The 62,351-nt window shown below is 37.4% G+C and overlaps 2 protein-coding genes across 2 annotated transcripts; both read right to left on the bottom strand.

Annotated features, from left to right (window-relative positions):
- Positions 1-15,153: 15,153 nt before the first annotated feature.
- On the bottom strand, positions 15,154-35,772 carry LOC123251694 (mitochondria localized glutamic acid rich protein). The gene is made up of 4 exons (XM_044681004.1): positions 35,688-35,772; positions 20,235-20,338; positions 18,814-18,922; positions 15,154-15,788 (listed from the first exon to the last, which is right to left on the bottom strand). The coding sequence occupies exons 1-4, from the start codon at positions 35,770-35,772 to the stop codon at positions 15,154-15,156; spliced, it is 933 nt and encodes a 310-aa protein (XP_044536939.1).
- Positions 35,773-43,405: 7,633 nt separating this feature from the next.
- On the bottom strand, positions 43,406-56,399 carry NDUFC1 (NADH:ubiquinone oxidoreductase subunit C1). Its single transcript, XM_044680703.1, has 4 exons — positions 56,305-56,399; positions 53,649-53,752; positions 46,701-46,788; positions 43,406-43,848 (listed from the first exon to the last, which is right to left on the bottom strand). The coding sequence occupies exons 1-3, from the start codon at positions 56,372-56,374 to the stop codon at positions 46,729-46,731; spliced, it is 234 nt and encodes a 77-aa protein (XP_044536638.1). The 5' UTR covers positions 56,375-56,399; the 3' UTR covers positions 43,406-43,848; positions 46,701-46,728.
- Between the last annotated feature and the right edge of the window lie 5,952 nt (positions 56,400-62,351).

The raw sequence follows: 62,351 nt of genomic DNA, 5'->3' as shown, positions 1-62,351 counted from the left end.
TCTTAGTTGATTCTCTAGGATTTTTTAAGTAGACCATCATATCATCTGCAAAGAGTGATAGCTTAGTCTCCTCATTGCCTATTTTGATACCTTCAATTTCTTTTTCTTCTCTAATTGCTATTGCTAGTGTTTCTAGTACTATGTTGAATAATAGAGGTGATAATAGGCATCCTTGTTTCACTCCTGATCTTATTGGGAAGGCTTCTAATTTATCCCCATTGCATATAATGCTTGTTGATGGTTTTAGGTATATACTGTTTATTATTTTTAGGAATGGTCCTTCTATTCCTATACTTTTCAATGTTTTCAATAGAAATGGATGCTGTATTTTGTCAAAGGCCTAAAAGATGTTTTTTATGCAACCAGATTGGATATTTTGTGAAGGAATGTAGGTTTAAGGGTCAATTTGACAGGCAGAAAAACAATAGAAATTATGGCTACAACAATAACAACAAAAGGGGAAATAACTGGTATGGTAACAACAGTAATAATTATGGTTTTGGTCAACAGAATAGTTTTGTATGTCAAAATGCTTGTTGCCAAGGGATATAAGCCCCGAATATGAACACAATGCAAAATTACATAAAAACTGGTGAGAGACTGAAGTATAGCCAGGTTGTTACAGGGAATATGAATCATGGTAATCAGAATGGAGGGACAGCTTCATTATGAAGATGTGCTCAAAATTCAGAATTAATTAATCAAATAAATGGGAATAAAGTGAATATTGATGAAATTGTATGTATTAATGATAATGTGATTGTGGATAATAGTAGTGGTGCAGTTGGTGTTAATAAAGATTTAATTGGTGGTAATAAGGACTTAATTAATAATGGTGATTATTTGATCAGTATTAATGCTAATTTAAATGGAATCAGTGATAATTTAATCAATGTAAATGATAATTTAAAGGGAATTAATGATACTTTAATTGGTGCTAGTGCTAACTTAACTAAATTAGGTGGTGTTATTGATGGTACTGGTAATTTATCTACTATTAATAGTACTTTACCCACTGTTAGTAGTGATTTAACTACTGTTTGTAATAATTTGACTAAAATTGATAATGATTTACTTGGTGTTGATAATAATTTGATTAGTGTTGTAAATAATTGTGAGAAAAAGAAAAATAGTGGTGTAAATTGTGTTGGAAGTTCTAGTAATTGTGTAATTAAGGAAAATAATGGAAATTGTGATTTGATTAAAGATCGTTTGATTGTAAATAAAGACAATGATACCAGAATAGAGATGAAAAGGACCAAAGATGCAAATCCTGGGAAAATTCTGTAACTTGAGACGATGTTAACTTGGATGGACAGGAAATAGCTGAGCTTTATTCTGATGTTACTGTTTTGGCCCCTGTGTTGAAAACTTTTCAACCTCCCAAAAGCATAGATCCATATGTGTCTATTACTATTGGAGACCAGATTTATGATCTTCTGGTTGATATGGGAGCCAGTATATCAGTTTTTTTTTTATTTTAAACCCTTAACTTCTGTGTATTGACTTATAGGTGGAAGATTGGCAAGGGTAGGCAATGGGGGTCAAGTGACTTGCCCAGGGTCACACAGCTGGGAAGTGTCTGAGGCCTGATTTGAACCTAGGACCTCCTGTCTCTAGGCCTGGCTCTCAATCCACTGAGCTACCCAGCTGCCCCCCAGTATATCAGTTTTGCAAAGTTTTCCTGAGAATTGTAGAGCTGTTGGTACAATGGATGTGGTTGGTGCTGCAGGCATAACTCAAAAAATAGCTAAATTACAACCATAAATGATAACTCTTGGACCTTTATCTGTAGGGCACACATTCCTTTATATGCCAGGATATCCCATGAATCTTTTAGGAAGGGATTTGCTGTGTAAATTAAGGGCTGCTATCCAATGTACTAAAACTGGTGATATTTCTTTACACCTCCCAGAGGAATCTTTGAAGGCCTTTGCATTGCTTTTCTTAGATTCCAACAGTACAGAGGATGACTTGGGCACTATCTATCCAATACCTGAGAATATACTTAAGGACTTGCGGTCAAAATCATCCACAGATGTTGTATTGTTGAAATCAGCTAATCCAGTCAAGGTGAGGACAAAGGAAGGACCAGTTCCCTGTGTGCCTCAATATCCCTTTACTAAGGAAGCAATAGAAGGTATGAGACCAATCATTGAGTCCCTAATCCAATAAAGGATAAAGATTTTAAAACCAAGCAAAAAATAGAGAATATTGCAAAGTATAAAATGAATAATTTTGATTATATAAAATTAAAAAGGTTTTGTACAAGCAAAGCCAATGCAATCAAAATTAGAAGGGAAGTAACAAATTGGGAAAAAATCTTTATAACAAAAACCTCTGACAAAGGTCTAATTACTGTAATAGGCATAAGTTTAAAAGTAGGTGTGTAAGCAGGCTAAGAAAAGCCTTAGCTGGAGGTCATGGACATTCTGAATGGAATACAGGGGAAGGAGGAAGTGGCTTGTGCCTGAGAGACTCTGTGGGGGTTGGGAAAAAAACTGTTGCTGACCCTGGGAGATCTCAGAGCTAGAGGAGTTGTATCCAGATTCCCTGGGATCCTGGAGAGAGGTAAAGGCTTACAGCAGAGGACATCAGACCTGCAGAGCAGCACCGAGTAGGGAGTGGTTTGTGATCTGGTGGACAGCATTGCAAACTTTCTCTCCCTACCTGGATACCTTGGATCATCTGTTCTGGTGGAGTTGACTCCTGGCGTCCTGAAACCATCCCTGGATTAGCCATGAGATCCCAAGTAAAACCATCCTCAAGTCCTTAGCTAAGCTGACCAAACCTGGCTGGAACCAGATTGGGAGGAACTTTCCCCTTGTGACTCCAGTACTGCTTTCTTTGGGCCCTGTCTTGCTTAGATCTTAGAAGAGTGTAGTTAAGTCCCTTTCCCTTGACCCTGTGGTCTGCCCTTAGTCTGTTAGTGTAGAAAAACCCTATTCCCATCCTTTATTAGTTTGTCCCTGATTAGAATGTGTTATTAAACTCTTGCCTTTACTTATCAGCTTCCTTAGGCTCTGTCTTGTTGATGCTGGGTGGCAGTTGGAGTCCAACAGCAATTTCTGTTACAGACATCCAAACAGCCATTATAACCCAGTCTCCCTACTTGTTGGGCCCCTTCCTGTCATTCCTGTCTCCCACACACCCACCTGGACCCATATTTACTGTTTAAAGATTTCTCCCTAACATTACTCAAATTTATAAGGAGCTTAATTAATTGTACAAAAAAAATCAAGCTATTCCCCAGAAATCAAAACTATTAATAAGCACATGAAAAAGGGTTCTAAAGCTCTTATAATTAGAGAATTGCAAATCAAAACAATTCTAAGGTATCTACCGCCTCACAACTAGCAGATTGGCTAATATGACAGTAAAAGAGAGTACTAAATGTTTGAGGGGATGTGGCAAATTTGGAACACTAATGCATTGCTGATGGAATTGTGAGTTAATCCAACCATTCTGGAAGGCAATTTGGAACTATGCCCAAAGGGCTTTAAAAGACTACCTGCCCTTTGATCCAATCATACCACTGCAAGGTTTATACCCCAAAGAGATCATAGGGAAAAAGACTTGTACAAAAATATTTATAGCTGTGCTCTTTGTGGTGGCAAAAAATTGGAAAATGAGGGGATGTCCTTCAATTGGGGAATGGCTGAACAAATTGTGGTATCTGCTGCTGATGGAATACTATTGTGCTATAAGGAATAATGAACTGGAGGGATTCCATATGAACTGGATTGACCTCCAGGAACTGATGCAGAGTGAAAGGAGCAGAACCAGGAAAACATTATACACAGAGGCTGATACACTGTGATACAATTGAATGTAATGGACTTCTCTATTAGCAGCAATGCAATGATCCAGGACAATTCTGAGGGTCTTGTGAGAAAGAATGCTATCCACATCCAGAGAAAGAACTGTGGGAGCAGAAACACAGAAGAAAAACAACTGCTTGATCACATGAGTTGATGGGGATATGATTGGGGATGTAGACTCTAAACGAGCACCTTTGTACAAATATCAATAATATGGAAATAGGTCTTGATCAATGACACATATAAAACCCAGTGGAATTACAACAATAACAAGAAAGAACTGATTCTAAAAAGGTAAGTGATTAAAAAGTAAAAAGAGAAAAATAAAACAATTCTGAAAGATATCAGAGCTCTGATTGGTGGAGTTAATGGTCATGACTTGATGATGACTAAAGATAAAGCATGGTTCTAGGTAGAGGAGGTGCTCAATCCATCACCACATGAAATCAGTGGGTGGCTTGGCTTAATGGTGCTCCTTCATTGCAAGGAAGAGTTCTAATGGCAGGGGTAGCATGAGCTCATAGATCACAGGATCACAGATTTGGAATGGGAAGGGATCTTTGAATACAACTACTCCAAATCTTTTGAAGATGGTCAAACTGAGGCCCAGAGAGGCTAAGTGACTTGCTCAAGATTATAGAGATTGTAAGTGACAAAGATAGGATCTGAACCCAAAAGCCAGTGCTCAATAATAATGGTACTTAGAAGACAACAGTACTTTTGTATCCATTAAAGGAACATCAATTTTATTAACTTTTAATATTTTAAAAGAAAATTTTAATTCTTTATTACTTTTTAAAATTAAAACCCCCTCATCATTGCATTATTGATTCAGTCAATTAGCACATTACCACAGGACATTAAAAATCAATGTTGGATCAGGCCTCAGATATTTCCTAGCTGTGTGACCCAGGGCAAGTCACATAACCTTGTTTGCCTAGCCCTTGCTCTTCTTAGAAGCCTTACTAAGATAGAATATAAGGGTTTTTTAAAAATTGATATTGTCTGTGTAACAATGTATTGGGTTTCTACTTGTAGATATGAGATCTATTTTTCATACTTCAAAAAGGTGTGATTTCATCAGAAGAATTCTTTCTGCAACAAACACAAAATTTGAACCTCTCCATGCCTTAAGAAACAGTTTCCTGAGCTGTTATAATCAGAAAAAAAAAAAATCATCACCTGGTGGTCAAATTTCCGAATGAGCTTCTCAGACCTCGACAAGGCTAGTCTTTGGGCACTCTGTCAGGATTTCCAGGATAGTACGACCTGCTGGAGCTTAGGCTTTTCTGGATTAGTCTTTAAGTCAGGGGCACTTCAGTGTTCAGTGAATAGAACAACTGGAGTCAGGAGGATCTGGGTTCAAAGCTTCATACACTTCCTACCTGTGTGACCCTGGGCAAGTCACTTAACTGCCATTTGCTTAGACTTTGCCCTTCTGTCTTCCAGTTGCTACCAAGACAGAAAGTAGAGATTTAAGGGAAAAAAGTATACTGTCACTTTCATGGTATGGCACCTCTTCGGAGCACTCACTGGCACTGTTTCCAAAACAAAGTGATGAGAATAAAACCTGCCTCCCTCACAGCAAAGGTATGAGGGACCATAAGGATAAAACAGTGCAGTCATTGGCAGAGAATGTTCCTGTACTGGATATTTTTCATTTAATTGTCTTTCTTTGTTGCAAGAGAGGGTTTAGTCTGGGTTTGAGGTGGAAAATGACTCATATAAAGACAAACAGCAACAACACTTTTTAAAATGAAGTGACCAAAAACAAGTCTTTAACAGTACTTGAAATTTTGTGATGATTTAATTGTTTTAAACTGTCTTAATTTCAGGAATTTATTTCAAATTATTTTTCCTTCTAAAAAAATGAAAGTAGTGGCTTTTAGCTTTCATAGTTCCCTAATATCGTTTTATTTTTTCTCAGATGGTTGAAGGCTTATAAGCAAAGAAAAAGAGCATGAGTTAAATATGATATATTCAGTATATTAGTTCCATGAAATGAATGGGGCTTTCTGGATATTGTTTTCTAGTGCTTTTTTTTCTTTTTTTGCAATGAAGACAAAATCATTTCATGAACTACACAGTTCAGTATAGTGATAGTGATGTTGCTGCTATTCAGTGAACCTTAGTGTCACAGTGCTGGTAAAAATGCATGGGATTTTTTATTTGGATAGTCTATGGACATTTGGCATAGAAACTACTAGCACATTCAGAAGCTAATTCTCTTTAAGTATACTGTGGGTGCTCTAGAATTGGGCTTGGAATGAATTGTAGTTACATTTTTGAAATTATTTCTCTTCCTCTCCCAAAGGAAAATAGAGTTATCCAAAACATTCTTTAAGAAGGTACAGTAATAAATTCCTTTCTCCAGTTAAAATCACATTGAAATTTCAGTTATACTTCATCATCATCATCATCTTCAGTCTAGAACTGGAAGGGATCTTCAAGGTCACCTAGTCCAAGCTTATCATTTTGCAACCAAAGAAACGGGCCCAGAGGGCTCAAGTGGTTTGCCCATATTCAGATGGTCAGTAAATATCTAAGGTTTGGAAGACTACATCATATGAAGATCTGTTGAGAGAAATGAGCATGGTTAGCCTGGGAAAGAGAAGATTTGTAGGATAAGGGAAATGGGTAGCTATGGGAAATATTTGAATTTCCTAACCATTAATGTTATCTAACTCTAGAATGGACTGCCACTAGAGAGAATAGGGTCTCTCTCATTGGAGGTATTCAAATAAAAATTCAACTTGTCATCGCTGGAGATATAGAATGGAGTTTTAGTCAGATATGGCTGGGAATGATGGTCTCTGAGATTCATCCTAGTTCTTGGATCCTGTCATCCTGCAAAATTTAAGTAGGGCATCTAAGAACAGAGATATGAAGAGACATACTTTAAGCTGAAGCATAATTTTAACCCATGCAGTTAAATTGTGAGCAGATCAGACTGGGTATATCAAAACTCTAGGCTCAAAGTTATGACGGTGAGGTTCATTGACAAGTTTTTATAAAAGCAATTGAAAATTGGTAGTCCTTCTATGTGTCCTCAAAATGCTTAGTGATAGTTTTTAAAGCATTTTGTTGGTACATTTCCAAATACAGATAGTTCCCACTGGCTTTCTCTTGGCATGTAAGGTAAAGGATAGTCAAATACATAATGGGACTATAAAGTAATGAGACAATGAATTAAGAGCCAGGCCTAGAGACAGGAGGTCCTGGGTTCAAATCTGAACTCAGACTCTTCCTAGCTGCATGACTCTGGGTCAGTTGCCTAGCCCTTACTGCTCTTCTACCTTGGAACCAATACACAATATTGATTCTAAGAATGAAGGTAAGTTTTTTTTATTCAAAGGAATTTTATTTTCCCAGTTATGTATAATAACAATTTTCAACATACATTTTCTGAAATTTCAAGAATTCAAGAAATTTCTGAAATTATAAGATCTAAATTATCTCCCTCCATCCCTTCCTCCCTCTAGGAGATGGTAAAGAATTCAGAGTTATACAGGTATTATCATGCAAAACATACTTCCATATTGGTCATTGTTGTAAGAGAATATTTATATTTATATTTGGACAGCAAAACTCCAAAATAAAAACATAAACTAATATGGGAAATAGTATGCTTTGATCTGCATCATAACTCACTCCAATAATTCTTACTCTGGAGGTAGATAGCTTTCTTTGTCATAAGTCCCTCAGAATTTTCCTGGACCATTATATTGCCATGAGTACCTAAGTCTTTCACAGTTGATCATCATACAATATTGCTGTTACTCTTTATAGCGCTCTCCTGGTTCTGCTCATTTCACTCTGCATCAGTTCATGGAGGTCTTTTGAGCTCTTTCTGAAATCTTGCTTACCATTTCTTATAGCACAATAGAATTCCTTCATGATCATATACAACAATTTGTTCAGCCATTCCCCAGTTGATGGACATCCTAATTTCCAATTCTTTGTCACCACAAAAAGAACTGCTATAAATATGTTTGTACTAGTAGGTCTTTTTCCCTTTTTAAAAGATCTCTTTGGGATATACACCTAGCAGGAGTATTATAGGATCAAAGGGGATGCACAATTTTATAGCCCTTTGGGCATAGTTCCAAATTGCCCTCCAGAATGGTTGGATTAATTAACAACTCCAAGGTAAGGGTTTTTTAAATAAATTAATAAAAATAAAAATAAGGAGGCCAAGCCCGGGAGTTTATTTTGCTTTATATGGGTCTATTAAATCATGGCAACTAATTTATAAATGCTTATATTCATTAATGAAAATGGAAAAAGTTCGGAGAATGGGATTATAATCAGCTTTGGGCTATCTCCATCCTAGTAATTTTCACAATGACATAAACATTGACTATTGTTTTATACTTTTGTCATAGTTTTCCTTCCTCTTCCACATCCATAGATGAATGTATTGTTTCCTTCTAAAACATAGTGTTGATTTTATTTGCCCTGAATTCCATAACAAAAAATAGAGTAATAATAGAAATAAATAAATTTTCAATGTGGTATATCAGATAAAGCATTGGAATTGAACTCAGGAACGACATGGGTTCAATTCCCAAGAGTGACATTTATTAATTGTTTGACCTTAGATAAGTCATAACTAATATGTGCTGCAGTTTCTTCATTTCTAAGTTAAGGTTAATAATTCTCTTCCACCTGCCACACAGGCTACATACACTCTATGTAGTGTGCCCTTAGCATCTTGCTATCTCTGGTATGAACATGTTTCATAACTGGTGATTGTTGTTCATTCATTTCTGACTCTTCCATCACCCCTTTTGGAGTTTTCTTGGCAAAGATACTGGAGTAGTTTGCCATCTCCTTTTCCAGCTCATTTTACAGATAAGAAAACTGAGGTCAACAGGGTTAAGGCTTGCCCAGGGTCACACAGCTAGTAAGTGTCTGAGGTCAGATCTGAATCCAGGGTGATGAGTTTTCTGGACTCTAGACCCAGTTTTCCATCCACTAAGCCTCCTAGCTCTACCAATATATAAATGATAATTGGTACCCTATAGATTTTTGAATGAGGAAGAGCCAGGAGAATAATTCAGGGTATCCACAAGGCAGCAGTCTTGTAAGAGTTCTCTTTCCTAAGTTCCTCATCTGCTAAAAGATGGAATTCCATGGGAACCTAGGAGACATCTTCCTACCCAACCTCAGCTTTACTTGGGTAGAGGTAGACAGAAAGGTGCTATTCTGATGAACAGAGGAGTGATCAGAAGGTGGAACAAAGAATCAGGAAGACTTCAATTGAATCCTGCCTTGGACCCTTATTAGCTGTGTGACCCTGGACAACTCATTTGACCACTCAGCCTCACTTTCCTTATCTGTATGATGGGGATTATAACAGCAACTACTTGATAGGGTTATCCAATGAGATAATGTATGTAAAGTGCTTTGAAAATCTTAAAGCTCTATATAAATGACAGCTATTCTCTCTGTCTCTATCTATCTCTGCCTCCTCTCCCCTCCCAGGTTAATTATTTACTGAAGGTCACCCAGGTAATAACCACTGAAGGTGGGATTTAAACCCAAGCTCTCTACTTTAAGATTTAGTGTTCTTGCTACAATCCCAAGTTGCTCCCATGGAGTTTAAATGCCATTTTTGTGGAAATCCCTGGGGGCAGAGTGGTAAAGGGGGGAGAGGAGACAAAGACATCTTACCTTCATTAAGGACCAGTAGACCATGGAGCATGTATTCCTGATGCCTTAGTGAATTGAAGCCGTGTGTGTGTGTGTGTGTGTGTGTGTGTGTGTGTGTGTGTGTTTGCTTTATTTACACAATGAAGAGAGTACAACATTTTTCCATGAAGTACAGACTCAGGATGGTGGAAAGGACTGATCACCCCACTCACCTTTGCTAATACTAAACATAAGGTCTGCTGGTCACCATGATAAATGTATAGAACTTCTTTCTGGAACATAGTATAATTTGGACCAGTATGAAAGAAGCAAGCTGGTTAACCTGGCTGTAAATTGACACACACACACACTCTCCAATTCCATCCCATGGAGAAAAATATATAATTCGGTTTTTTTTCTTTCTTTCATTCTTTTTTTTTTTTTTTTAGCCCTTCCTTTCTGTCTTAGAATTGCTATTAAGTGTTAGTTCCAAGGGAAAAGAGCAATAAGGGCTAGGCAATGGGGGTTAAGTGTCTTATGCAGCGTCACACAGCTAGGAAAGTGTCTGAGGCTCACAATGGAACCCAGGACCTTCCATCTCCACGCTTGGCTCTCCAGCCACTGAGTCACCTCACTGTCCCCACATAATTTATTTTCAAACAATATGGGTTGCAGACTCTGCAACCAGACCGAATCCCTTCAGGTGGATGATAGATAGGTTCTCTACTTTGTCTTCTATCCCATTCTATGCCTACTTGTTTCCTCTTTCCCTTCTTATTGGGAACCTAAGGGGGGGAAAAAATCAAAATCAACTGGCTGAAGGAAGTACCTGTCCCTCCCACTTCCTCAGTCCAATTATATATTTGTTATAAAAGTTGAAGCATGAAAAAAATGTTTATCTATAATACATAATTATCTATAATATATAATAGATATATGATCTACATATAATATATAGATACAATGAGTTATAATAATATATAATGATGTATAATAGATAATAGAATAGATAATAAATATCAGTACTTTGGACTTTGGAGAGCAAAAAGTTTACTTTTGTTTCTTTTCCTTCTGAAAATGACTATCCCAATGAAACATCATTCTATGAGGATTAAAAAACCAAGCTATAATATTTCATACACTGTAAAAGTTAGATCTTTTTTAAAAATTTATTGATGCTATTCATTTTTTACACCTCAGACACTTCCGTGTTACCATCCCCCCTCCACCCTCTGTAATAACAAAGAAAAATAGTTAAGCAAAATAAACTCTCAGAATGTTTGCAAAGGGAAGAGTGTTTCATTGTTGGTGCTGAGATAGGAGAGAAGAATATTGATTGCATTTCTTCTGAATTCTTGTCATTTTTTGTGTTGATTTCTTCTGCATTATTATCAGATTGTGCATATAATCTTCTTGATTATGTTTTCTTCATCTGGATAAGCTAATATGGCTTTTAATGTTTCTCTTAATTCTGCTAAATATTAACTTTATTTAGTGTCCAACCAGTCTTAGTTTTCAACCAATAGCACTGGCTGTTTGCCATTACAGTGATAACTGACATTCTTAACAATGACCCTGAGGCACTGCAAGGTCCTGTTATCTTCAAAGAAAGTCTAAATGGTGTCTAGTAGAATTTTAGTACAAAGTATACATTATTATATTTTTATATATTAAAATCAACCCATCTGTAATAAAGTGGCCTATGTAGGATATGCATTTATTTTTATTAATATAATAGTTCATCAAACAGCTACTAGTTTAAATAATCTTTTTTTTACTATAAGTTTTTACTCTGAAAAGACCTATGGAAAATCTCTTCAGCACTCATAAGGTGTCCAAAGTATTTTATCCCAAAGTTAGCAATTCAGAATATTACAAATATAGTAAAACTTTAGTAATATGAATAACCAGAAGTGCCATTTTTAAGTTACATTTTTTTAAAGAAATGAACTTTATTTCCTTCAAGCACATAGGATAATTTGAAGTAACTACTAGCATGTTTCCAGATGGAGATCCTGATAAGTTTGTTTATTAGTGAATAAGACTCTTCTGTAATTAAATATATATATATGTACATATATATATATACTCACACAATGAATGACTAAAACCCTAAAAAGCAGTTTGTTCTCTTAAGTGGATTAATTGTCATTAATTTGCTTAGGAGGGGAAAAATCCATTTTTTCATGGAATGATGAGCTTAAAGCTAAAAGGGACTAGGAGATCATCTACCAGGCATTTACTGGTAAATGTTTAGTAATCAGCTCTGTGTGTGTGTGTGTGTGTGTGTGTGTGTGTGCGCACACTTTTAGTTTAATTTTCATTTTTAACATTTTCACAATCACCTTCTTAAGTTTAGACAATCAATACAGTGATAAATCAAGCCACGGTTGATAGCACTTGCCAATTTCTGCACTTTGCTGAAAATTTAACAGTTGGCTCTTTGAGCTGGCTCTATGAGCCCACCAGAGTCCAACCCCCTCATTTCATAGAAGACATCCTAACTAGTGGAAGGTAAAATTCATCCCAGCTTAATTCTAATTATTGCAAATTTTAATTACCACGAATTATCACAAGGGCTCTAACTATTGTCCAGATTAATCAGTTTTAACTCTACTTAAGAAAGAGTGCTTATAGTGTACCAATTTGCATTCCTGTGCTATTTTGGGGAAGAGAAAAAATATATATTATTTTAGTACTTTACTAATATAACAGACACATTTCTATGAAAGACACGGATTGGTGCAAAAGGTTCATTTAAATCAATGGCATGCAAATGTGCAGCATTGGAAAATAGTTGAAAAACAATTCTAATTCATTGTATTCGTGTTTAACATTGTTTATAGTGAATTATTTTCAAATAAACTTAAAAGTACCTTTAGAATAGCATAGTATGAAGGAAGATGGGCTCTATTAGAGGGTTGCTGATGAATCTTCTACTGGAAATTACTCCATTCACAAATATTATACGAAGAAGATTATGATATTTTCCTAATCTAAATACTGTCATTAGAAATCATTTATCATGAGGCGGGAGGCATAAAATTAGGAGCCTGGCCATGTGAGTTCTTGTCCAGATCTACCATTCACTCACTCACTCACTCACTGTGTGGCTTTGGGCAAGTCACTTAATCTTTATAGGATTCAGTCCTCCAAGTGCACTTGATAAAGGAAGCCAGATTCTATCGTATGATTCTGAATAATAATAGATGACATTTATAAAGTGTCTTGAGGTTTGAACAATGTTTTTGAGATATCATTTCATTTGATCATCATTAATTTCAAAAGTTTTTCCAATTGGATAAAATGAGCAGTTTTGATTTATTTCCTCCTAATTTGCCCAATCAGAAGAAGGTAAGGATAGCAGTTGTCTGGGGTGCAATACTGAAGAGGGCACAATGCCTGACACTTTTTTTTTTTAAGCCCATGTTTTTAATGCTGGAAAATTCCACCCTCCTCAGCACATAGATATTTATTTTGTGAGAAATGAAGTCACCTGTATAACAGTGAACACTCAAAGCCTCTAGGGGACAGTAACACCCATGGGGCATACTTTCTGAACCTTGCTTAGAGCAGGCACACAAACACTTTCTTTATCTCCCCTCCCCTACTGGGAAGGAGAAAAAGCCATAGAGTTAAGGGTTCTTAACCTTGGGTCCATGGATACACACAAAACATATATACGTATATGTTGTTTTTTGTTGTTCAGTCATTTTTCAGTCAGGACCCCATTTGGGGGTTTTCTTAGCAAAGATACTGGAGTGGTTTGCCATTTCCTTCTCTAGCCCATTTTACAGATGAGGAACTGAGGCCAACAGGGTTAAGTGACTTGCCCAGGGTCACACAGCTAGTAGGTATCTGAGACTGGAACTGAACTCAGGGAGATGAGTCTTCCTGACTCCAGGCCCATTGCTCTCTCCACTGCACCATCTAACTGCCTATACACATAGAGATAACTATACTTTGATATAATTGGTTCCATTTGTAATCCTCTATATTTTGTTTTATTCATTTAAAAATTCTGAGAAGGGAGTCAGAGGCTTCATCAGATTATAATACTACAAAGGTTGGGGAATGTCCTAGGAAATGTCTCCTCTGAGATAAGAGAATGAGGGAAGCACAATAGTTGGGAATCTCAGTTCCAGATGGTCTATCTCTAAGGCTTCTTTCAATGCTAGAGTTGTAAGCAAAAGCTGTATTACCATTTGTTGGGGAACATTATAAAGAGGATTCTTGTTCATTTTGAGGTTGGACTAGAAGTTTTTTGAGTCCCTTCCTACTCTGAGATTCCATGAAACCTATTTTACTGCAAGCTATGCAGGCCACCAACTCTACAGGAATTATTCTTCCCTCTTACTTATGCCATCTCAGGACACAGGGAAAATAAGCAGGAGGGGTGCTGGAGATGGCAGATTATCTCCCCTTCTTTCTCTTAGATAGGGCTGACATACTCCTCAAGGCAGAGGGAAACTGGGCTTTTTATTGTAAATAACAAGGGTTTTGAAAATCTAAAAAGGTTATAGCATTATAGGTTTTGAGCTGGAATTAACCTTGGGGATCATCTAGGCTAACTCCTCTCATTTTACAGAGGAGAAAACTGAGGCTCAGAAAGGTAAAAAGACCTGTCTATGGTCACACAGGTATTAAAGTGCCAGTAAGGATCAAACTTGGATCCTCTAAACCCAATACTTTCTATTACATAGGTTCTATTCTTCCTCCATCTTTTCTCTTCATGTAGTGAAGAGCCTAGGACAAAATGCTTTGTACATCCTAGGCACATAAGCTCTGTTTGAATTGGATTGAAAAACACTATTAAAACAGATTCTACTTCCTTTCATTATTTAGATATTTTAGCAATTTATTTTTAGAGACAGTAAGAGCCCTCGCTCAAGAATTTTTACACACAAGTGAAAATCAAAATGTGCTTGGGTGAGGAAAGTAATTGGCTCACAGCCAACTAGATGACTGCTTTATAGGAAATTTATTTTTAGTTTTAGACTCAGTGGCCCCAAGTCCCAAACCTGTAGTAGTGTACTTGCACTGAAAGAAAAGAAATATATCAAACTATATCACTTAACACAGAGAAGCTGAAAAGATGAGTAGAATGATTTGAGTTGAGATGAGACAATGGAAATAGATGCAGTTCTAGTATTCCCAAGACCATAAAATGTGTAAGTTTCTAACTCTATAACTGTTAGTAGAATAAATTTGGAAACCATAAAAATGTTCATTAATTTCACTGACTTGATTTCAGATTTGAGAGCCACTCACTCTATCCAGATCCATTTGGCAGAAAGGGATTTAACTGTTCAAAATTAAAAGAAATTTGGGGTTATGTAGGTAGCTAATTGTGATCATTTGGAATCTGAAAAAGAAAAACAGTAGTAGAGCAGATTTTTCCCTATGTCCTTCCCAGTTACTGTGCTTCCTTCATTCTCTAATCTCAGAGAAGACATTTCCTGGGACATTTACCAAATGCATTCCCCAAACCCATCCATTGACTCTGTAATTCTTTAAAGTCCATCCAAGTGTTGAGAAAGTAACCTTGAAAGAAGAGTAATTCTTCCTGGAATTTGCACATAACTGACCCACATTCTGACATCTTTACTGGCCTGGTGGGATTTTTTTTTTTAGTAGCATACAGAGATTAGGTTACCCTTTGGGTTGAGGCAGCCTCAGGCCTTGGGAGGGTTTCTTTCTATAACTCAGCCTCTGCACAGATTTCAGCTTCAGGGGGAGATTTCTTTTCTTCCTCCATTTCGGTATCTGCAGCTAAGGCTTCTTCAGCCTCAGGAGCTTTATCACTGACCTCAGCTGCCTCTAGCATAGCTGCATCTGTGACCTCTGGCTCTGATTCAGCACTGACTATAGCAGCTTCACTGATCTCTGGATCAGTTTTGACACTGACTTCAGGAGTCTCTTCTGGACCAGCTTCAACACTGACTTCAGGAGTCTCCTCTGGACCAACTTCAACACTGCCTGCTGGAGCCTCCTCTGGACCAGCTTCAACACTGCCTGCTGGAGCCTCCTCTGGACCAGCTTCAACACTGCTTGCTGGAGCCTCCTCTGGACCAGCTTCAGCGCTGATTGCTGGAGTCTCCTCTGGACCAGCTTCTCCACTGATTGCTGGAGTCTCCTGTGGACCAGCTTCTCCACTGATTGCTGGAGTCTCCTCTGGACCAACTTCAACACTGACTGCTGGAGTCTCCTCCAGAGCTGCATCTTCCAAATCTATGTTTTCTTCAACTGTTGCCAAGCCAACCTCCAAAGGAGAAGCATCAGTAGGGGCTTCTGAACAGGCTTCATTGGTTTCCATTGGCTTCACTTCCTCATCTGTTGAGATTCGTTTCATTAAAGGACATATAAAAGAAAAAAATAGATGGAGGAATATCAAAACCTAAATCGTCTACTTTCACTATAAACATTTTCAAAATAATATTTAGCAATGAAATCCTATTGCTTATGTTCTGCATAAACAAAAGATAAAAAGCCATTCAGTGAACAATTGCTATCTCAGTTCCTGAAAATATGATCATTTAAATTCACCAAATCTCAACTTGATTGGGGCTTCTGTAATCGTCATTTTATCCACTTGCCTACTTTTTGCACAAGTGGTTCCCGAATCCCTCCCCTCACTGTGTATATTCCATGCACTCTTTTTCCCATGCAGAATGCCTAGCTGCCTTCAAAACACAGCTCTGCTGCCATCTCCTATGAGAGTTATTTTCCTGCTGCCTCCAGATTGTATACATACTTTGTTGTATGTTGTATACATACAACAATAATATTATTGGTCTACATGGTTTATCACCCAGATAGTAGTCTATAAACCCAAAATAGAATATAAATGCCCTGAACTTGGTGACTATTTTGTTTTTGTCTTTATACAAAGATTACTTCCCATAGTAGGTGCTGCACAAGAATTTACTGAAAGGAGCAGAATGGAAGAGTCCACCTCTATGGGACTCTGTTTTGGGGTGCTTTTGTGGGAAAAGCCTTGGCCATGAAATTAGGAGAACTAGCTATGTAACCTCATGGACAAGTCATTTTGCTTTCCTGGACCTTGGTTTCCTCATCTGTAAAATGAGGTAGTACCTACCTCACAGAGTTGTACTGGAACCTAAGTGAGATATGTTTAAAAGTACTCTCCAATCTTCACTTGCTATAGTGTCCCAAAAGACTTGGTGTTTTAAGCTTTAGCTTTATTTCACTGAAAATTTTATCTGAATCTAAACTAAAAAAAAAAAAAAAAAAGCTTAGAGATTTATCTTTAAAATTGCACCAAGGGACAACTGGGTGGTTCAGTGGATAGAGAGGCAGACCTAGACATGGGAGATTCTTGGTTTAAATCTGGCCTCAGACACTTCCTAGTGATGTGACCCTAGGCAAGTCACTTAACCCCCACTGCCTGACCCTTACTGCTCTTCTGCTTTGGAATCAATACATAGAATTAATTCTAAAACAGAAGGTAAGGATTTAAAAAACAAACAAATAAAGAAATATATGAAATTGTACTAAAGGACAGCTAGGTGGTTCAGTGGATAGAGAATCTGGGTTTAAATGTGACCACATATACTTTTTTTTTTTTAGTTTAACTCCTTCCTCTAACTCCTTCCTCTGACCCATGTTCCTCATATACTTTCTAAGCTCTGTGATCTTATACAAGTCACCTACCCCCAACTGCCTAGCCCTTACTTAGACAGAAGGTATGGATTTAAAAAGAAAACTTGACTAAGTTTTTTTGGGATACTCTGTATAAATATCAGCTGCTATTATTATTATCCTTTACAAGCATCCCAGGTAGCTCATTCTATTAATGACAAAATATAGGTTTCTTCATCTGAAAGGAGCAGATATTCATATCCTTTGACCATTTGTCAGTTGGGGAATGGTTTGATTTCTTGTACATTTGACTTAGCTACTTATATATTTGGGAAGTTAGACTTTTGTCACAGAATTTTGTTATTTAAAAAATTCCCCCAGTTTGTTGCTTCCCTTCTAATTTTGATTGCATTGGTTTTGTTTGTACAAAAACTTTTAAATTTAATATAATCAAGGGTATTCATTTTATATTTTGTAATGTTCTCTATATCTTGCTTGGTCTTTCCCATAGATCTGGCAGGCATACTATTTTATAGTCACCTAATTTATTTATGATTTCACTCTTCGTAATTAAACTGACAAAATTTTGGAAAGGGAAAAGTATCATTTGCCAATTTCTTAGCGCAATGCTTTTTGTTCATTAATTATCCATTCTCCCCTCTCTCCTTTCATAATAATTATATTGCATGTTTGTATAGCATTTTGTAGTTCAGGAGAATCATTATCAAGTTGGAAGAAAATCTGAATGAAAGCAAAGGAATAACTACAAGGCACCAATTCTATTCTATCTCATTTTTGTCTGTGTATCCCAAGTGTCCACCATAGTCTCAGGCATATAGTAGGCCTATTGACTGAATTAAGCAAGCATTAATTAAACACCTGTAATCTACTATATGCTGGGAACCTAAGCGGGGCAAAGGGATACAAAGACAAAAAAAAAAAGTTCCTGCCCATTCTCCTGGGAGAAAACAGCACAAATACAGATAAAGAAATGTGAAATGTGTAATGTGTACAAACCAGCAGGAACTGAATATGCAATTAGAATTTACAAAAAAAAAAAAAAAAAAAAAAAAAAAGAATCTGTGATGGTGGCTATTTCCCCAGATCAATCTGGTCACAGATCCCCACCAAATCTAAATGATGCTGTTATCTAGAGGGCTGGGTCAGAAACACAAGCAGACAAAGACAGTATTGGAGTGAAAATGACTTTGTGGTAGAACAAAGCTCCCAACAACTTTGTTCCTTTATCTCAAGCTGCTGAGACAGACAGATATTAATGCCCTGGATTACATGGACTGAATGAAGCCAAAACCCTGAAAGATAATAGATAATACCTCCATGCACAAAGGAGTCAAAGCAGTTGGTCAGCAATCTAGGTTCATAGGATGATATATAGCTCCAGAACTGGAAGGCACCTTGGAGGTCATCTAGTTCCACCCCCTCCCTCTACAGATAAGGAAAGGGAGGCCCAGAGAGATGACTTGAAATGTCCAAGGTTGTGGGGGTAGTAAGTGGAACCATCTGGATTCCAACCAGGCTGAATGCATGTTCATCAGCTCTTACTATCCTGAACACGCGATAGCATTCATGAGGTTTTAAATTATTTTTTTCCTTGTGGAATGGACAACCTTTCCATCTCAGATTCTGGATTTACTCAGGAAAGGAAGCAATAGCAAACAGTCAAAGGTACATGCTTTAAAAACATAGGAAGTTGTGTATGTCAAAGGAGCTGAAAAAGAAGAAAGCCTCTATCTACCTGGAGGTTGTAGCATCTCCGGCGGCGAGTCTCTCATGGCACTTTTCATTTGCATGTTATTGATCCGCTCTGTGTACCGAGCCTGGTCTGATGTGACTGTCCGGTAAGCCTGAAAGCAAATGCATACCTGGACTTAATTCCAGAGCTCTTTGAATGAGGATACTGAATTCTAGGGATATAGTCCCCCAGATGTAGTCATCATTAAAAATGGAACATGGCTTGAGGTAAGGTTTCTTCTTTGGAAGAAAAGGGAGAATTAGGTACCAGGAGATGCCACTTTTTTATTGGGGTGCGAGGCAGAACCTCTGGGTGAAAACTTCTTCCAATGATGCTGATCAACAGTTTATAGCTTATGGCCTTAAAGAGATTTCTGAGGTGCCAGGAAGCTGAACAATTTGCTCATAGTCACCCAGCTAGCGTGGGTCAAGAGCAGGACTTGGATTCCAACCTTTCTAACGCTAAGATCAGCTTTTTAGACTCAGCACCACAATTCTCTCCCTGCAGCAAAATAATGAGCAGCTCATAAGATTTGTAGCTGGAAGGAATCATAGGTGCACAGATTTAGAACTGGAAAAGAATTTAAACATCGTATCACCTCCATCTCATTTTTTAAAAAATTATTTCTGTATTAGTATTGATTCGAAGGCAAAAGAGTGGCAAGGGCTAGGCAATAAGGTCAGATTTGAACCTCCATCCTCCCAACGCCAGGGCTGTGCTACCTAGATGCCCCTCCTCCGACTCATTTTTCAGATAGGAAAATTAAGGCTCAGACTTTGCCCAGTGTCATCTATGTAGAAAGTAGCAGACTCTGGATTCAAACCCAGCTCTTCTGACTCCACATTCAGTAATCTTTTCGAACTGCTTCTCAAAGGAAGTAAACAGAAATATTCTATCAAGTGAGATAAAGTGATGAAGATGAAAGGAGTGACAATTCAACTTAATAAATCATGCTGAGACCAAGCATACAAACATTTCCTGATTCATCTACTGTCCTGACTCACAGACTGTCATCTAGAAAAATGCACATTTACACTGCCTCAAGTAATTGGTCAAATTGCTGCTGTCATGCTGTTTAAATGAATCTGCAAGCAATGAATAACTCAAGCAGTAAGTGCTTGGCGAGCCTTCCTGATAGAAGATGTCTTTCATGTTGACTAGAGGCTGCATTTACCTACATTCCTGTTAGACCACAATATATGACATTTGTCCCAGGGTAATTAGGGTTAACCTCTGGAACCATGAACACCACAATTTTATAGTCCTTGGGAGCAGCCAAACATTAGTCTCTGAACTTTGCAAAGCAAAGAAAGAGAGTTATAATGTTATAAAACTACTTTTCACCTAATCACCCCATTGATTTGCATAACATAGATTACCACCATGTAGAAGTCTCATAATATTATAGTCATAAAGACACTTACATAATATCCACCAGCACTAAAAGTGACACCAACAAACAGATAGTATATCATATTCGATCCACCTGATCCAGGGGCTTTCTTAGATGACATCTCTCGAAGGGATGCTATAAGAAAAAAAATATTTTTTTAAGTTACTTACTTCCACCACAATCAAAGATTTAAAATAACTACATGAAATTACATTCTAAAAGTATATTAAAAATTCAATTCATTTCTGCATTATAGGTTGTTTCATTTAAAGACAAGTGCTGATGCTTTTTTCGAAACATAGTTTCATTTCAATTGTAAATAGATTTGTATTTAACACAGAAATGAAACAGTTGTATAACAAACTATGGCTAATAAAACTAAAACACCAATGAAAAGAGAGGAAGAACCACCAAAGCACCCCAACACTTCCTGTGCAGGAGAAAGGGCAAGGGCGAGGACAAGGGCATAAGAAACAGGGAAAAGCAGAGATTTATTGAATACAAAACCATTTTAATGTTATTTTTTAGAATCCAATTAAATTAATCATATGATGAATTTTAGTAGCTATAAGATTCAGTTGTTCTGACATTTGGTATAAAAAATCTGGATTTTTCTTTCCAAAGTCAATCTCACATATGAGTCATAGCAGAAATATGTCTTATATAAAGTAGTAAAATACATCATCTAATACTTCAAAGGATCAGTGAAAATAAGCGTATTTTTAAGAAAAACATTTTTGCAGGTCCAAGTGACATTGGACAGTCATAAAGTTCCCATTTTACTGATGATAAAACTGAGGCAGAGATATTATAGACAAATAGAATGTTATAGCAGTAATGAACCTTAGAAGATAATCTAGTCTGATTCCACCATTTTATAGAAGAGGAAACTAGTCTAGCTAAGTTAAGGGACTTGCTCAGAATAACACAGCTCCTTAATGGTAAAAGTGGACCTAGAACCATTCAGAATCTGCTAATTCTCAGTCTAATATTGCCTATCTGGCTTTGACATTTAAAAATATATACATATATTCATATATTAAAATATATGAAATATAAATATATAAGAATACATGTATAAAGTAAAGTTGCCACAAACAAAACATAACTAAAATTGAAAAATGAGATCATATACAAACTTCATACTCCAAATTATTTAATACTTATCATTGAAAAAATATTATATCTTTTGCTTTTTATTTTACTTTTATTTCCTATTATGTCCCTCTCTTAGTTTCTTTTAGTAAGCCATCACTTATAATAAAGAATAAAAAAGAGAAAGAAAATAATTCAGTAAAACAGACCAACATGAAGTGAAAAAAAATTTGACCAGACATGCAATAACAATATATGCATGCCCCAACCCATCCCCACCTCTACAAAAAAATGGGCAAAGTTTTCTTCTCATAACTCCTCCCAGGGGCCAAGCTTGATTACTTCAATTTCACAGTATTCAGAGACAATTGTTTTGTCATTGATTTTCTTTCCACTTACACTATAATATTTATTGTGTATATAGTTTTCCTGGTTCTGCTTATTTCACTTGGAATCAATTCATATAAATCTTTCTTTACTTCTCTGAATTCATCCTATACCTATTATAGCTAGCATTTTATAGTGCTTTAAACTTCACAAAGCACTTTACAAATATTTCTCTTTATTCACCCTAAGATGTGGGTACTATCGTTATTCCCATTTTACCAAAAAGAAAAGAGGGAAAAGAAGTTGAATTACTTATCTAGGGTTACACAGCTAGTAAATATCTATGGTCGAGTTTAAATTCAGCTCTTGCTGATTCCAGGTCCAGCACTCTTTACACCGTACCACCTAGCTATCTACTAGAATTTATTGGGTAGAAAAAAGAATTAATCTTTGTTGATATTGTGAATTTTTATATTTGTCTCCTCTTATTAAAATGATTGCAATTCCAGCATTTTTATCTCTTTGAATAATACATTTTTTCCCAGATTTATTTTGATTCTATTTTTGTCACTACTTTTAAGAGGCAGCAAGGTGATACAGTAGATGGAGTCCTGAGCCTGAAATCAGGAAGGCTGATTGTAAATCTTACCTCAGACATTTAATAGCTGTGTAACCATAGGCAAATCACTAAATCTGTCTAACTCAGTTTCTTCTAATTATTATTGAAGATAATAATAGCACTAAGCTCATAAGTTGTCATGAAAACCCATTAAATGAGATAATAGTTATAAAGTGCATAGTATCTGGCACATAGTAGGTGCATAATAAATGCTTTTTCTCTTCTCTTCCCCCATATGTGTTTCTGTGCATCAGATTTTGAGATCTTTATTTTTAATCCATTTAGCCACTCTTTCACTTTATTAACCTACTTAGGACATAATTTTTTTTTAAACCCTTACCTTCCTCCTTAGAATCAATACTATGTATTGGTTACAAGGCAGAAGAGCTAAGGGTTAGGCAATGTGAGTTAAATGACTTGCACAAGGTCACCCAGCTGGGAAGTGTCTGAAGTCACATCTGAACCCAGGACCTCCCATCTCTAGGCCTGGCTCTCAATCTACTGAGCTACCCAGCTGCCCCCTAGAATATCAATTCCTAAAGTTCCATGTATTTTTCTTCTCTTTATGTTTTAGTACTTTCTTAGGTTTTTAAAAATTCAGTTACTCTTTTAAATCAACAATTTGTGACAAGAACTGCTGAGAAAATTGGAAAACAGTATGACAAAATTAGATTTAGATCAATATCTCACACCCTATACTTTGGTCAAAATGGGGAAATGTAACATAAAGAGTGATATAAGTAAATTAGGTGAACATGGAATAGCATGTCTGTCATATCTATGGGAAAAGAAAGAATTTAAGACCAAGCAAGAAATAGAGAACATTACAAAATATAAAATGAATAATGTTTATTATATTAAATTAAAAAGGTTTTGTACAAATAAAACTAATGCAATCAGAATTAGAAGGGAAACAACAAGCTGGGGAGAAAATTTCATAACAAAATTATCTGACAAAGATCTAATTTCTCAAATATACAGAGAACTAAGTCTAATTTATAAGAAATCAAATCATTTCCCAGTTGACAAGTGGTCAAGGAATATGAATCGGTAGTTTTCAGATGAAAAAATCAAAACTATCAATAAGCATATGAAAAAATGTTCTAAATCCCTCCTGATTAGAGAAATGCAAATCAAAACAACTTTGAGGTACGACCTTACACCTAGCAGAGTGGCCAATATGATAGTAAAGGAAAATAATAAATGGTGGAGGAGAAATGGCAAGATTGGGATACTAATACATTGCTGGTGGAATTGTGAATTGATCCAACTATTCTGGATGGCAATTTGGAATTATGTCCAAAGGACTTTAAAAGAATGCATGTCCTTTGATCCAGCAATACCACTACTGGGGTTGTATCCCAAAGAGATAAAAAAAAAAGTGGGAAAGGTTCTGTTTGTACAAAAATATTTATAGCTGTGCTTTTTGTGGTGTCAAAAAATTAGAAAAATGGGGGCAGCTGGGTAGCTCAGTGGATTGAGAGCCAGGCCTAGAGACAGGAGGTCCTAGGTTCAAATCTGGCCTCAGACACTTCCCAGCTGTGTGACCCTGGGCAAGTCACTTGACCCCCATTGCCTACCCTTACTACTCTTCCACCTATAAGTCAATACACAGAAGTTAAGGGTTTAAAAAAAAAATTAGAAAAATGGAGGAGATATCCTTTGATTGGGAAATGACTGAACAAACAAAGCATATGATGATGATGGAGTACTATTGTGCTATAAGGAATGATGAACTGCTTGATTTCTGTGAGAACTGGAAAGACTTCCATGAAATGATGCAGAGTGAATTGAGCAGAAGCAGGTGAATTTTATAAACAATAACTGAAGCACTGTGGGATAATCAAATGTAATTGACTTTGCTACTAATAGCAATATAATGATCCAGGACAATTCTGAGGGTCTTATGAGAAAGAATGCTATTCACATCTAGAGAAAGAACTGTGGGAGTAGAAAACCAGAAGAAAATGATTTATCACTTGTTTGTATGGATACATGATTTGGGGTTTTGGTTTTAAAAGATTACTCAATTATAAAAATGAGTAATATGGAAATAGGATTTGAGTGATAATATATGTGTAACCCAGTGAAATTGCTTGTCAGCTCCAGGATGGGGAAGGGAAAGGGGGATGGAGACACCAAGAATCATGTAACCATGAAAAAAACTAAATAATTAAATAAAAAAACAATTTGTCCCTATGATTAGTTTTGCTTAAGCTATTTCTATACAGTTCTATTTCCAGAAGTCTATTTTCACTATCATATCCCCTGCCTCTATTCCTAATTCATCCATTTCTCTGGTTTACTATTTCATTTAAGTTAGTAATTTTTCTTTATTTTATGTTAATTGTATATTTCCTTGTCTCTTTTCTCATCACTTTCCCCTCTTTGTTATGTTTAGATCAAAACCTTCCTTCCCCTATGCATAGGCAATTTTCTTTTTTTAAAAAACTATAAATGCATTTATAATCTGCCCCTCTCACTACCCCTCATTAAACAAAAAGTAAAAACTAAAAATGCCTCATCAAAGCCTGCATATTCCAGAAAAACAATTTTTCCACATTGGCCATCCCTAGAAATGTATAACTCTGAATTTTAAGTTATCACTTCTCTGGAAGAGGCAAGTGGCATGTTTCCTCTTTAGTCTTCTAGACTGAATATACTACTAATATGAATAGACAGTTTTCAAAGGAACAAATGCAAGCTATTGACTGCCATCTTAAAAAAATCCAATAACTAATAATGTAATTAGATAAAAACAAATTAAAGCAACTCTGAGTTTCCACCTCACACTCATCAGATTGGCAACGCTGCCAAAAAAGGAAACAAATCTTGGAGGGGCATGTTAAGGCATTGTAGATGGAATTGTGAATTGGTCTAAACATTCTGGAAAGCAATTTAGAACTATGGCCCCAAAGTCAATAAAATGTGTTTGCCTTCTGAACCAGCAACACCACTATTAAACCTATACATAGAAGGTTAATAAAAGAGGAAAACGACTTCGCTGTAAAAAATATGTATAGCACTTCTTTTTGTATTTGCATAGAATTGGAAACCAATGAGGTATCCATTAACCCAGAAATGGCTGAAAAAATTACAGTATATGGTAATGGAATATTGCTGCTGCCTAAGAAAAGAAGAAAGGGATGGTTTGAGAGACACCTGGGAAGACATTAATGTTATAAAGTGAACAGAACAAGGAGGATTATTAATACAATAATGAAAACATAGGAAAAAGAAACAACTTTGGAAGATTTAAGAACTCTGATCCATGCAATAACTAACTACAATTTCAGCAGACTGATAATGAAATAGCTAGCCCACTTTCTGACAAACTCAGTGGGACATAACATTTTCCAATATGGTCAATGTGGGAATGTGTTCTGTTTGACTAAGGATATTTTCTTTCTTCTTCCTTCCTTCCTTTCTCCCTTCCTCCTTCCCTTGCTCCCTCCTTCCTACTTTCCTCCCTCCCTCTCTCTCTTTCCCCCTTCCTTCCTCCCTCTCTTCTTCCGTCCTTCCTTCCTTCCTTGTTTTCCTACTGAGAGGATAAGATCTGGGAGAGAGAAATAAATGCTTGAAAAACAAATATAAAATAAACGCTCAAAATAATTTAAAAAACAAAAACTTTAATCGCCTTTCCTTTTTCTTCCAAATTCATTTGTTAGTTTTCTTTTTTCTATGCCTTTTGCTTTTTTGTCTTTATTAATTCTCTTCCTTTCTTATCTATTCTGAAATGTTATTTTCTGATTTGTGGCCTTTTTTCTTTCTTTAATTACTTTGTGGTCATCACCTAGTTAACACTTCTGAATTATCAGGTTTAAGCCTCTTCCTTGCCATTTCTGTGTTATTGCCTTTAATTGATCTTGCTCATGACATTTTTTCCTCCACTGTTATTCCTCAGTCACAGAAATATCAATCTGTTTGGGAAAGGAATATGAATAGAAGTCTTCCCCATGGTAGAAATGACCATGCCCTAAAATTTAAAATCCATGACTACCCTTCTGCTTCTCTTTCAATTGACTATGCTGTCTCACCCCATGTCTACCTTGATCCTCAAAGTTTCTGGTGCCAGCTGCCCCTTAGAGCTCATCCATCCTCATGTTCATAGAGGCGCCCTCAAAAAGGTCATCTCCTGATATACTAATTTCATTCAGATTAAACCCATCATTAAACCACATTAAACCCAAGATGGGGTCACCATCTTTCATTGCAGGCATATATATCTTCTGCATGGAAGTGAAACCTCCCTCATTAGTTTGAGATCCCCCCTTTCATTTCTCAGTTTCAATCCATCTCTTCTGCTATGCACTTAGTGTCTTTTAGCCCTTCTTCTAGTGGAGAAATTATAATAGTCATCATCACCCTTTCACTGTTCAGTCTTGATCTCAAAGAGGATACATCACTCATTGCCCTCTGTCCTTTCTCTTCTTCCCATTTATGAATCTTCCCTCTGCAATTCTGACCCTCCAGATACATTAATTCTCCTATAGGGGAATTATAGGGCATATTCCATTACTCTTCAGTTCTATTCCTCCACCTTCACTTCCATTTCTTTAAAATTAGTTTACATCATCATTTTTATGTTTTTAAAAATGTATTGTTGATGCCTTTTTGATGTTGTTTTTAAACCATAGGTCATTTTTGTTTGTTTTTTAAATTAAAAACTTGCCTTTCATCTTAAAACCAATAGTGTATTGGTTCCAAGGCAAAGAGCAGTAAGCACTAGGCAATGGGAGTTAGGTGACTTGCCCAGGGTCACACAGCTAGGAAGTGTCTGAGGACAAAATTTCAAGCCAAGACCTCCCATCTCTGGGCCTGGCTCTCTATCCACTGTGCTACATAGCTGCCCCTACTTTTTCCCTTTTTAAAAAATAACCTCTAAATGTATAGTTTACTTTACTAATTATTCTTTCCTTGGTAATTGTAGTTATTTACTTTTTATGTGTTTGTTATTTGTAAATCAGATATTCTGCTCACATCTGTTTTTGTTTTTACATTTTTTTGTTTTTGCAAAAATTTTCTTGTAGGGAGAAGGGGTGGGAGGAGGGGAAGGAGAGAACATGAATCATGTAAACATGGAAAAATATTCTAAACTAATTAATTAATTAAATGACCTAAAAAAAAAAAGAATTCTCTTGCAGGAATGCCTTTTTTTTAATGGAACGTTCCTTTTTTTTCATTGATGATTAAGGTATTTTATAGGACATATCCTCCAGAGTTACAGATTAAAAAGCTCCATTGCTTTTTGGAATATAGTAATATTCCATTTATTTCTGGGTTTTGTAGAGGATACAGAATAATGTTGTGTTATTACAATTTCCTTTCCTTTATAGTGGAAGGTCTTTCTCCTGGCTCTTTGCTGAATTTGTTGTCATTAGAATTGTTATATTTGAACACTCTTTGTTTAGGATTGTTGCCTGTAGGAGACTTTCTTTCTCTTTCCCTTCCCTTCCCTTCCCTTCCCTTCTTCCCTACCTTCTTCCCTTCCCTTCCCTTCCTCCCTTCCTTCCTTCCTTCCTTCCTTCCTTCCTTCCTTCCTTCCTTTCTTCTTATTTTTTCTTTTCTTTTCTCTTCTTTTCTTTCCTTCTTTCTTTTTACTTCTCTCTCTCTCTCTCTCTCTCTCTCTCTCTCTCTCTCTCTCTCTCTTTCTCTCTCTTTCTCTACACATCCTGCCTTTGAGGTCAATGACTTTGGCTTATAGAGAAATTACATTTTTTTAACCCTTACCTTCCATGTTAGAATCAATACTGTGTATTGGTTCTAAATCAGAAGAGAGGTAAGGGCTAGGTAATGGAGTTTAACACTTGCCCAAGGGCGCACAGCTAGGAAGTACCTGAGACCAGATTCAAACCCAGGACCTCCCATCTCTAGGACTGGTCGTCAATACAGTGAGTCTGCTAGCTGCCCTACCCCCACCATGTTCTTTTAATGTTGTTGTCTTTTGATTCTCATTTGCCAGATTTTCTTCCACTTAATTTTGTTTTCCCAATCTATTAAATGTTTTTACTTCTTTGGAGAAGCTCTACTATAGATTAGATTTCTTCCTCCCTACTATTTCTAATGAGAGTTTGTTACTTCTGTATTTAGATCTTTAAATTATGACTTTATATATGTATATATACACATATACATACATGTATGTGTATATATATATATAAAGAGAGAGAGAGAGAGAGAAAGAGGGGGGGGGAGCGCTATTTTTCATTTGTTTCAGTTATGTCTAACACTTTTTGACCCCATTTGGGGTTTTCTTGGCAAAGATACTGGAATGGATTGCCATTTCCTTCTCCAATTCATTTTACATATGAAAAAAAAGGCAAACAGATTTCCCTATGTCACATAGCTAGTGTCTGAAGTCAGATTTGAAATCAGGGCTTCCTGACTCCAGGCATGACTTTCTATCTACTTTGACACTTGGCTGCCTGATATATACTTCAGTCAGTCCTAATGTCTTGTATTACAAATTTAATTCTTTTTTTTAACCCTTCTGGAATTTCTTGTTGTAACGTGCTTTCTCGGGATTCACAGCTTTCTGTTTCATCAGGTATTGGTCTCCTTGCTTTCTCTTAGAATTTTTGCTAAGACAGTTCTGTAATCTCGTCAGTGGTACCAATCTTTCTTTTCCTTTTTTTTTTTTAAACCCTTACTTTCTGTCTCAGTAACAAGTCAAGACAGAAGAGAGGCAAGGGCTAGAATGGGGATAAGTGACTTGCTTAGGGTCATGCAGTTAGGAACTGTCTGAGGTTAGATTTAAATTCCAGTCCTCCTGATTCCAAACCTCCCTCTCTATCCACTGATCCACCTAGCTGCCCAGTATTTATCTTTCTTTCTAATTTTAGGGTATTTTCTGCTTATTTATTTTTACTTTGACTTTTTCCTGAATTTTCTTCTTGAAATCTTTAATGTTTCAACATTTTTTCCTCTATATTCCCTTATCATTGACTTTATGATCCCCCCAAACTCACACACACACACACCTTTGCTAGTGGATATACCCCTAGGGTTGGACTGCAAAATCCTGGACTGGTTTTCAGTCTGTATCTAGAGGTTACAGACTCCTCTGTAAAATGAATGAACTGATTGGATTCCCCGGCCTTTAAAGTCCCTTCTTACTCTAGATATGTATCCCCCCTGACTGGCTTAAGCTGGTTTTCAGTCCCCATTCTAGACCACCTGAGTGCAACTATGCATCGTAGCCCCTCTTCCAGGTCCTCTTTTAATTCTTTCTTGCTGTGGACTGTATCGGTAAATGCACCTTTCGTGTAGTCTGAAGGGGAGCTATGGACGGCGTTATAAACAAAATCTCTGTAGCCTAAGGGGTTGCTAACCCAGGGGCCGCAGCAGACCCAACTCGGATGGATTCCTGCTCCCCTTCCCCCAGTTCCTCCTCATGTGATTGGGCAGAAATAATATCTACAGCTTGTTGCTGGAGAAGTGTAGGAGGGAGTGAGCCGGGTCGACAAAGTCTGTGAAACAAGAAGAGATCTTAGTAGTTGGGCCCCAGACATAAGCCTGGGGGTAACTGCTAGATCAAGGATCCAAAGAGATCAGAGATAAGGGGAAAGGACCTACCCGCACAAAACTATTTATAGCAGTTCCGTGGTGGCAAAGAATTAGAAATTGAGGGGCTGTCCATCAACTGGGGAAAACCCTGGAAAGGTTTCTAGGGACTGATCCAAAGTGAAGTGAGTAGAATCAGGGGAATAATGTGCACAGTAACAGAAATAGTGTACCATTATCAACTGTGAAGCCTTTACATATGATCGGCAAGGCAAGCTTCCGAGATATCTACAAGGGACTCATGATGAAAAATTTTGATGAAAAAAGCCAAAGAAGGAACTATTGGAGTCTGACTGCAGATTAAAGTATACCATTTTCCATTTTATTTCCTTCATGAGTTTTTTATTGTATATCTTCAGTCACATCACGGAGAACAAGAAAGTACTAGTCTAATCTACTCAGACTATTCGCCACCTGGGTAAGGAGGGAGGGAGGGAGAAATTCTGAAACAGAAAACGTCAGAAAATAATTGTCAAACATTGTTTCTTCATGTAATTAGTGAAGGGGGCGGGGGGGGGGGGGGAGGAAGCAAAAGAAAAAAAAAAAGTCTGGGATTAGGTTTTCGTGGTCCGTGCTGGGTAGCGAGGGAGTCCGGAGTCCCCGAGGGACCACTTTGAGGATTAGCAGTCTCTGAAATTAATTCCTAGTTGGGATTTTCCCTTTTTCATTTTGTAGATTCAAATGCAATTGCTCTACATTTGGGACGTAATCCTTTTTAGTAGAGTTTTTAAGAGTTAATGGGGTCTAGGGAGAACGTCTAGTCGGTTAGCTTGTTGATCAACAATTTTTTTTTAATTTTTTTTTAAATTGTTTAAATTTAATTGTAAAATTTGTAATTGTAAAAATTTAAATTCCTTTTCTGCCTTCCTCACCCCTCACCCCCCAATTTCTTGCTGTTACAGTTATTTTCATGCATGCTTACAGTCATAGTCATAACGTATGCTATTTTAAAGGAATAAAGATTTGACCAATTAATAGATGGTGAAGAACCTGAACCTACCAGGGACCTTTCCCAGGCTGCACGGATGCTCCCAGATAAAAGTGGCCCCACTAGCCTTACATTACCGCTTTTGTTTAAACAGAATTGTGCTCTTCCTAACACACTAGGTTGCCTTTTGAATCTACAGTACTTGGAGGTTTGAGAGGAAAAAGGCTCCTGTAAATAAAACTCTTACCATTAAATTGGTGGGAAGCGTCTTGCTCTTGAGTGTTTTGCTTTCGGTTTATTTATATGGGTTTTTAATTAAATGAATATTAAATATTATGATATGCCAGGTTCTAGGACTATAAAAAATTTAAATTGAACAATTTTTGCACCCAAAGAGTTTACAATTAAGGGGAGGGGTGGGGTCAGGTACACAACATATCCATAGATAAAGACAAAAATACAAAGTAATTTCTGAGGGAACTGCAGACTGAGGAAATTAAGAAAGGTCTTTTGTAGAAGATAGAGTTGGAGTTCAGCCTTGGAGGCAAGAGGGACCCAAAGAATCGGTATGAGGAAGGAATACTGACAGCTTGTACAAAGACTTTTGAGACAACCATGGAAAGTCTGCTCAGGTTTTTTAAAAATCAGCAACAGAATTTACATATCCCTGTTGTTTCTCCAGTATAGAAACTAATATTGATCAGCTTTAATGAAGGAAAGGACTCCTACTAAGAAACGAAAAAGAAATAAGTTCTCATAGCGAGAGAAGAAGCTATGCTGCTTAGGTTAAATTAAATAACTTATATCCCCAAATAAGTGAAAACAAATTGTTTAGTTAGTAATAAACGATTTTCTCAATTTTAAATTTATTAATTTAACTTCATCATGTACAGGATGATTTCAGAAAGAACTGGAAAGACCTGATGCAGAGTAAAATAAGCAGAACCAAGAAAACATTGTACACAGTAACAGCGATATTGTGGAATGATCAGCTGTGAAAGACTTAGCTACTCTCAGCAATACAATGATCCAGGACAATTCTGAAGGGCTTATGTCAAAGAATGCTACCCACCTCTACCTTAGGAGAAAGAACTGTTGAGCCAGAATGCAGATCATCGCATGGGATTTTCCACTTTCGTTTATTTGGATTTTTACTTGTGGTTTTGGTTTTATATGAGTATTCTCTTACAAAAAATGAGCAATGTGGAAATATGTTTTGCATAATAATATATGTATAAACCAATTCAAATTGTTTATTGGCTCCAGGAAGGGGGAGGAAAGGGAGAGAGAAAGACAATTTGAATCGTATAACTGCAGAAAACTTATGAGGAAAATTATTACATGTAATTTGTAAAATAAAATATCTTTACAAAATAAATAAAAATAAAAAATAAAATTCTAATTTCAAAAAATTTTAATTTCCTTAATTTAGAAAATAAGGATTTATAGCCTAACATGAGATATGTAGATATGTCAGCAATAATACCTTCAATGCACAGTTGCCCAGTTAGTTGATCAGAGCTGTGCTGTATAGATAGAAAACAGGTGTGAGAGTACAGAAAGGCAACCAGAGGGTTTTGTTGCATGTGGTGGGGTGGCTATTTATTAATAGAAGTTAGGAGGACACGTTTGAAATGAACACTTTATACGAAATTTGCTTCATTCATTTATACGAAATTATTATTTGCTTCATTCCTCCAAAAAATATTCATTTTCTATCTTCCAGATGCTGTGCTAAGAGGAAACAGTTTTGACCTTAAAGCAAGAGAAAGAAAGAAGGGGAGAGCATATCTATATCTCTGTCTCAGTCTCCCTCCCTCCCCTGATCTCCCTCTATTCTATCATCCTCCTTCCCTCCCTCTCTCTGTCTTTCTCCCCTTTCCTCCATCCCTTCCTCCCTCTCCCTCTCCCTCTTCTTCTCCTTTTTCCTCTCCTTCTCCCTCTCCCGCTCCTCTCTTCTCCTCTCCTCTCTCTCCCCTCCACCCTCCTATCGCTATATCTCTCTCTCCATCTCTGTGTGTCTCTCTGGCTCTCTCTCTCTCTCTCTCTCTCTCTCTCTCTCTCTCTCTCTCTGTCTGTCTTTGCCTCAGCCTCTGTTTCTCTCTTATCTCCTCCCATTCTTCAACCCTCTCTTCCCTTTCTCCCTTTCTCTCTCTTGCTTTGAGATCAGAACTAATTCTTTTTTGTCTCTGCAAATATGCTGGTTCCTTGTAGGTGCCTGGAAGATACAAAATGAATGCTTTTTGAATGAATGAAGTAAATAAACTAAGAGCACTAAAGGCACCGCCTGTATCCTCTATCTTTCTATCTTTTCCTTCTTTCCACCATAATGGTGGATTTCTAAAGAAACAAGGTCACAGTTTTCTGGTTTCTGTGGCTACAAGAGACAACCTTTCCCTAACCTTGGCCTGCAGGCAGACAGCGAATGCTCTGATTTTATGTGACACATAGAAAGCAAAAATCTCCAGCCAGAGAGCCTTGTTGTGTAACAGCTGTGGATGGCTAATCACCATCCTTAGCACAGCCTGCTCCCTTCTCCTTCCGCCCCTTACTTTATAGATGTCTCAAGAAAGGTTGGGCAAGCCTAACATTGGAGTTAGTAATAAGTAAGGATATGATCCTGAGCCTCAAAAGACAAAGACTGTCTTTTGCCCAACAAGTGGCTTTAAATGATTTCTGGGGACATCGGAAAGACCCACTGCAGAGCATCTAAGGGATCATTTAATTAAGTAGTTAGAATCATCTAAGATCTAAGGACCTATTGAACCTTAGATACCATTTACTATAACTTTGTCATTTATGAAGGAGGAACCAGAGGCCCACCCAAGTGTTAAAGGACTTGCTCAAGGTCACACAGATTAAAAGTGGCCTAGAAAATAGCAGAATCAAGATTCAAACTTGGTCCTCCTACTCCAAATCTAGCACTCTTTCCATGAAGTTTGGGGCAGGGGATTCATTTATTTTAATGAGCCAGGAGAACAGATAGCTAAGCAAGAGACATTTGAGGCCAACCTGTCCAATTCCCTCATTTTACAGATAACAAAACTAGAAAAAAAAAAACAATTTATTAGGTCGTTCCAGGAAAAATTATTATGATGCCCTATGTAATTGATAAAAGGCTGTCTGCACTCAGTGACATCTAACCCCAGTAATTCTCCAGGAATGCTGGAAGTGGCTACAAGGTATTTTGGGTTCCCCAGGTCCTGGATCCACCCGAAGCATTCTTGTTTTGGGTTACCATGCGCAGGGCTTGGACAGGTCCACCTAAGCCTGCATTTTGGCTTCATCCAAAATTTATTTTTATTTTTCAGACCCTTACATTCTGTCTTAAGAACAATTCTAAGGTAGAAAGGCAAGGGCTAGCACACAGCTAGCAATTTCACCCAAAATTTATGGAACATTTACATTTACTCATATTTATTGCAATTTATCTTGCTTTCAAGCTGCCCTCTCTGCAATATTGCTTAATCATGTTGCCTGGCCCCCTTGCCTAAATCCGATATAAATGTAAACCTTCCAGAGCCTGGATGAGAGAGGGAGGCTTATCTCCTTTCCAGCTAGCTCTCCTCTAGCAACTGACCTAAATAAATTTCTTTTCAAAATTATTTCAGATTTTGGAGTGTGTTCCAGAGAACAACAAAGCTAAGGTTGAGAGAGAAGTGACTTGCCCAAGACTACAAAGTTAGCTAGTGACAGAGAGTCAAACCAAGGTCCTCTGACTAACTTAGGGTTTGTTCCCTTAAATAATTGAACAGCACTGCCTGCCAAAGCAGCATAGTTCACCAGGAATCGTTTCTAATTGATGGTCCAGTTATGGCAACTATCCTGTGATTGTTAACTAGACCAATCTAATAATGGCTGGCATTTATGTAACCCTTCAGCTTACACTTGCTTATTTGTACTTCAAAAAGATTCCACTAGCGTCATTACAACCCCCATTTTAGAGCTACAGAAACCAAATGTTCGAAAATTTAGGCGAGGACTATTGTTACAAAACGATTATGTGTCAAGCAGAACTCATTCACCTCTTTCTTGACCCTCCGTTCAGCACTATTTCCAGTACACCACAGTGGTTAACTGGGGGCAGTTACATAAATGCAAGGCACTCACTCCTGTGACCCAAATGAGCCCAGGCAGCTATCTCTGACATCCCAAGAAGCCCTTACTTAACCTCTTTGGCCTCAGTATCCTCCCCTGTAAAATGAAGATGATATCTTAAATGCCTTCCAGCACTAAATCTATACTATGATCTGTGAGAGAGAAGGGGAGCTCAGAGACCATGGCCGAAAGAGGAATGAGGAGGTTCTCTGTCCCTTTTCTGGCAAACAACGCTTGCAGATGCCATGAGAAAATGAGCATGCCCTCTTTGGGCTCTTATTGAAAAAGCCCCTTAATCACCATCAAGTACCCAGAGCTCTGGATCTGGAATTGGAAGACCTGGCTTAGAATTTTGTCTCTAATTTAACAGCGGTGTGGTTGTAGGTCTCTAGAGGCCTCAATTTCCTAATCTGTAAAATGAAGAGGTTAGACTAGATGATCTCGAAGATATTTTTAAGCTCTCAATCTGTGAATCTATATCATTTCCCCACTTCTGCCTCTGACTCCTGTCCTTGAGGCAAATCGTGCGACATGACTGAAGGAAAGAAAATAGTCCCTACTTCTGGCCGTCTCCAAGCTGTCAGCGGAGCTTTCCTGTGCCGGACCGGGGCGCCCCCAATCACTGGGTAACCCCTCTCCAGGCCAGGTTCTTTCGCAAGAACAGATAGTACAAGGGGGTTCATAGAGGCTCGGGCAAAGAAACCACTAAACTTCCCAGAACGCACCACGTCTTGCGCCCTGAGTCCGTCGTCCATCCACCTCCACATCCCTATCCCAGTAGCCCGACGGCTCCCGGCATCCCGGTTAGCCGAGGCTCCCCGCACTCTGGGGCCGCCGGGCGCGCGCGCACTCACCATGCTTCCACAGCAGAGGGGGGCTGGAAGGAGCAGTCCTCAGGGGCAAAGTCAGAGTCTTCCCAACAGCCCTGCGGAGATACATTGTACCGATCCCAAAGCACCCCAGCCTCACAGTGCGGAGCAGCGCCCCGCTCCGGGAACTACCCAAGATAGTGGGCTGCCGGGTCCCGCCCCCAGGAGGAGCCCGGACTCCCGTCCACAGGCGGTCCAGCCCTCTTCTCTGTGGTACCTCGGTGGAGGCTAGAGGAAGAGAGAAGCAAGGACGAAATGAACTATTCTGCAGAGGGCCACTGTTAGGACTGGGCTGGTTTGGGGACGTGACAAGACTCCGGCCCTCAGAGACAATTAAAAGTCCTGCCGCGGGAATCTAGAAAATGTTCCCCCACCCCACCCCCACGCCCCCAGAGCTGTCTGTGCGAGTTAATTCTGGTCACTTTCCAGTCTCTTTAGAGGAGGTTCGGCAGTTTTCAGTCAGGTTATGACAGCAACCCAGGAAAGGCAACAAGAAAATGGTCTGTCACTTGTCACATAATTTGAACCCTCCTTGTCTTTCTTCCCCACCAAATCTAAAAAACAAAACAAAAAACAAAACAAAAAAAAACACAAAGAGTGACACTGCGATCATAACGCGAAGGAGCTGTTAGACCCAAACCAACTGCACATCAGGCCGTGTGCTACTTTAATCTATTCAGAACAAGCATATATTAAATGCTTACGTACCAGGCTAGAGACAGCTTGGCATAATGGGTAGAGAACTGGCCCTAGAATCTGAAAGATCTGCATTCAAGTCCCATCTCCAACACATATTGGCTCCGTGACCATGTTCAAGTCACTAAACATTTCTGTGACCCCCCCAGACTCTTTCAGAGAGTTTTAAACTTCTCCAGAAAGTGAGAACAGGCATCCATCTATTTGCATTTGTAGAGGGAGTTCGAACTCTCATGAAATCATAGGGTGAGAGGGAGGGGCGCTATGCTAGGTATTGGATATACAAATACGAAAGGAAACAATACTTACCTTCTATGGAAAAATACTTAAAAATAAATAAACACTTGCTACCTGTTTGACCCTGGGCAAGTCACTTAACCCCCACTGCCTAGCCCTAACCACTCTTCTGCCTTAGAACCAATACACGATATTGATTCTAAGACAGAAGGTAAGGGTTTAAATTTAAAATAATAATAATAATAAATACAAAAAAAATACTTACCCTATAGAACAGCATATTCTACCTACAAGATTAAGGTTCCAGTGTCTCTATGAGAAAAAAAAATACTTCTCTATTGCTCCCCAGAAATCAAATAGTTATTCTCATGAATTGGAAATGCTGGATTGTTAGTATCCCATTTAGCATCCTGCTATGTTGTCTTGAATGACTTCAGTGTAGTTTGGGTACAACAGATGTGATTATTTATGCCTTAGTGGCAGAATAGTGTGGTAGAGAGGCACTGGATTTGGAATCAATAAGACCTGGATTCAAATTCTCCTGCAAACACTATCTGTGTGACCCTAAGCAAACTATAGCAGTTAACTGTTTTGGTTTTCTTATCTATAAAAAGGGCAGGTTGTACTTCATGACTTTTAAGACCCCTTCTAGCTCTAAATATGTTATTTTATGGTTATTTTAAATTTCAATAAAGATGGCATTTTATTCATTCCTTTAATGTTCATTATCAGCCTAGGCTGGATTGGCACAGATTTCCTCAAGGATTGGTGCACTAAAATTTTTGTTTTGCCCAGTTCAAAGCCACAGGGTAAATAATTTTACATTAAAACAACCAAAAATTTATTCTGGCAGTATAGTTTGATTAAATCTGATCATATATGACTTAAATGGTTTCAGAATATTTTGAGTAAATAATTTATGTCTTCGATGATTGGAGCACAGTTCAAATAAATACAGTAATTTATGCCCCTGAAGATTTTTATATAGTGTGGGTATAGGAAATATGGCATTTATGCCTTCAATGATTTCAGCATAGTTTAGATACTGTATATATGGTGATTTATCCCTTTGGTCATTTTGGCATAGCTAGATATAATAACAACAGCCCATAAATAATAGAGAAATTGAACCTTCCAATGATTTCAACATAGTTTGAGTAAATATAGTCATTTATGTAACAAATATTTCAGCTTGGTTTTTGAGTATAGTGATCACAATAATTTATAACTTCAGCATAGTTTGGAGATAGTAAATATGGTAATTTATGCTTACCTCTGCATGACTTTTTAACTAGATTCTCAGCTTCTTGCAGGCAGGGATGCCTTGTGTATCTTTGTTTTCCCTATCGCACTTAGCTCAGAATCTTGCACATACATTTAATATTAAATTGAATATTTATAGAATAAAGTCTTTAATAAGTCAATTTTTGAACCTATTTCTAATATTCTCAACAACTTCAAAAAATCATTACACATAACCAAAATATAAAACTCTGGTCAGAATTAGCTTTTTTACACTCTTGAAAAGAGAAAGTTCAGCAAGTCCAATGGAGCCTAAATTTCAACCTGAGCTGCTAGCTGTCAAGGGGTAAAAAAAAGTATAGAATCTTTAGATTCCTTCTCTAAGAAAAAAAAATGAAGTCCTTCAAATACTAGACTAAGAATTATAAATCTGGTGCTGGAAAGAACTTCAGATGTCCTCTTTTCATTTTACAGAAAAGGAAACTGAGGCCCAGGAAGATAAATTCAGCATGTCCTAGGTTAGATAGCAAGTAACGGAGCTAATATTTGAACCCACACCCTGACCCCTTAAGTGACTGTGGGTTTTCCACTCTACCACAGTGCATCCTTAGCAGTGGATACTCTTTCTGGTTAGAAATATGGGCAGTGCCCTGGAAACTAGCAAACTTCCATTTCAATGGGGCCAGGAAAGATTAGGTGCCAAAGCAGGTTGTTAAATCCAGTTTCCCTGCTACTGAAGTTTAAAGATTCTTGCCACAATGAAATTAATTGCATCTTTGAAATTTGGCCTGGTTGTCAGGGAACCATTTTAGTTGAATGTGTAGTAAATTACTTGGTTGACTGAGTTGTGCAATTTCCTTTGAATTTGGGTGACGGTCTCTGTATCTTTACATTAGGCTACACTTGCATGCCTGGGATATTTTGCCACCAAATTTCTGTTTCTTGGAATCTGCTCAGGCATTCAGTGCCCTTCACCTCAGCCAGAGGTAGAGAAGAGTTGAGTTTGAACTTGTACTTCATTCCTATGCAGATCCTACTTGATAAGGCCTATTTGAGGGACCTTTGGCTCATCTGTGAGGGCTTCCTGGGTTACTGTTTAGACTTGTTGGACAATTTTCTGTGCCACAGATCCATGGGGACCACTGAAAAGGGGAAGGGAAGGGAATACGCATTTGTATAGTGCCTACTATGTGCTGGGTACTGCACTAAGTGCTTTTACATGATCAGAAAACTCACTGAAATTTTTGAACAGGAAAACTGCAGAAATAAAATGGATGCATCTGTATTTTTAAAAGGAAGTGATTGAATGTGGCAGGGAGTAAATCATTGTTATCAGAGTTCTTAGGTAAGGGGGTAACATCCAGAATGTGTGTGTTTGTATATACATATATATGCGTGCACACACATATATACATGCATGCACAGATATGTACACACACATGTACACACAACTATCGATACCTATCTATATATGTATACTTAAGAAGAATAGCCATTCCGCAACAAAGTGGTCAGAAAAATGTGGAGTACTCAAAAGATTGCAAACTATTAACAATCATTATGAAAGGATGCTCAAAATCACCAATAATACATACCTAACATTTATATGGCACTTATTATGGCCCAGGCACTTTATAATGATCTAATTTTATCCTCAACAACAACCCTTTGAAGCAGGTATTATTATTTCCATTTTACAGATGAGGAAACTGGAGCTTAAGTAACTAAAGTTAAAGGTCACGCAGCCAGTCAGTCTCTGAAGTTGTACTTCAACTTATCTTGAGTCCAGGTCCAGCACTCTTATCTATTACACCATCTCGATGCCTCAAATCTAAATAATCCTGAGATTTTACCTTACGAGCAGCAAATTGGCAAAGATGACAAAAGACAGGAATAGTCAATGTTGGAGTTGTGAAAGATGGGCATATTCATACATTCTTTGTAGAGCTCTGAATTAGTATAATCATTTTGGAAAGCACTTTGGAATTATGCAAATAATTACATATTATCTGGACTAAAATGTCTGTACTCTGACCCAGAGATTCCATTATTGTGTATGTACATGAAGGTGATTGGTAACAAGAAAAATCTTTAGACAATTTATTTATAGCAGCTTTTTTTGCATGGTAGCAAAGAACTGGAAACAAAGTAGATGCCCATTGAACTGAGGGATGGTCAAACAAATGGTGATGTGAATGGACTATTTCTGTGCTGTAAGAATGATAAGTATGCTGAATACACAGAAGCACAGGCTTACATAATCTGTAAGCAGAGTCAAGAAATCAATATATTGACTTCAACAATGTCTATGGATAGAATAACCATAAATTAAAAGTAATGCTGCAGTTTGCAAAAATCAGACATAATCCCAAAGAAGAGATATGAGAACCCTCCCAGCTCAATCCAGAGATGTGAAGTCCATGGGTGAAGAACACTGACATATCGATTGGTTTGGCTATTTTTTTCTCTAGTTCTTTTTATCCTTTAAGATTGTGACATGGAATGGCTCTCTGGGACAGAGCGAGGGAGAAATTTCACATTTGGGGAATGTGTTAGCAGCATAAAAAACAAAAAAAAAATTAAAAATTTGTGAAAGAAAATTTTGGCAGTCATGAGTACTCATGGCTGCATAACTTCATGTCAAATCATTCATTTATTCCCTTTAGCAATATACACATTTACCCATTTAACATTGTTGAGTTGTCTGGGGTGAGAGATGTTTTCTGTGTGTACTCAAACTTATTTTTCTTCACTTTTAGTAGAACTAACAGCTAGGTATGTGCTTCCACTTTCAAGTTTCCTGGTATAACAAAGCATTTCATCTCTCTTGATTACAATTACATTTTTTCTGTAATTAAGAAAGTTGCAAGGAAATAAAAACCCTGTGCGACACAGTGGCTTCTTACGTTTATCCTTGTTATTAACAGAGACTTAATTAGGTTATTAACTTGGTCTTTATATCACTGTCACCTTGCACAGTGCCTTCACAGTTTAATATATGGTTTCTTGACTAATGGCACTTGGAACACAACCATGATGTACAGAGTACTCTTCTGGGGGACATTAAAAGTATAAAACATGTAGAAGTAGCTCTCATTTTCAAAGAGAAAGAAAATGATTTTACCACTAGCATTTAAAAACTTAACAGGGATCAAGAGATGAAATCAGGAAACCGTTAAGGGAGAAAACAGTACTGTTAACATAACTAGTGTCCCAGGTTGACTTTGCCCTGGTTAAGAGAATATACAAACCAAGTGGGAAATTTGTCTCAGCAGGATAGTAAACATTTTTTAAAAAATCTTTAGTAAGTATTTCTCAAAACAATATAGGGCTTTCAATGAATAAGTCTAATCTGTGACATGCTCCTTCTGCTCAATTCATTTTTATCTTCTGCTGCTGGGTAATTTTCAAATAAAGTTCATTGTTGCCCATTCTTTTTAAACTTCAGTGGGCTTGGACAGTTGTTACCACATTGCACTTGATGCTGGCCTTAGACACATATATCCTTGACACACTTTTTTGTCTGGGTAGAAAACAAGCAGAGATGTGGTTGGCATCATCCACTGCGGCAACTGACAAGATAACCTTTACCTGATCGTGACGTGTTGGCATGTAAGATGACACTATGTTGGCCTTTCAAAGGGATTAAAAGGGCTGGGTTTTGGCAGCACAAAGACTACTTCTCTAAAGCGATTTTCTAAGGAAAAAAGCAACTTTTGGGGGTCTGTTTGTAAGCCAGAAATTGCTTTTTGGGGGAACAGAATTTCATTTTATAGGATCACAGACCTAGAACTGGAAGTGACTTGAGAGGTGATCTAGTCCAGATGCTCTCCTCCCACATGATCACATAGGGAACACCTGTGAGAGGCAGGATTGTTTTATGTCCATTGTTCCCTTACAGTCTAGACTACATATTTCTATTAGCATACTTATTAAATGAAACAATATAGAAAAGAACATAATTTACAACCAATGAGCGTTAAGAACAATAGAAGATCCTAATCTGGATCTTCCCACCACAAATAACAAGGTTTCAACTTTAACAGTTTAAACTTGTGCAAAGACTTTTGGGACACTTTACTTCAATGAGAAGAAAGTCTAAGTGGCAAATTATCGAATTATAACTCCAAAGCCCAAAGTACTCCCCCCATTTCCATCTGAGTCATTTTATTTCCACTGTGGTAAAATTTAAACTGGCATTATTGAATGCTTTACAAACTTTCAGATTAAAATGGGACTTCATTTATACATGATCTAGGAGAAGAATTTTGACATGCTGCATTTATGTTTTAAATGTGACTAGAGCTTTCCTTTATAAATATCAGATTTTAATGCCTATTGAATGATCAGATCCCTTAGGAATGTTATTTAGCTTCTAAATCTACATGAAATAGGGCTGATGAGTAACAATGGACACTGTCGGTTAAAAATGATTCCTACCGAAGGCCTTCAGTTGGTTATCATCTTGGGTCTCATTTTTTCAGGAGGATGTGGGGAGTGGGGCAGGGATGAAGGACAGAGAATGATAACCAAAATTTTTTAGAAAGAATGTTTCCCAGTTTAAAGTAATAAAATTAACTGCCTCACTTAACAACAGTTTTTCTACACAGTTTGGAAATAAAGCTACTAGATCTAAAAATTTTGGGGTACTGATACCAAAGTCCCTTTAGGAAAAGTCTCAATCAGAACTGGGACATAGTTTAAAATTTAGATGAACAGAATTAAAAAGGAAGTCATTTCCCCCACATTAGATTAGAACTATGATGAAAAGAAGGTGTGATTTTAAAAGCTCACTAAAATGAATTCTTTCAAATACAAATAAATCAAAGGGCATGATAAGACATTACAAGTAGAATTTTTCATTTATCTACAAGTAAAGATCCCCAGGACAAATCAATCTTGGAACATTCTCACTGGTAAGCAGGTGCTCTTCTTTATGACTTCTGACTTCTCAAAGCACTTCCCTGGTATTTCCCAGGAACCTTTCCATTCTTAGTATCACGATCTCCTGGTAAAACCTTACTTCTCCTAGAGGATGGTAAACTCCTCAAGGTCAGAGACTAGTTTAATCACTTCTGTATCCCCTCAGTTCCTAACAATGTATCCACCAAATCACAGACACCACAGGTCTAAAAGAAGGGCTTAACAGGTTGCATTAAACGCTTGCCCCAGTGAAGAAAGGACAGGAACTCAAAGGTAAATCATGAAACCACAAAAGAACAGAGATTGGGTGCTAGTTTTCATACTCATCTCTGTATTTTTCTAACCCCTAGAAGAAAATAAAGAGGGCAACCTTTTCTGATTTGCTAGAGGCACCCTTGTCTTTCTAATCTGCTAACTGTTAAATAATTAACATTTAGAATCTTAAATAAGACTTCACATTAGGAAAAAGTCATCTTGGCAGAATGAACTTGAAACTATCAACTAAAAGGGAATTCCCACCAACTTTCTGAATTACCACTGTCAGGACAACATTGTATCTGATGATAGAGAATAATGGCCATAAAATAATAACTACTACCGTTCAATTTCAGGCTGTGGGTTTCATTTTATTTTTACCAAAATTCTTAATTTACATATCTATATTGATGCCTAACAAATATAAGTAAGGTCCCTATCATCTACATAACTAGATTAAACACTGGTTCCAAACTGACTTTTCTACAAATTGATAGGCTGTATATAATCTGAAAAGTGGGCAGATATCGTTTTTATTTTTTTTTTAAACCCTTAACTTCTGTGTATTGGCTCCTAGGTGGAAGAGCGGTAACAGTGGGCAATGGGGGTCAAGTGACTTGCCCAGGGTCACGCAGCTGGGAAGTGTCGGAGGCTGGATTTCAGATATCCTTTTTAGGCAAGTTTTTATTTGTACATTTTTGTGATACCATACAGAAATCTTAATATAAGTTGTTTTTCTGATATATCATTCCATGGACCCACAAACTGGTTATCTTCACTTCTTACAGTACACCTAAAATCATGGGAAAAAAAGAATAGTATTATTTTAATTAGCCAAACCTTTATCACAGTAAGATAAACAGTGGTAGTCTAGGACAGAGGGGTCAAATACACCATGTGTGGCCCACAACTCACCCAAGTGCTGCCCAAATCAGACTAAAATATAACTGGGAAAGAGTTAACAAATTCTAATAAATAAAATTTCAATAAAATACAGATATTACATTTTTAAACTAAATCAACATGCAGCCTGCATATCATATGTACCAGATATATACACATATCCTTACATATGGATCAGTAGCCCATGTTTCTATTTAAATTTGATACCGCGGGTATAGGATACGGAAATTCAAAGTCTGATTTAATTTCATATTTTTGATATGTAATGCCATTTTATTTATGTTGTCAATGTCTACTCTATACTATATATAACTTAACTCAATATTCAACAGAATATAAGCATGTTCTGCTTTGAATAGCAGAAGGCATGAAAACCCAGATTTGCAAAGAGGTAAATTAGGGAATGGTTCTTTGTTTTATAAAAGTATCAACTATTAGATTCCTTTGAATAGTAAGTTCTTTCAATGCATTTTAAATAGTATTCAAATTATGTAAATTTAGTTCATTTTTATCAAGGCACACACGAAGTTTGTCATTTTGTACAAAAGCTGAAGCATGCCAGGTATTCTGTACATGTTTATCACTGGTTATGACAACTATAATTATGGTGCTTTTCAAAATAGATAAAAAGAAAAGCCAGCCTAAATCATTCTCATCAGTTTTCATTGCACTAAGGAATACTATTTTTCTTATTACTTCCAACTGCTACAATCAGAAAAACTAAACTATTGCATCTGAATTCAGAGTTCACTAATAAACACTAATTCCCAAGAGTACTAGAAGTATCTGTGATTTTCTCAAGATGGGGAATTGTTGATGTGGGAATTTTCTCTGCCAATACATAACAACCAGCCTAAAATTCTCTGGGTTGGTACTAAAGGGTTTCCTGAAACACAGAAAAGTTAAGTTAGCTGCCCAGAGCCACAAAACCATTCATCCTAAGAGGTGGAATCCAAAATTTTTTGGATTCTAAGCCTAGTACATACTCCAACATGCCATGAAAACTTAACCTGAAAATAAATAGAGAATAGCTGTGGAGAAAGTGACAAAATAATCATATCTATATTAAGTATGTATAATAAAGGATTATTCATCACAACATAAGACTTACTTCCTCTAAAAACCTTCCTTAACTCACCTGGACATGGTTTCTTTTTTGGCATTCTCTAATGGACAATTAATGTGTATAATTTGTTGTGCATAATTTTTAACTTGCTTATGATCCCCAGTAATGCCATTTTTTGTATCCTCACTGTTTACCAGAGTTGGTATTTACTGAAATGAACTGGTTTTTTTTTCCCTATTGCAACTAGAATTAAAAATTACTTGAGGCCAGGTTCTAGTTTTAATTTTATTTCTATTGCCATCCCTGATCTCTCTCACCCAAACTATGATTCTGGGCATATAAAGAATAATTAGTGCATTTTATTGCTGAGTGAATAATAACTTCTTATTTCTAGTCTTTAATATTTATGAATGAATAGTGAATAAATAGGTAGAGGCAAGAAAAGGAAACTGAGTGGGATGATAAAAAGAACCTGATTTGGAGAACAAAACTTAAACCTCAAAGATATAGGAAACTCATGAAACTAATATATAGCCTATTTTACTCTAGTATATGTGTTGCCAAAGCAAGTAGTACGGGCTATTCTAAATTTGATATTTCATGCTTCAATTCTGACCATCTTTAATTAGTCAGCTATGTTTTTGATTCATTCATAATTTAAATTGCATGCTTCCAGATAGGCATAATAGTACAGTAGTCAGATACTGAATGACAATTTGAAGAAATGATTACTGAGGATATATGACAAAATGGATGGAGAACCAGTCTCAAAGTTAGAAAGGCAGGGTTTAAATCCTGCTTCTGACACATTTTAGAAAGTATTGGCACAATGTCTTAGAGTCTCTAAGTTAAAGAGCAGCTGTACTGGTAGAGGGAGTTCCCTCTTCTTCAATGCTATACCAATGATATCACTGGTTCAATGGACACAAAGAGGAAAACAAAAAATGTTCCCTGAGGACAGGGATTATTTCTTTTTTGTCCTGGTACTCCCAGTGCTTTCAACACAATCAGGGAGAAATGTCTGTTGAATGGATCACTTGTTGTAAATATAGGGGTACCTGTGTGTGGTCGCATGAGGGAACATAGTGTAATGGAAAAATAATCACTCAAAGGATTTAGAATTAGAAGGCCTAGATTCTTATATTGTTTCAGACATTTAATAACTGTATGATCTTATGCAGAAGTAATAATAGTAGTAGAATTGGCATAGGAATAATAATAAATGATATTTATATATACTCATAAAAGAAGATCAAGAGACAATAAAATTTTTTTTTATAGAAAACAGTAATTCAAAGATCTAATATTGGTATCCCTTCTAATGAAGCATATGCAAGCATTTAAAAAATTAACAGACAGTTTTTGAGACTGAAAAATTCACCTTCTACAGCCAGCCTGATGGCGAATATCTCCAAATTTGGTTAGCCTGATCCTATAATGGTAGTCATACAGAACCTATAATATGTGTGCTTTACCATCAAAGAATATACAGTTCATCCTCACATACTGATGTGGCATTAGAGTAATATAAAAAACAATGTGGTATAAATAAGCATTAATCATGTAACAAGAAGAGAAACCACTGATATAGTTTATCTAGAAATTGGCCAGATTAGCATTAGAAGATAAAAGCTACTTCCAAATCTCTTTAATTTAATAAAAACTTACATACTTACAATTAGGAAAGAAACAGATTCAAATAATTTATTCCAGCCCTTTTCTCCTTTCATATTCTAAAATATCTTCATTGTGTTGTTTGAGGAGCTAGAAGACAGTAACAATTAAAGATAGAAAAATATAGTTTTCACACTAGTTTTTTTTTTTGCTTCCCAATGGTTTCCCTTGTGCCCTTTACTCTTATAACAAATAAAAACAATTAAGCAAAAACAAATCAAAATATGTGTAAAGGTCTAAGCATTATTAATTCTACATCTATGGTCTATCACCTATCTGTTAAGAGATGTTTCCCTGTGAAATTTCAAAGGAACAATCTACCAACAATTATATTTTTCAATATCAGGTTAGACAAAAATAATTAGAACTTTTGAATCATGAATGATATGTCCAGGGTGAACATAATACTTGTTTATAAAAATTTGGTACAACAGAACTAAAGGTATCCTATCCTATAAAGCTTAAAGAAGTTCAAGTCAGTATAAATAAAAAGGTAATTTTATTATCCCATGAGTCTGATGTAGGATAGAAATAACATTTTAAGAAGTATTTAGATAAACAGATGCTATAGCTTTAGTTGGTTATGAAGGGAATATAGAGTTGATTTGGGTGGCTTTTTTTTTTTTAAACTTTTATTTTCTGTCTTAGAATCAAAATTAAGTATCATTTTGAAGGCAGAAGAACTGAAAGTGCCGGGCAGCTGGGGTTAAGTGGCTTGCCCAGGAAGTATCTAAGGCTAGATTTAAACCCAGGACCTCCTGTCTCCAGACCTGGCTTTCTATACACTGAGCCAGTCCTAGCTGCCCCTTGGGAGTCCTATTTCTAAGCTTCTGAGTTTCCTGCCATGGAAGACAGCTCATGCTCTGTTATAAAACACATATTGTTACCATTGCCAGAATTATGTGATCAGTCATCCACTTTGGCATATGTTTTTTGTTTCAGTTTTTATCTTCCTATCTATAGTTTTGTCTCTATGTCATTATTAAAAACCAAATAATCTTTAAAAAGTTTAAAAAAAAATTTTCCCCTTCAAAACAATTACTCTTAAGTAAAACTGAAGTGAACCAATCAGAAGATTTCTTCTATTAAGTAAGTCTTATTACAAATATTAAAAAATATGAATTCAAAGTCAATCATTATTCAATCAAGAAACAAGTAACCAGTAACCTTCAATTCCCTTTTCCTTCTCAAACCACACCTATGAGAAAATTCAGGACAAGACAAAAAAGGTAAGAGTAGAGAGGAGATAAAGGGAAGGAAGGCACATAAGTATTAGGTTGAGCTTTTTTTTTAATTGCTATTGTCACTCAAGAAGTTCTTATTCAACTCTCTTATTTCAAGATCCTATCAACTGCAAATGTGATTTCCAGCAAAGTAATTATCACAAAAAGTAATTACAACAATCTAGCTTTAAGGTCCATGAATCAATCAACAAACATTTATTAAACACCTCCTATGTGCCAGGCACTGTGCTAAGTCCTTCCAATATAAAAAGAGGCAAAAGATAGTTCTTTGCTCTCAAGGAGTTTATAATCTCACGGGGGGAGACAACATACAAACAAATATATACAAAATGAGAAATAAATACAAATAAGAAATAAAATAAGTGGGATACAGAGGGAAGGCATGGAATTTAGAGGAGATGAAGAAGGCATCCCAAAAAAAGAACGGATTTTAGTTGGGTCTTAAAAGAAACCAGAATTTGGTACTGGTTAAGAGACAGAGGGAAGATCAGTGGAATAGACTTGGGGTAAATAACCTCAGCAAAACAGTATATGACAAAGCCAAAGAGCCCAGCTTTTGGGACAAAAATCCACTATTCGACAAAAACTACTAAGAAAATTGGAAAACAGTATGGGAGAGATTTAGGTTTAGATCAACATCTCACAAACTACAAGAAGATAAATTCAGACTGGGTGAATGACTTGAATATAAAGAAGGAAACTATAAGTAAATTAGGTGAACACAGAATAGTTTACCTGTCGGATCTATGGGAAAGGAAAGATTTTAAGACTAAACAAGAGTTAGAAAATATTACAAAATGTAACATAAATAATTTCGATTACATTAAATTAAAAAAGTTTTTGTACAAACAAAACCAATGCAATCAAAATTAGAAGGGATGTTACAAATTGGGGAAAAAAATCTTTATAACAAAAACCTCTGACAAAGGCCTAATTACTCAGATTTATAAGGAGCTAAATCAATTGTACAAAAAGGCAAGCCACTCCGCAATTGATAAATGAGCAAGGGACATGAATAGGCAATTTTCAGATAAAGAAATCAAAACTACCAATAAGTACATGAAAAAGGTTCTAAATCTCTTATAATTAGAGAAATGTAAATCAAAACAACTCTGAGGTACCACCTCACACCTAGCAGATTGGCTAAAATGACAGCAAAGGAAAGTAATAAATATTGGAGGGGATATGGCAAAATTGGGACACTAATGCATTGCTGGTGGAGTTGTGAATTGATCTAACCATTCTGGATGGCAATTTGGAACTACGCCCAAAGGGCTTTAAAAGACTGTCTGTCTTTTGATCCAGCCATATACTGCTAGGTTTATACCCCAAAGAGATCATAAGGAAAAAGACTTGTATAAAAATATTTATAGCTGCACTCTTTGTGGTGGCAAACATTGGAAAATGAGGGGATATACTTCAGTTGGGCAATGGCTAAACAAATGGTGGTATCTGTTGGTGATGGAATACTATTGTGCTGAAAGGAATAATGAACTGGAGGAATTCCATGTGAACTGGAAGGACCTCTAGGAACTGATGCAGAGTGAAAGGAGTAGAACAAGGAGAACACTGTACACAGAGACTGATACACTGTGGTAAAATTGAATGTAATGGATTTCTCTACTAGCAGCAATGCAATGATCCAGAACAATGCTGAGGGACTTGTGAGAAAGAACACTATCCACATCCAGAGAAAGAACTGTGGGAGTAGAAACACAGAAGAAAAATAACTGCTTGATCATATGGTTCGATGGGGATATGATTGGGGATGTAGACTCTAAACCAGGGGTTGGAAACATATGGCTCTGGAGCCGTATCTGGCTCTTTTGAGGGCCAGATGTGGCTCTTTCTGCAGGAGCCATAAAGGCAATTTTTTTTCAGGTGCTATTACAGGAGCGGCACTGTGAGCACTGTACGGCTCTCACGACATTACATTTTTAAAAATGTGGCGTTTATGGCTCTCATGGCCAAAAAGGTTGCCAACCCCTGCTCTAAACGATCACTCTATTCCAAATATTAATAATAAGAAAATAAGTCTTGACCAATGATACATGTAAAAACAAGTGGAATTGCTCATTGGCTACAGGAGGGGGGATGGAAGGAGGGGAGAGAAAGAACATGAATCATGTAACCATAGAAAAATACTCTTAACTAATTAATTAAAATAAAATAAAAAAAAGCCAGTGAGGTCAGTTTTGAGAGTGGAAGAGAGAGAGTATTGGGGGACAGGCAGAAAAGATGACTAAAGCCAAGAGATAGAGCATCTTGTTTGCTGAACAGCTAGGAGGCTGGAGTCACTGGATCAAAAAGTATATGTTGGGGATTAAAGTATAAGAAGATTTGAAAGGCAGGAGGGGGCTAAGTTATAAAGGGCTCTGAATTCCAAACATAGCATTTTTTATTTGCTTCTAGAGGTAGAAGAGAGCCAATGTAATTAACTGAATAGAGAGGTGACTTGGTGGGACCTATACTTTAGGAAATTCACTTTAGTAGCCGAATAGAAGATGTATTGGAGAAAGAAGGGACTTGAGATAGGCAGACCCACTAATAGCCTACTGTAATCATGAGATGATGAGGGCATGTACCAGAATGGTGGCAGTGTCAGAGAAGAGAAGTGAATGCTGTTGCAAGAGTAAAATCAGAAGGCCTTTGCATCCAATTGGATATGGAGGATGAGAGACAGCAAGGAATCCAGGATGACTCCTAGGTTGAAAGCCTGAGAGATTGGGAGGATAGAATTGTTCTCTCAGTGATGGGAAAGATGAGGTGGAAGTGTAGGGGTGTGGAAGGATTTAGAAAGAAAGATAATGAGTTCAGTTTTGGGCATATTGAGTTTTACGATATTATAAGGGACATCCAGCTCAAAGTGTGTAAAAGGCAGATGCATTCTAGAAAGGCAATTGGATGTTGACTTGAGGCGAAAAAAGTTTGGGGCAGGATAATTAATTTGAGAATCATTAGCAAAGAGATGGGAGTTGATGAGATCACCAAGTGAAGTAGTATAGAGGGAGAAGAGAAGAGGGAATAGGATAGAACTCTATAGATCTAGAAGAAAGCGCTTAGGTCTTTGAAAAAAGACCTTCTCCTTGGAAGACAAGAAAAATATAGGATGAGAAAGCGTGCACAAATTATGACCTACATGGATTAAATAAAAAAAATCTATTAAAATATGGAATGAGGGGGGCAGCTGGGTAGCTCAGTGGATTGAGAACCAGACCTAGAGATGGGAGGTCCTGGTTCAAATCCGGCCTCAGACACTTCCCAGCTGTGTGACCTTGGGCAAGTCACTTGACCCCCATTGCCCACCCTTACCACTCTTCTACCAAGGAGCCAATACACAGAAGTTAAGGGTTTAAAAAAAAATTAAAAAAAAATATGGAATGAGTTATAGTCACATTTCAAATGATTAAAATCTTTTGAGTTATAAATAGTAACATTTTCAGGAAACATTAATTTTTAGGACAGAAATCTGAGAGACACCTGGAATTAGACAGCATAATCTGGAAGAAGATCCAGGCTTAGAATTGGTCAAATGGAATTTCATTTCTATATCCTGCTAACTGTTTTTCCTTTTCCCTAGATAAGATGTCTCAGTGACATTCAGGACACCGAAAGGCAGAATAAAGAGGGCATAGTAAAAGTCTATATCAGTGATGGGCAAACTTTTTAAAGAGGGGACCAAAGGAAAGGAAATACTCATCTGTCAGTCTGTTTCTAAGGCAACTCTTTCGAAGTTTCATTGTATTGTATACTAATCATTTTATTCGTAAAATTAGGAATAATGTTCCACTGCCTGATAGAACATTTCAGGGGGCCACATCTAGTTTGTCCATCACTGGTCTAGATGAATGCCACAACACAATGCAAGAAATATTGACAAGGACCAACTTTCCTATGCCTATCTCTGCTATCATCCTTTTTTTCCCCTTTCCTGGACATTGTCAGAAATAACTAAAGAATCTTTGTGTTTTTTTAAACTACTTGGGGAATTTTCCCCACTACTTACAGAATCTATAGTGTTATAATATGAAAGCACTCCTTAGGACTCTTTATCTCTCCTACGAAGACTCTGAACATGTATAGCATTAACTTGGCCTTCTTAAATCTGGGTTCAAAATATCATTTCAAAGTTGTAAGACAGGGGAAATATGGCTATTTAGTTCAGCTGAAAAAAGATCTGTGGGTATTAATGAATTTTAAGTTCAATGTGGGTCAGTGGTGTAGAATGGCAGCCACAAAAGTTAATGTGATCCTAGGAGGCATCAAGAGACCCGACTCCCAGGAAGGTAGTAATAGTCTTGTTGTAGTCTGTCCCAGTCACTATGTGTTAGAAGGACACTGATTACAAAGCAAGACACCCACAAGAGACACATGATGAAAAGTGCTCTCCATAGCCAAAGAAGGAACTGTTGGAGTCTGATGGCAGATCAAAGAATGCAATCTTTTGCTATATTTCCTTGTTGAGTTTTTTACTGTATGTGTGATTTGTGTCTTCTGTTAAGATATGAGCAATATGCCAATATGTACTGTATGAAAGTACCGGTATAATCTATATCAGACTATCTACCACCTCTGGAAGGGAGGGAGGGAAGGAGAGTGAAAGAGAATCTGAAAAATAAAATGTCAAAAAAATTGTCAAAAAATTGTTTCTACATGTAAATGGAAAAACAAAAACAAAAAAAGAAAATGACTGAACAACAACAGTAATAACAAAAGAAAGGAAACTGATGGTCCAGAAGTCAAACAGGAGAGTGAAATGTTTCAAGTTTAAGTTGATGACATATAAGGATAAGTTTAAGAAGTTGATGTCTTGGAGGTGGTGAAGGGGAATGATAGTTGTCTTTAAATATCTGGAGGAATGTCACTTGGAAGAAGGATGAGACTTGTTCTGCTTGGTCCCAAAGTGTAGAACTAGTTGTAATGAGTAGAAGCTACAAAAAGGCTTGATGTAAAGAAAAACTTTCTAACAGAGCTATTAGAAAACAGAATGGGGGGGCGGGGGGTGAGGGTGGTTTGCAGCTGGGTCGCTCAGTGGATTGAGAGCCAGGCCCAGAGGTAGGAGGTCCTGGGTTCAAATCTGGCCTCTGACACTTCCTAGCTATATGACCCTGAGCAAGTCACTTAACCTCCATTGCCTAGCCCTTACCATTCTTCTGACTTGGAACCAATACACAGTATTAATTTCAAGATGGAAAGTAAGGGTTTAAAAAAAAAAAAGGCAGAATGGGCTGCCTTGGGAGATAAGAGTGTTTGTCCTTTACTGAAAGTGAAGTAGCAGCCAGGTGCACAGCGTAGAGAGAGCCAGGTCTGAAACTGGGAAGTCTTGGGTTCAAATCTGGGCTCTGACATTTCCTAGCTGTGTGAACCTGAGCAAGTCACTTAACCCTAACTGCTTAGCACTTGCTGTTCTTCTGTCTTAGAACTGATACTAAAACAGAAGGTAAGGGTTTAGTGAAAGGGAAAAAAAGTGAAGTAAATGCTGGATGATCACTTGTCAGGTATGCCATAAAGGAAATTCTTTTTGAGGTACAGTTTTGTCTAGATGGTTCCAAGATTCCTTTCAATTCTGAAAGTCTACAACATACACAAATCTGATAGCTGATTAAACACAATCAGCAACTTTCCATTTCACATCTTTATTCTCTACTACTAGTCTTCTGTTTCCTATATTGAATAACTTGATACTTTGTGCAAGGGAATACTTACATAGGTCCACAGGCCTGCAGCAGTGCCCAAAGTTAGTATAACTTTCAGCCAGTTAGGTTTATCATTTGGGAAGTCTCGAATGTAAAATACTGAACGAGCCAAAGCTAAAAGAGAAAACAAGTATGTGTTTTCAAGTTTTATCAATGATTTATTTTTAATTTATATAACAAGTCGATAGTTCCTAGGCATTTTTTGTGTGTGGCAAAAAGACATATTTAATTGTGTGACCTCATTCTAGACTACATCAACAGCAGAATTGATGTGGAGGTTGGCATAGGTAAAAAAATAGAAAGGACTAGGCACACCACTTTGTTTTGTACCTTCTAATGCCTTTACCATATAATAGTGTGCATTTTTAAAAAAAAATCCTACTTGTTGTCTTTGAATCAATATCAGTTCTCAGGCAGAAGAGTGATAAGGGATAAGCAATTGGGGTTAAGTGACTAGCCCAGAGTCACAAAGTAAGGAAATGTGACTAGAAGTGTCTGAGGTCAGATCTGAACCCAGGACCTCCCATCTCCTTGCTTGGCTTTCTATCCACTGAGCCACCTAGCTGCCCCTATAGTGTACATTTTAAAGTTTGCATTGGTGTCTCATTCCCCTGTTCACTTCAACAAGCATTTATTAAATGTCTATGATATGTTTAGTACTGTGATAAACACTGGGGACACAAAGACAAAACCAAAACAATCTCTGCCCTCAAGGAGCTTATATCTTATATTGGGAAAAAACAAATAAAAATATTTTAGTGGAAGAAAAAAGTAGGGAAATCCTTTCCCAATGCAAATCCACATCTGTTCAGTAATTCAATTTTAGAGAGTTGCCTGAAGGCACTAAGAGGTTAAGAGACTTATCCTCTAAAAGTAGCCAAAATAAATTCAGAAAACATTGGGGGAGGGGGGGGGGAACAGCTGGGTAGCTCAGTGGATTGAGAGTCAGGCCTAGAGATGGGAGGTCCTAGATTCAAATCTGGCCTCAGACACTTCCTAGTTGTGTGACCCTGGGCAAGTCACTTGACCCCCATTGCCTACCCTTACCACTCTTCTGCTTTAGAGGCAATACATAGTATTGACTCTGAGACAGAAGGTAAGGGTTTTAAAAAAAAAAGAAAGAAATCATTGAGGAAAGCACCCTATCAATTGATGGGGATCAGGAAAAACCTCAAGTAGGAGAAGAAATATGAGCTAAGACCTTATGGAATCTAGGGATCCAATAAGGCAAAACTAAGGAAGATGTTCATTTCAATCATGGAAAGTATGTAAAAAAAGGCATAGAAATGAATTTGTGAGTGGAAAACTTAAAAAAGTCCTAGAACAGTTGTAACTATAACCTTAATGTGATTCCTGACAAAAATAATAATAACTAATGTTTATATAGTGCTTGCTATGTTCCAGACACTGCAATAAGATATTTACAATTATTATCTCATTTGATCCTTACAATAATTCTGTGAGGTAGGTGTTATTATAATTATCCTCATTTTACAGAGGAAGAAACTAAGATAAATGGAGGATAAATGACTTGCACAGGCTCAAAGCCAGTAAGTGTCTGAAACTGGACTTGAACTTAAGTCTCAGACTCCAAGCTTAGGTGTTCTATCCATTGTGCCACTCTGACCTTCAGTTTCCTCATCTGTAAAATGGGAATCATACTTTTATCAGCATCTTCTCAGCACTGCTTTGGGAAAAGTACTTTGCAAATCATTAAGGACTCTTCTGTTAGGGTAGCAAGATCTTATCTTATGACCCAAGTGGCTACCCTTGTGTTGATGCACATAGCAGGTGCTTAATATTTGTAGCAACACATATGGGGCTGGACAAGCTATATAAAAATTCCATTCTGCTCTAAAACCTAAAAGATGGGTGGTACAGTAGACTCAGAATGAGTGAGATCCTAGTTCAAATAATGACTCTGACATATACTTGCTGGGTAACCCTGGGCAAGTCGCTTAACCTTTCTCAGCCTCAGTTTCTCCATCTGTAAAATAAAGGTAAGAACTGGATCAAGTGTTTTGCAACTCTTATAGTGCTATGCAAATTCCAGCTGAATGAGGAAGGAGAGAATTTAGAACTCAAAATTTTTAAAAATGTTAGCTTTTTACATATAATTGAAAAAAGGGAAATTTAAAATTTTTATTCTTAAAACTATGTTTTGCATGACTACACATGCATAATCTGTATCAAAGTGCTTGCCTTCTCAAGTAGGGGGTCAGGAGATGGAGGGGAGGAATTTGGAGATCCACAATTATAAAAAACGAATGTTAATAGCTGTTTTTATATGCAGTTAAAAATGAAATGACATTCTTTAAAGAAAAAACAAATGTGAGCTAATAGTATTGACTGAAAAATATTGACAGTTATCGTCCCATTTTCCAGGACACGGAGGAAGAAGATTGAGGTTAATGGAGAAGTTAATGGAGAGATTAAGGGAGGCAGTGCTTGGGATGGCAAGAGAAAAGGTGCATGGGGGGGGGGAGGAGTGACAAGAATAGGGAACACGCCTGGGGACGCAATTGGGGGGGCGTCCGAAGGTCACGGACAAGGCCAGCTCGAAGCACGCGTGAAATGCGCCCCACTCCTCCTTCCACGTACTCCCCCAAGGGAGGGGGAGAGAGAGGGACCCAGAAGAAGCTATCGCGGGCAATGGGGACACTCACTGTGGCTCGGCAGCGAGGATCCGGAGAGGAAGCGGGACAGCGATGGAAGAAATTGCAGGGACGGCGCCATCTTGATCTGCGCGTCCTCCTGCAGCCACGCCTCCTGACCAAATGACCTCTACGAGCCCCGCCTCAGGTTCTACGGGGCGGGGCGAGGGGCGGGGTGGAGTGACGCCTGGCTGTATTCGACTCCACCCACCCATCCCCAGGTCCCGTCCCTCCGCCCTTTCCGCTTCAGTTTTTCAGTCTGAGAGGCGGGACCCGGGCATAAGGGTGAAAAACAGGAAAAGAGTAACCTCCCTCTGGCCCAGCCATGCTTTATTCCTTATGTCATACTGCCTCAGGAAGTTTGTGGGGCGCAGGTTGGACTACTTTTGGCAGTTTGGCGAAGGAAGGAAATAAGCTTGTGTGAAACGCCTACTATGTGCTGGGCACTAAGCTAAGCCCTTTATAAATATTATCTCATTTTATCTTCAGAGCTACGAAGATTGTTTGCTATTGTTAACCCTGTTCTACCGAAGCGGAAAGGGAGGCAGAAGTGAAAGGATTTGACTAGGGCCACACACTAGGAAGTGTCTGAGGTTGGATTTGAATTCAGATCTTCCTGACTCCAAAAGCCACCTAGCTACCTCATAGGTGAAGACTATGGACCTTTTCTCAGAGTAATATTTTTAAAGGATTGAAAGAAATGCTAAATTTCCCTCAGAGATGAGTGAGAATAATATTGTTACCCAAGAACTCTTGAAATTTATCCAGGAAATAAGACCTTCCATTTTTCTGCCCCAGGCATTTTCTCTGGTTGTCCCTACTGCCTGAAACATCCCCTCTCTTCCATACCAACTACTGATTTACTGGCCTTCTTTCCCCATTACAATCCCATTTTTTACTGAGAGCCTTCCCACTTCTGTTTCCTATTTATCCTGAATAGAGCTTGCTTTGTACATACTTTTTTGCATGTTGTCTTCCCCATTTGGTTGTAAGCTTCTTCAGAATAGGTACTGTCTTTTGATGCTTTGTACCCATGACACTTAGTACATTGTATACATTTTATTACTTGTTTATTGATTGATTGATTGAAGATCTTGAGGGTCCTGGTTAAGAAGCTTGGGATCAGATGTATTCTAAATTCCCTTCTAATCTCTGGAGAAAATTACTTAACCTTTTTGAACCCTAGATTCCTCATCTGTAAAATGAGGGGAGTTAATTAGATAATTTCTAAGATCTCATCCAAGTCTAAATCCATGATCTACAAACATAAAGGACTTCTCTACTAGCAGCAATGCAAGGATCCAGAGCAAGGTTGAGGGACTTATGAAAAAAAAAAAAAACTAGCCAGGTTCAGAGGAAAAACTATGGGAGGAGAAAGACAGAAGAAAAACAACTGCTTGAACACATGGGCTGATGGAGATATTGTAGACAGTAAATAATAACTCTAGTCCAACTATCAATAATATGAAATTAGGTCTTGATCAATGATACATGTAAAACCCAGTGGAATTGTGTGTTGCTAAGGGGGGTTAGGGGGACTTGGGAGAGAGGGAAAGAACATAAAATATGAAACTATGGGAAAATATTCAAAATAAAAATAAAAAAAATAAATCCATGGTCTATAAAATAATGCTATATGAACCTTGAAGGGTCTATGTTCATCAAGTTCTGTGGTGTTGAGTATTTTTCATGGAAAGCTTTACTATATACTACCATTAGCTACTATTTTGAATAAAATAATGACAATAACTCATGTAGCTATTTAAGGCTCCCAAGTTGCCTTCCTCACAATCCTATAAAGTAGCAGTGCAATTATTAATATCCCACTTTACAAATTAATAGATAGAGGCTAGGAGAGCCAAAGCACTTAGTGAAGTGCCTGTCTCTTTAATAAATGTTTGTTCGTTGTCTTAACAGAAATGACTTGCCAGTGTGCCCCTCCACAGAGCCAGACATCCCTACTCCATCCCATTCCATCACTTGAGTTGCTTATTCCCTTTTTAACAATAGTGTCTTTTGCCTGTTAGGTTTATGAATATCAACAAAATCAATATACTGTTTTTTTTCCTTTCTGCTTTTCCTTTAGTCTACGAAATTTAAGTTACATGTTATTGGTCTACTTTTCTTTGTCTAAGAATTGCTGACCACAAAGTTAAACAATTAGAAGTGTAGTCGATTTTCTGGCTTATCTGTATATAAAACTGTCTACCCAATGGATTGATGACACATGAATCACTTTATAGTTTTGCAATGAGTTTGAGCCTCTAGGTCTTAAGCTCAAGTAAACAAACCAGCCACCAATTTACTGAGTCAGTGGCTAGCTCTCAAATTATAATTTTGTCTTCTCAGCAAGTTAGTATATATATCCTTCCTATGGCCTCATTTGGAAGGAAGCATGCCACAACACACAGCCCCTATTCACTATCTAACAGGTTTGAACAGAAGCCATGTGTCAGAGTATTCAAGCCTAATTATATCAAGCAAATTATTAATTGCCTTGAGGCTACTAGTAAAAGTCATCTCTCTCTACCCATATATATGTATATATATATAATATACACACATATATCTTAAGCAGAATTTCTATTTATTCTCTCATTATAAAATTTGAGAAAGTGATGGTGTAATGCAAATTTTCCACAAGTTGGAAATTGTTTGAATAGACAGTTATGCTTGAAAATACACTTATGACAAAAGCAAGAAACCAGATCTGAAATGGCAATTTAAGCCAGGACTAAAAGGCAGTGTGTGTAAACTCTGGATTTAAGATGTGGGTTTTACTGATCTTGGACAAGTGAATTTACCTCTCTGGGTCTTGGTGCCTTAATTTGGAAAAAAAAAAAAAAAAAAAAAGAGGATAAAACTAGATTGGTTCTTAAGACTCTTAACTTTAGATTCTTTAAGAACTATGAAGCTATGAAACATCTCAAATTAGGAATCTGAGTTTAAAACACCATTTACTAGCTGTGCAACTATATTCAAGTTACCTACTTTCCTTGAACCTTCTTCCTGTTATAGGTAGCTAGATGTCATTGTGGATAAGAGCCCTGGGTCTGGAGTCAGGAAGACAGGAGTTCCAATTTGGCCTCAAACACTGTTTAACCTTGGACAAGTTACTTTTATTTTTTTTTTGTGAAACAAGCAGCTAGCACATAGTAAGTACTATATAAATATTAGTTATTATCTGTACTTGACTATTGGGAAGGAACTCCAATTTCACCGGATTGGGGAACTCCTGATATGAAGATCCCTTTCACTACTAACAGATTGTAATCCATTGATGACCTGTAACAAATCCTAGGTAGCTGTTTGAAACACACAGTGGTAAATCAACTTGCCTAGAATTATAAGACCATGAAATGGCAGAGTTAGGATTGAAATCTAAATTTTCTTGACTTTCAAGGCCAGTACAATACATTGTACTGCATGTATTCATCTGAACAACAGGGATAATACTTATATCATCTCTTTTATAGGGCTGATGGGAGAAAAGGGTTTAATAAGTTTTGGGGGGGTTATTATTTTTAAGTGTTACCTTTACATTCAATTGGGTTACCCAGCTGGAGCTCTACCTAGGGCTCTTATTAGTGAAGCAGAGATAGGATATAGCATCCAAAAGACTTGAATTTTATCTTTGGTGTTTTCATGCTCCTGATAACATAAATTAGGATAATTCCTTCCTCTACATCTAGTTTCTATGGAGTTTGTGATGATGCATTAAAAAAGCCAACTCATTTCTTAGTGAAGGTATTACTAAGTGAAATAAAATATATTTCTGAGCATTAACCTATTCCCAGAATTAAATGAAGAATTTGCAGTTGAAATAATTTATTACATTTTAAATCTGTTTTGAGATGGAGAAAAAAAATAAGTTTGCAAAATAGGGCTGCAAATATAACAGGTAAAGTTATCATCATTAAATAATGTCATGGGATCATAATTTTTTTTCTGTGAAAACCTAGATAGAATGTCATTCAGTATAACTGAGGTCAATTAGAATTTCCAGCTTTTGAAAGGCAGTTATTAACATGTTGATGAGTTGTTCTTAGGCCTGTCTTTCAGTAACTCCATTTTGGGTTTTCTTGGCAATGATACTAGAGTGGTTTGTCATTTCCTTCTCCATATTGTTTTATAGCTGATGAACTGAGACAGTTAAATGACTTGCCCAGGGTCACAGAGCTAGCAAGTGTCTGAGATCGATGAATCTTTCTGATTTCAGGCCTGGCACTCAATCCACTGCACCATCTAGCTGCCCATAGTTATCAACATAGCTATTTTATTGTTAAGCTCAGACTATCAAAACCACTAGACTGTGTGACCAGACTGATGCTATCTGTTTAAATAAACTTATGTGCATTTTAACTATGATATTATTCAGACAAATACAGAGTCCAGAAACCCGCCACTGTGGAGATTAGAAGTTATTTACCTCTTTGTCATAAAAACAAAATTGTATTTGCCCATCTGGATCAATGGTTTACCTGTGCAGGTATTGTCTTACTCTGATACTATTGTACTATGTCTCATAGATTTACAATTCTTTTAGCTATTAAATACTGTGCTAGACTTTGAGGATACAAAGACAAAAATGAACTGATACTTGACCTCACATTCTATTGACCTTTCCCAATAAAGTTCTTTTTTTATTTTTTACAACTGTTATTCTTACAAAAATGCAAATAGAAGTTCTAGTTATGGTTTTTAAAATAAGTTTTATTGATCTTTTGTTCTTATATCACAGTAATTTCTCTTTCTTTTCCTTTTACCCACCTTGAACCTACCTTGTAACAAAGAAACAGTTAAGCAAAAAAAAAAGAAAAAAGATACAATGATACTATCTATGCAACATTCTGCCCACTTTAAGAGGTAGATGTTTCATTATCTCCACTCTGAGACCATTATTGGTTTTTCAGCCATTCAGAGATCTACTTCCTTTTGGAGATTTCATTTACACTTGCAGTCATTGTTTCTTGTTTTTCTGGTTTGGCTTGTTATTTTATCTGTTTAGCTAGGTGGTCCAATGAATGGGGAGCCAGAAAGAGCTGAGTTCAAATCCCATCTCAAACACTTAGTTGTATGGCCCAAAGCAAGTAGTTCAAAGTTGGTGGGCCTCAGTTGTCTCTTTACTCTCAATGATCAAAGGAATTCACTTAACAATAAAGTTCTGAGAATTAGAGGTGCTACAGGATTGAGTTGGGGATTAAAATGAGATAACAAGGCTCAGTTATGAATTTACTTCAAGACCCCATTTTTCTCTAAAGCTCTATTATTCATATTTTCTTGCTGCACAATTTCATTACTTTCATACATTACAGTTTATTCAGTCATTCAAATACCTCCCTCCCCTCCCCCTTTTAAAATTTCTTCTAGAAGTACTGGCAACCACTTAATTCAGAAGTCTATGTCTCTAGCATTTTTTTTTAAAACGGTGGTTTTAGTGATTCATAGTTTTCAAATCTCATCTGTAAATTAAACGCGCCCCAAAATGTAGGCACCGTGGCAAACAAACCGAAGTTTTGCGGTGCAGCGGGGAGAGCAGGAATCCCGCCTGTGACGCTTCTCTGGGACTGGCTGAGAGTTAGGGTCCCTCTCCCCGCCCGGACATTCCAGGTTCCTAATGTAACCTCCTACTTTATAAGAGGGCCAGTCCCCAAGAGACCTTTAGACTTTTGTTGTAGAAGGCACACCCCAAGCCCAGCAATTTGGGGAAGATAGCCCGCTGATCCAGAGGGAAACTTGTGCAATTAAGAGGAAGGAAAGACAACCCCACACTGCGTGGCCCGGCCGCATAAACTCGCCCACCCTTTCCCATAGGCTCTGGGCGGAACTGAAGGCGAAGACTAGGAAGGGGAGGGGACGAGAAGGGAAAGGAGGTCACGGCGCCTGCGCGGTACGAGGTGTGACCCGGGTGGGAAAGCCCTCTGCGTCCGCCATTTTGGCTACCTCTGTCGGTCTGTTCAGTTACCACGTGAACCGCCGACGGGGACCCGCCGGGGGGAGGCGGCGGCGGCGGCGGCGGCGGCGGCAGGAACTGGGAGAGGAAGAGAAAAGCGGCGGAG

Source organism: Gracilinanus agilis, chromosome 6 (assembly GCF_016433145.1).
Source record: "Gracilinanus agilis isolate LMUSP501 chromosome 6, AgileGrace, whole genome shotgun sequence".
Lineage (NCBI taxonomy): Eukaryota > Metazoa > Chordata > Mammalia > Didelphimorphia > Didelphidae > Gracilinanus > Gracilinanus agilis.
Note: the sequence above shows the minus strand (reverse complement) of the source record. Positions and strands in the feature narration are given on the sequence as shown.

Excerpts from the sequence above, each read along its gene's own strand:
- NDUFC1 (XM_044680703.1), bottom strand. The coding sequence starts at position 56,374 with ATGGCGCCGTCCCTGCAATTTCTTCCATCGCTGTCCCGCTTCCTCTCC. Across the intron at positions 53,753-56,304 it reads ATCCTCGCTGCCGAGCCACA|CTTTGGCTCGTTCAGTATTT; the intron begins GTGAGTGTCCCC and ends TTTCTCTTTTAG. Across the intron at positions 46,789-53,648 it reads CTGCAGGCCTGTGGACCTAT|CTCCTCAAACAACACAATGA; the intron begins GTAAGTATTCCC and ends ACTGTCTTCTAG.
- LOC123251694 (XM_044681004.1), bottom strand. The coding sequence starts at position 35,772 with ATGTATCTCCGCAGGGCTGTTGGGAAGACTCTGACTTTGCCCCTGAGG. Across the intron at positions 20,339-35,687 it reads CCCTCTGCTGTGGAAGCATG|CATCCCTTCGAGAGATGTCA; the intron begins GTGAGTGCGCGC and ends TTTTTCTTATAG. Across the intron at positions 15,789-18,813 it reads GGAGATGCTACAACCTCCAG|ATGAGGAAGTGAAGCCAATG; the intron begins GTAGATAGAGGC and ends GAATCTCAACAG.